Source organism: Lathyrus oleraceus, chromosome 6 (genome assembly GCF_024323335.1).
Source record: "Lathyrus oleraceus cultivar Zhongwan6 chromosome 6, CAAS_Psat_ZW6_1.0, whole genome shotgun sequence".
NCBI lineage: Eukaryota > Viridiplantae > Streptophyta > Magnoliopsida > Fabales > Fabaceae > Lathyrus > Lathyrus oleraceus.
In genome coordinates, this window is record NC_066584.1 from 260,849,814 (window position 1) to 260,921,902 (window position 72,089).

The following is a 72,089-nucleotide window of genomic DNA, read 5'->3' on the forward strand; positions in this document are numbered from 1 at the left end:
GCCATTTTCCAAAAGTGGATTTGATACCTAGAATGAACAGATCATCTGGTAGAGTATCAATCAGTTGAATTTCCACAAGAAGATCTGAGATCAACCTACCCAGAGGAATGTAACATTTGGCTCTTTTGCTACCATCTATAGTGTCCCTTATAGTATCTCTTAGATTCTGAAACAGAAGTGCATAAAGGTTCACCTTCTTTGCATATTCAATGTAGTATATGAGATCCTGTTCATCACCATTGATGTAGTCAGAGGAGTTTTTTGCATGTCTTGGGTGAATGAAACCAAGAAAAGTTTTGGACCAAACCTTCAGATGGGGAAAAAAATCCTTGATCTTGCTAGAGTGTTTTCGGGAGGAGAAAATTACTTTTGACATATCATCAATATTTGATTCCTTTTACACCATTGATTCACATCTTATTCCATACCCATCATGACTGATGAGCTTCGCAATAAGTTTCTCTAAAATCACTATCTTCTTTACAAATACAAAGGATGTGACTTGGAACGGAGATGATTTAGCATGAGTCCAAAATTATTTCACCAGATTGAAGAAGATATGGCCTTAAAGACTGTTGAAGTAAGTTTCCCAACCTTGAACTCTAACAGCAGAGAGAAGATCAATTCCATTAATCTTGATGTTGTCAAAATCAACCATTATATCACATAGAACTTCAAGTTTTTAAGTAGATATGTTCAAAGTATCATTAGGAGCGTCGTATGCATCTTTAGTACAAATAAGATTCCCATAAGAAGATCTTGCAGTAACAACTTGAAGCAAATGAGGAAGTTGTTATGGAAGATTTGATGAAGATGAGGAACCACAACCAGTGTTTTGAGTAGAAACAACCAATTTTTGTTGAGCTTCAGTTTGTTGAGAAGATCGTTGAGTAGAATCCACTGTTGAAGAGAAACAAGGTTTAGGGTTTACTGCAACTTTTGGCTCAAAGAGTGAAAGTGTGGGTTGTATGAGTAGAAAAGGTGTGTGAAATGAGTGGAGTGAGTTTAAATAGATATTTTTGTAATCATGACAAATAAAACTCAAACGACATAAATTCTAATAAGGGGGTAAAGCGTGAAAGATTTTACCTAATCCAAGATTTATTCACCCAACGTGTCACATCATCTAATCAGAAACGGTTCGGGTTTCTAAGACACTTGTCCTAAAAAATGTTCCACTAATCGAGACTGATTGACAACTATTTAATGAATAAACTGTTCAGTATCCATAAAGCATATTTGTCAAACAAACTCTGACTGAATACATTTAAACTTATGAATCCTTCTCACTTCAGAAGTTTCACACACTTAGAACAACCAACAAATCTCAGAGTCTTATTTTATAATCTAAGAGATAAACATTCTGAGAGAAACATCCTTGTTATTCTGTACATAAGTCCATTTTTAAAATTTTCAGAATGAAACAAATCTATCTTCAATAGTTTTTTTTTGAAGATATAAACCCATTAATGGTCTGTATCAATAAATTTTAGATTTAAAATATCCTTTTGAACATAGTCACGAATGAAGTAATGTTTTATCTCTATATATTTTGCTCTAGAATGTAAAATAGGATTCTTGGATAAACAAATAGAAGAAGTATTATCATTGAGTATATGAATGTTACTCTTATATATCTAGAAATCTTCTAGCTGAATTTTCATCCAGAACATCTGAGTGTTGTATCCAAAGGCTGCTATATACTCAGTTTCAATAGTTGAAAGTGTTATTGTTGATTGCCTTTTCCTGGACCATGAGATCAGATTATCTCCCAGAAATTGAAAGCTTTCAGAAGTGTTTTTCCTCTCAAGTTTGTCTCCATCATAGTCAGTATCACAATAACTAACTAACTTGAAGTCTTTGGATTTTCTATAGCACAATAACTAACTAACTTGAAGTCTTTGTCTCCATCATAGTTGTTAAGTAGGACTCTCTAGGATCTGATTAGAAACTAGCACACAAACAGACATTGAACAAAATATCGGGCCTAAAAGCAATCAAGTATAAGAGAGAGCCAATCATAACTCTGTATACCTTCTACTCTACCTTAGAATTTACCTCGTCCTTCTCAAGGGAGCATGCAGGATGCATACGGGTCTTTAACATCTTGTATTCAGACATGTCAAACTTCTTCAGAAGTTCCTTGGTGTACTTGCTCTGATGGATGTACATCCCTTCTGAACTTTGACCGATATGGTAACTGGTGTAAAGGTTTTTGTATAGTCAATCTCTTCTTGCTGACTATAACCTTATGAAACCAATCGATCATCGTTCCTAACTATCTCTCCTTGTTCGTTCAGCTTATTCCTAAAGACCCACTTGGTTCCAATAATGTGAGTTCCTTTGGGTCTTGACACCATATCCCAGACATCATTTGTGGAGAATTGATTGTGTTTATCTTGCATAGCCAGAATCCATTTTGTGTCCCTAGGTGCTTCATCAAATAATGTAGGCTCTATCAGAGACACCAAACCCATATGGATTTCTTAAGAGGACTTGAAAAAGGATATGGTTCTGACAGGTTCTGACTTGTCTCCCATAATCAATTCTTTAGAATGTGAAGATCTCTGTTTGTGCCTTCTCAGAGGTGTATAAGCTTCAACAACTTCTGGTTAAGGAGCTTCAAAGTCTTTGGACTCATCTTCTTTGGCTTATGAAATCTTTCCTTCAAAACCTGCATACGTGATCTCCATATCTGCAAATTTCTCAACTAGCATTGACTTTTCAGAGTCAACCTTATCATCGAATCTGACATGAATTGATTCTTCAACAATCTGTGTCTCAGTGTTATACAATTTATAGCCTTTTGAGTGTTTAGAGTATCCTAACATGATACACCTATGTGCTTTAGAATCAAATTTTCTCAGATTCTCTTTAGTGTTCAACATAAAACAAGAACATCCAAAAGAATAAAAATATGAAATGTTGGGTTTCAAATTCTTCCATAATCCATAAGGAGTCTTACCCGTAATAGGTCTTATAGAGATCATGTTCTTAATATAACACGAAGTGTTGACTGCCTATGCCCAAAAGTTCTTGGCCGCATTAGTCTCGTTGATCATGGTTTTGGCCATCTCTTGTAGAGTCATATTCTTCCTCTGTACAACTCCATTCTATTGTGGAGTTCTAAGGTAGGAGAAATCATGGGAAATGCCATTACCATCAAAGAGTTTTTCAAAATCCTTGTTTTCAAATTGACCACCATGATCACTTCTGACTTTTACAATTCTGAGATATTTCTCACTTTACACTTGGGAGCATAAGGTAGAAAACACAGAATATGACTCATCCTTGTGTTTTAGGAATTTCACCCATGTCCCTCTGTTGTAGTCATCAATAGTGACTAGTTCATACTTCTTACCCTTGATAAAGGCAGTGTTCACTAGACCAAATAAGTCAATGTGTATAAGTTCCAATGGTCTGGAAGTTGAAATAACATTTTTAGTCTTGAAAGACATTTTAGAAAATTTGCCTTTCTGACATGCATTACAAAGAACAACATGAAGCAAACTTCAGATTGGACAGGCCTCTGACAAGATTAAGTTGGTTAAGCTAAGAAGTTCTCCTTGTTCTAACATAACCTAATCTTTTATACCATGTCCATTGCTCTTTATTTACAGGCATAAGACATTTTACATTTTGTTTTTTCAAATCAGAAAGTCTTATCATGTAAATGTTGTTCTTCCTCTTTCCATTGAAAAGAACTGACCCATCCTTTTGATCGACAACTTTACAGTACTTTTGATTGAAACTAATGTCATAACCATTGTCACTTAATTGACTTATGGATAACAGATTATGCATTAATCTTTCAATTAAAATAACATTAGTAATGGAAGGGAGAGTATCGTTACCTATTGTTCCAGAGCTAATGATCTTCCCTTTTTTATCACCTCTGAAACCGACGACACTTCTAGGCTTAAGTTCCAGACTTTGGAACATATGCCTTCTTCCCATCATGTGTTGCAAGAATCCAGAGTCCAGGTACCATGACTGGTGTCTCAACTTTGCGGCTAAGGATATATACAACATAGACTATCTTGTCCTTAGGTACCCATGTCTTTCTTGGTCCTTTTGAGTTAGTCTTCCCAGAGTTCTTAATAACTTTGGGTTTTTGTGTAGGATATTTATACATGCATGCATGATTAGAATGAGCATTAGGTTTTATTTTAGCCTTAAGTTTAGAAACAGTTCTACCTTTAGGCATAACATCATTTTGTTTCCCATAAGGAATAAAATGAGCCTTAAGAGTATTTGGCTTATCATCTATTTCAAAATCAAATTTGTCATCAGAATCATAGCCCTTACCTATTGTCCCGTTCCTGCTAACGCTATAAATCATGGAAGCCATTAAGCTTCTATTCAGGCTTCAAGCAAGGAACTTCTGGAAAGATTTATCATATTTCTTTTATGATATATCCAGAACCTGTAGAGGCTTTTGAAATATTTTTCTTTTCAGGTTTGACACTCTTGCTTTCAGAGAAAAAGATGTTTTTCAAAATAAGTTTTTCTTTTTTCATCCTGGAAATCTCCTTCTAAAGTGTATAATAAGCTTCTAATTCAGATACATTAATCTTTTCAGATCCTTGTATTTGTCCATAATATTCTAATACTTTTCCAAAAATTATGATAAACTAAATTCAAGCTCAGAACAATATGGTTCAGAAAATACCTCTTCAGAATCTGACTCAGATTTTGATTTTGATTGAATCATTTCTGCAGGAGCTTTTGTGCAAGTCATTAACGCCATGTTAGCTTGCTCTTTCAGAATCATCTTCTGAAGACTCTGAATCATCCCATATGGTCATTAGACCATTCTTCTTTCCTCTGAAGTTCTTCCTTGATCTTTCTTTCTTTAGCTTGAGATATTCATTCTTGAAGTGGCCAAACTCCTTGCACTTAAAGCATGTGAGTTCTTTGCCAGCTCCATCGTTCTTGGATCCAGAAGTGGACTCATAATGACCACTTATCCTTCTTTGCCCTCTGAATTTGCCTTTCCTTTTCTTCCAAAGTTGATTAATGTGTTTTGATAAAAGAGACAATTCATCTTCTTCTTCTGATACCACTTTAGACTCTTAATCAATTTCAGTTTTAAGAGCTTTGGTCTTCTCAGATCTTCCTGAAGGCTTCAGAGCAATTGACTTCCTCTTCCTCTTGGGATATATATTCCTTGATCTTAATCTCATGGCTTATTAAATAACTAACTAGTTCTTTAAGATAAGTGTTATTAAGATCCTTTGATAACTTTAGAGCAGTTACCATAGGTCTCCAACACTTAGGTAGAATTCTGATGATCTTTTTAACTTGATCAACAGTAGAATACCATTTGTCTAAAACCTTAAGTACTTCAACAAGAGTTTGAAACCTTTAGAACATGTTCCCAACTGTTTCTTCATCCTCCATCTTGAATGCTTCATCTTTTTGAATCAAGGCAAGAGTCTTGGTTTCTTTAATGCCTTATCCTCAATGAGTCAAAAATAGATTTACCAGTATCTATGTAGGTGATTTTCTCATACTCAGTGTATGAAATAGAATTTAGCAAGATTATTCTTGCTTTGTGATGATTCCTATAGTCTTTCTTTTTTTGATCAGTCATCACTCTTCTTTCCGTTTTCTTACCACTTGAATCAACTGGGTGTATATATCCATCAACTACAATATCCCATAAATCAACATCGTGACCTAGAAAGAAGTTTTATATTCTGTCCTTCCAATATTCAAATTTATCTCCATCAAAAATAGGAGTTTAAGCATTGTAATGATCTCCATCATTTGTTTGGGCAACTGGTGGTGGAATGGTAACCATTGTGTTTCATGCTGGATCTTTATCTGACATTGTTAAGTGTTTGACAATCTTATCAAGACCAAAATCGGAGCTCTGATGCCAATTGAAGATGGAAAGAAACACAATAAAGGAGGCTTTGAATTGGGTTTCTAAAAACAAAAGCTTTTTCAAAACCAACTTAATAAAGCAATAACACGAACAAGAAAAATAACAAAGTTATTTCTATACTGGTTCGTTGTTAACGAAGCTACCTCCAATCCACCTACCAAGGTGATTTCGCCTTCTCAAGAAGGACATAATCCACTATAATCAAAACTTGATTAAAGACACCACAAAGACAAATCGTCCTTGTCTTCTTGATTCTATCTGACTAAAACCTAGTCACTCAAGGAAACCACTCAAACATATTTGAGATTTACAAGTTTCGTTTACAAAGAATACTTCTAAAAAGCATATTAACATAAGTTAATATAAAGAATATTTATCACACAGTAACGAGAAAAAACTCTTGTGTGTTTACAAAGAATATACACAAAAAATAATATTTAATAAGAGCTTGTGTATGTTCAATAGCATAAGCGTTTTTTAGTATAGCGTTCACTGAGTTAGCACAACATTACAAACTACTTCCAATCTTCAAGTCTCCTTTATATAGGCATAGAAAAGATTTGTTGAAGGGTAGAATTAGAATACTAAAAATGAAGTTTTCTCTTTCATAACGGTTTGCATATAAGTGGGAAAATGGTATAATAGTACAATCATTAGCCCACAAAATTTGGATTCAAGAAAGATGGAGCTGGCAAAGGACTCGCGTGCTTTGTGTGTAAGGATCCTGACCACTTCAAGAATGAATTTCCCAAGCTAAAGAAAGAAATGCCTAAAAGGAACTTCAGAGGAAACAAGAAAGGTATGATGGAAACTTGGGATGATTCAGAGTCCTCAGAAGATGACTCAGAGGAAGAGCATACTAGCATGGTGATGTTATATTACACAGAAGCTCCTACGTAAATGACTCAATCAGAATCAGAGTCTGAGTCAGATACAAAAGAGGTATTTTATGAAATTTCTCATTCTGAGCTTGAATCAAGTTTATCACAAGTCCTGTAAAAGTAACAGGATCTTCTAGACAAATACAAGGATCTGAAGAAGATTCATTTATCTGAATCAGAAGTTTGCTGTAAGCTTCAGAAAGATTTTTCAAGTTTGAGTGAAGAAAATTTTATTTTGAAAAATGACTTTGTGCCTCAAAGCAAGAGTGTCAAACATGATAAGAAAATCATTTCTAAAGCCTCTACAGGTTTTGGTGACATCATAAAGAAATATGACAAGTCTTTCTAGAAATTTATTGCTAGAAGCCTGAATATAAGCTTAATGGCTTCCATGATTTATGGTGTTAGCAAGAATGGGACAAGGGGTATTGGTTATTATTCTGAGGACGAATCTGACTTTGAAAAAGATGATAAGCCAAATGTTCTTCAATCTCATTTTGTTCCTTATGGGAAACAAAATGATGTTAGGCCTAAAGGTATAACTATTTCTAAACCTAAGGCTAAAGCAAAACCTCATGCCCGTTCTAATCATGTATTAATGTATAAATATCATGCACAAAAACCCAAGTTTGTTAAGAACTCTCGGAAGACTAACCCAAAAGGACCCAGAACGATATGGGTACTTAAGGATAAGATAATATATGTCAGATATCCTTAGTAGCAGAATTAAGACACCAATCAAGGTACCTAGACTCTGGATTCTCGCGGCACATGACAGGAAGAAGGCATATGTTCTAAAGCATGGAACTTAAGTTTGGAGGTGTCTTCGGTTCCAGAGGTTATCAGAAAGGGAAGATCATTGGCTCAGGAACAGTAGGTAACAATACTCTCCCTTCCATTACTAATGTTCTTTTAGTTGAAGGGATAATGCATAAAATTTTGTCCATAAGTCAATTAAGTGACAATGGTCATGACATTATTTTCAATCAAAAGTTATGTAAAGTTGTCAGTTAAAAGGATGGCTCAGTTCTTTTCAATGAAAAGAGGAAGAGCAACATTTATAAGATCAGACTTTCTGATTTGAAAAGTTAGAATGTAAAATGTCGTATGTCTGTTAATGAAGAGCAATGGACATGGCATAGACAATTGGGTCATGTTAGCATGATGAGGCTTTCTCAGCTTAACAAGCTCAATTTAGTCAGAGGCCTGCCAAATCTGAAGTTTGCTTCATATGCTCTTTGTGAAGCATGTTAGAAAGGCAAGTTTTCTAAAACTTCTTTCGAAGCTAAAAATGTTGTTTTAACCTTTGGAACTTATGCATATTGATTTGTTTGGACCAGTGAAAACTGCTTCCGCCAATGGTAAGAAGTATGGACTAGTCATTGTTGATGACTATAACAAATGGACATGGGTAAAATTTCTTAGACACTATGATGAGTCACATTATGTGTTTTCTACCTTCTGCTCCCAGGTGTAAAATGAGAAGGATCTCAGAATTGTAAAAGTCAGAAGTGATCATGGTGGAGAATTTGAAAACAAATACTTTGAAAAACTCTTTGATATTAATGGCATTTCCCATGATTTCTCCTGCCCTAGAACTCCACAACAAAATGGAGTTGTAGAGAGTAAGAATATGACACTGCAAGAGATAGCCAGAACCATAATCAAGAGACTAATGTGGCTAAGCACTTTTGGACAGAGGAAGTCAACACATCGTTTTATATTCAGAATATGATCTCTATAAGACCTATTTTGGGTAAGACTCCCTATGAGTTGTGGAAGAATTTGAAGCCCAACCTTTCATATTTTTAATCCTTTTGGATGTTCTTATTTTATGTTGAACATTAAAGAGAATCTGAGCAAGTTTGATTCTAAGGCACAAAAGTGTGTCATGATAGGATACTTTGAACGCTCAAAAGGCTATATAGTATATAACACTGAGACACAGATTGTTGAAGAATCAATGCATGTCATATTTGATGATAAGCTTGACTGTGAAAAGTCAAAGCTAGTTGAGAAATTTTTAGATCTGGAGATAACATACTCAAGTTTTGAAGGAAAGACTTCAGAAGCCAAAGAAGTTGAAGCCTAAGATTCTGAAGCTCATCAACCAAAAGTTGTTAAAGCTCAGACTCCTCTGAGAAGGAACAGACAAAGATCTTCACTTTTGGAAGAATGGATTCTGGGATACAAGTCTGAATATGTCAGAACTAGATCCTCATTCAAGTCTTCTGAAGAAACTCTTATGGGTTTGGTGTCTCTAATAAAGCCTACATCAGTTGATGAAGCACTTCTGGACAGTGAACAAGTTCTGGCTATGCAAGAGGAACTCAATAAATTCTTCAGAAATGACGTGTGGGATTTGGCGCCAAGACCCAAAGGAACTCATGTTATTAGAACAAATTAGGTCTTTAGAAATAAGTTGAACAAACAAGGAGAGGTAGTAAGAAATAAAGCTTGACTGGTAGCACAAGGTTATAGTCAACAATAGGGCATTGACTATACATAAACCTTTTCACTAGTTTCCAGCTTAGAGTATATTCCTCTCTTAATTTCTTTTGCTATTAATCATAACATCATCTTATATCAGATGGATGTTAAAAGTGCATTTCTGAATGGTTACACTACTGAAGAAGTGTATGTACACCAACCCCCTGGTTCTGAAAATATTAAAAACCCAAACTTTGTTTTCAAACTTAAGAAATCATTGTATGGTCTGAAGCAAGCTCCTAGAGTGTGGTATGAAAGACTAAGCAATTTCTTCTTGAAAAGGATTTCACCAGAGGAAAAGTTGATACAACTCTTTTCTGTAATTCATTCAAAAATGATATCCTTGTTGTTCGAATTTACCTTGATGATATCATATTTGGTTCTGCTAATGCTACTATGTGCAAGGAATTTGCTAAGTCTATGTAGGAAGAATCTGAAATGAGTCTGATGGGGGAACTCAAGTTCTTTCTGGGGATTCAGATTAATCAAAATTCATAAGGAACATACATTCATCAGAGCAAGTACACCAAGGAACTTCTGAAGAAGTTTAAATGTCAGAATGCAAGATTTATAAGACGCATATGCATCTTACATGTATGCTTGAGAATTGTGAGGTAAACGGTAAGATCAGAAGGTATACAGAGGTATGATTGGCTCTCTCCTATAATTGACTGCTTTTAAACTTGACATTTTGTTTAGTTTCTGTTTATGCGCTCGCTTCCAATCAAATCCTAGAGAGTCCCACTTAACATCTGTTAAGAGGATCTTCAGATATCTGAAAGGTAAGATAAACTTTGGCTTGTATTATAGAAAATCTAAAGATTACAAGCTAGTGGGTTATTGTGATGCTAATTACGCTGGAGATAGACTTGAGAGGAAAATCACTTATGGAAGCTGACAGTTTTTGGGAGATAACCTGATCTCGTGGTCCAACAAAAGGAAATCAATAATAGCACTATTAACTACTGAAGCTGAATACATTGCAGCTTCTGGATGAAGCACTCAGATGCTCTGGATGAAAAGTCAGCTAGAAGATTTCCAGATATATGAGAGTAAAATTCCTATACTTTGTGATAATACTTTTGTTATTTGTTTATCTAAGAATCCCATTTTGCATTCTAGAGCTAAACATATTGAGATAAAATATCACTTTATATGTGACTATGTTCATAAGGAAATTTTAAATCTAAAATTTATTGATATAGACCATCAATGGGTTGATATCTTTATAAAACCCCTTGTTGAAGATAGATTTGTTTTCATTCTGAAAAATTTGAAAATTGACTTATGTCCATAATGAAAAAGATGTTATTAGAATGTTAATCTCTCATAATGGTTAAATGAGAATCTGAGATTTGTTTTTGGTTCTGAACGTGTGAGTCTTCGGAAGAGAGAAGGTTTCATAAGTTCAGATCTATATAGTCAAAATTTGTTTGGTTAGAAAATTCTGCTTTATGGATACTGAACAGTTTTGCATTAAATAGATGTCAATCAGTCTCGATTAATGGAATAGTTTTTAAGATAACTATCTTAGAAAATTGAACTATTTATGACGCACTGATATAACACGTTGGGTAAATATACCTTGGGATTAGGTTAAATCTTCATGCTTTACCACTTTGTCATGATTGCAAAAGCTTCTATTTAAACTCACTTCACTCACCTTGGTTACTCTCACAACCTACACTTTCATTCTTTGAGCGAAAAATTTATGTGAACCCTAAAACCCTTTTGCTCTTTAACAATGGCTTCTCAATAATTTGCTCAACAATCTGCTCAAGAACAAGCTCAAGAATAACATCAACCTCAGCAAAAAGAGCAAGTAGTTGAAGTAGTTCATGAACTCACTTTGTCTATTCCAGTTGAGAAGCTAAAGGTTCTATGTAAATTATTGGTGGACTTTGATAACCTCAAAGTAAACGGGTATGATCTGATAGGAGTTGCAAGATTTTAGTTGGGAAGGTTACTTTGAACGTCTTAAAGGACCAATTTACGATAATCTATTTTAGCAATTCTGGATTTTTCCTGAAGCTTTATCTCTTCAAGTGACGTCATATGTGTTGGGTCACAAGATCTCCACCTCTGATAAGTCTATTACTACTCTTCTAGGTCATTATGGTTCTGGGAAGCGGGGTTTTGGTATGATTTCTAAGACAAAGAAGATGGAAGAGATTGCAAAAGTTATCTTTTCGAATGGAAAACTCTCATCTAATTCCAAGGATCTTCATGAAAGTCTTAGAATTTGGTTCAAGATTTTTCTTGGATGCATTTATCCCCGACCTCCTTCAAATTAACCAGATTACATTAACATTGATCATAGGTACATGTTGTACTACCTGGCCATTGGTGACAAGATGAATTTGGCCTCAATTCTCTTCAAATACCGGAGGGATATGGTTAAGGAAACAAGAAGTGGATATTCTAAGATGAGAACTTGGATACCTATGGGTAGGTTGATTTCTGACATCTTATTTGAGAGCAAGTTGGTGTAGAAGCTTATGGAAGCATGAATGACCAATGAAGTTGATTATATTATTCAGAAGATTTTCAATGGACATACTATGAAGAACATGTCCTTGATTACACATGTTTTTAACCCTTCAGAACTTCTAGACATGCCATTTGTTGGTTCTAGAAGTATGCCAGTGGATGATTATCCTCTATTCACTCAAGAAGAACCTAAGGAGGTTCTTAAATATTACAATGTTTCCAGCTTAACAAAGGGTTTTCCTAAGGATGTGTTAAACTATGATGAACTTCCTGAAACCTTTGTTGACGTGTACTCTTCGAAAAGAAAAAAGAAGCTTAAACATTCTGATGAAGAACCTTCTGGATCTGCCAGAACACCCACCAAAGTTGCTAGGACTTCTGGACTCAACATTATGAGTTACACAATGAGACCTATAGCAGAGTCTGTCCGTTCTGAGACTGCTAGGTCTTCCGAAATGACTCCTTCTAGGAATCATAGTAAGTCGCCTATGATAGAGACTCATTTTTACTCTGCTAATTATGTTGCGATTACTTCATCTATTCCTCCTCAAACTTCTTCACCATTATATATTCCTTTTGGAGCCATAACCACCCTCCTCATAAATTCTCTAGTACTTCTAAAACAACCACCACATCCATTCCATCCATTTCTATCACCCTCCCCATACTTAACCTAACTTGTGTTGAATCAACCATCATCACAACAATTACACCACCACCAATAAATATTTGTACCACTTCTGAAACTACTCCAACTTCCCCCAAACCCAATGATACAGAAAGCCATCCTTCTGAATCTGACGTTTCTACACCATCTCAAGTTAATTTTCCAACACCTGAAGCCTGTACCTTTCCAGAAGACGCACCTTCTCCACCTACTCCACCCTACCCACCTATCATTAATGTACTTATCTCTGATGAGTTCATACAATGAATCTTAAAAAATGGACCTTTTACCCCAGATTCTTATGACCTAACCATTAGCATTTCCTCTAATACCGAGACTCATTCATAGGTATTTGGACCTAATCCTAACCCCGAGGAATTTGTTGATTTAGTTAGATAGTCTAAATCAGATGTTGATGTATTTGCAATCCCAAACAGGAGCCCTCGTATCGATTCTGATCTAACTTCTATTCAAGCCAACATTCTCCCTACACCCGTGGATGAATTATTTGCTAAGTTTGAAGACGAGGTTGCTTGCAGAGTTAACGCTCTTAGTTGCACCTCTAACGCAAACCTCTCAGAAGTATGCGCTATGACCAACAACTTCAGAAGTTAAATAGAAGTTAGCTCTGAAGAGCTGGAGATTGCTTACCTGAAGGAAGATAAAAGAAATTTCCATGCCAGACTCTCTGGTATCGTTGAAACTCTACTTCAGAAGATTCCTCCTGCTCTTCTACTTCTTGCTCCAGAAATGACTCTTCCTCCGTCTCTAGTTCAAACTACTTTAGTTGCTTCTGAGACTACTTTTGAAGTTGGAAGTGTTTCTAAAGTCAAGAAGACTATGGTTTATGAGGAATACATTCTGAAGACTTTGGAGCATCTGGCGGCTGAGAATTCTGAAGTGAAGAAAATGACATCTAAGATAAAAAGGATGCTTGGAGAGATCTTATCAAGACTATCACCCCCTCATAAACCTTAGTTTTTAAAACTTTGTGTTGTCTTTGTTTTTCTTTCGTTTCATTTTTATATCAACATTATCTTTTTTATCGAATGAAGTTTATTTTGGTTTACATTGTCTTTATTTTCTTTTTTAATGATGACAAAGGGGGGAGAAATAATGACTGATTTTGATATATTTAATTTTATTTTGAAACCCAAACATGTCTCTAACTGTTGTCTGACTTGGTAAGAATTTGATAGGAATATAGTAACAACCAGGCTTCTACCTTATGGGAAGTTATTTCTTTCATGCTATTTGAAATTTTTATATGTGTTAAGATTATTTTAAGTCTTAAATTCAGGGGGGGGGGGGGGGAGTTGCAAACCTAATTCTGACATTCTAAGCTGAAAAATAATTTTTATAAGTATAAAATTCAGGGGGAGCTTACAAACTTCGCTCTTATATTTTTATGTGATTAAACCAAGTAAAAGTTGTTCATCAAAATACATGGTTTTGTCATCATCAAAAAGGGGGAGATTGTTAGAACAAGATTTGGTTCTGCATCTGGCCTTTAGTTTTGATGATAATAATGCATTATTTCTTAGAGAACAATTTTGTACACTAATGATTTTGGTCTAGTGTGTAACTTTTGCTAAACAGGTTCTGATTCTAAAGCCTTGACATGTGACATCATCAGACTCCAGAATCAACACACTCTGACTATGAAGAGATATAAGTGATTTACAGGATAGTGTCAAGTTCTAGGAGACCTAGACAACGGTTCTGAAGAACATTTGTGCTAAAGCTTCTGACTATGGTTCTGATTGAAGAGCCTCTAAAGGACTCTGTGCCTTTAAGATTTTGTGCTCATGTTCTCAAGATTATGAAGAACAAGATCTGAAGACTCTGAAGAATAGGTTCTAATGAACCGCCTCAAGACTATGAAGACCGAGGTTCTGAAGATTCTCTCAACTAGTCTCTTGATCCTTCTAAGGATGCTTTAACATCATTTCATCAGAAGCCTTTGAAGTTTAGAAGATAAGAACAAAAGGTTTTGCATCAGGAAAATAGTACACAATACAAGATCACCCTTTCCGCCACTCCTGATTTTATGGGCTAAGGACAATAATATTGTACAATTTTTCCTCCTATATGAAAACTGTTATGAAAGAAGACAACTGCTATTTGCTATTCCAATTCTACCATCCAACGGATCTTTTAATTGCCTATCTAAAGGAGACTTGGAAGATTGGAAGAAGTTGCTAATGCTTGCTACTGCTCACGCTACTGAACATACACACGTTTTTGTCAAACTAAATATTTTCTGTGTATATTCTTTGTAAACATACATAGAGTTTTTGTTCATTATTGTGTGAGATATTCTTTGTATTAATCTTGTATTAATCTTCTTTCTTAGAAGCATTCTTTGTAAACACAACTTGTAAATCTCAAAATTATTTGAGTGGTTTCCTCGAGTGACTAGGTTTTAGTCAGATAGACTCAAGAAGATAAATATGGTTTGTCTTTGTGGTGTTTGTACAATTTCGATTATAGTGGATTAAGCATTCTTGAGGAGGCAAAATCACCTTGGTATGATTGATTGGAGGTAGCTTCGTTAACCAGCGAACCAGTATAAAAATAACTTTGTTATTTTTCTTGTTCATGTTTTTGCTTGATTAAGTTTGTTTTGAAAAAACTTTTGTTTTTAGAAATCCAATTCAAACCCCGAATTTCTTGTGTTTATTGTTACCTTGAGAAACTTGGTATGGCTTTGACACTAATTTCTTTGTTGTATCTTACGGATCCATTGTACATAGGGATAGGAAAAAAATGTTGTGGTGACTCTCAGTCATGACTGTGGTGGTTGTGATGGAGTTTACTGTAGGTAAGCAGTTCTCATTTCTCAGTAACATCATTATTATTACGTGTCCTTCAAGTATTGATTATGATTACAGGGGGAGCCTTATGCATAGGACTAAATAGAGAACTAGGGACACTTTCCGCAGGATTGTTGGCATTTTTATTGAGAATCTTGCAGACGCACCTGGTCATATTTTTCGAGCGGTTTTCATTGGAGCTGCAGTTTTTGTTTTAGGTAAAAAATTTATTTCTTCATGAAAAAAACTTTGATTAAATAATAAATACAGTTGTAGAAAAAGTATCTGTGTGTTGAGATTTTAAATCTGATCAAGTATTTTGTCATGTGGCTGGAGATTTCCAAATATTTGGCTTAATCATTGTTTCACTTTTGGTTTTGCAGGAACTTCAGCTACTTATGTAAGATTCATTCCTTATATAAAAAATAATTATGACTATGGTGTTATGATATTTCTTTTGACATTCAGTTTGATAATTGTATCAAGTTAGACAGTTGATAATGTCTTGAGCATGGCAAAAGATCACATCTCTACCATATGCATTGCCATCGCCCTTTGTCTAGTGATGAACCTATTGAAGGTAAAACATATTACTGATGTAGAAAATTGCTACTTATTAAAGATGAAAAAAGGTACCACGATTCTACTGTCTCGGTCTATATAATTGATGGTTAAAATAATGATGCAGTTACCATATGCATTGCCATCGCCCTTTGTCTAGTGATGAACCTATTGAAGGTAAAACATATTACTGATGTAGAAAATTGCTACTTATTAAAGATGAAAAAAGGTACCACGATTCTACTGTCTCGGTCTATATAATTGATGGTTAAAATAATGATGCAGTTACTGTTGTGAAATGTTTTAATGATTCTGAAAAACAAGAAAATGAAGATATGATTCATCAGAGCAGAGGATCCTATTTACAAGTTCTACGAGGCCATTTTAGACTCTAAGGCCAAGGATGATACGTTTGTAAGTTAGTGTCCATTTTTTATTTAAGCAAAGAATATCACAAATTGGTGTTTTGTGATAGAAGATCTTATAGTGTAGAATTGAACAGGCAATGCAAGCAAATTGGGAGCCAAGATACTCAAGAAGCTGCCACAGGATCCCGTGGCAGCAATATGCAACAGTGGAAGCTTCTCTTCGTCATTTTAGTTACAATGTTGTAGCTCTACATGGATGTCTTCAATCTGAAATCCAGGTACTAAATCAATTATTTTGGACACACGTACTAAATCATTCTGAAATTCAACTCTACATGGATGCCTACATGAATTATTTTGAAATTCAGATACTAAATCAATAATTTTAAACTTTTAAAAAGATAGAGCAACTCATATTTTTCAAAAAAAAATTGTTTCAACTTGCTCCTATAAGGCTCACTATTGAACTCCAAGATTACCTGTCATGTTATTGACAGCACATGGATCATTATCACTTAAAAATAGAAATCATTGATTAAGATCTAGGTATGATTTGGATCATATTGATCAAGCTCATTTTGTCTAGAAATGAAACATGAAATGCATTAATCTACAACATTATATTAACTGTCATATTCACAATTATTAAATTATAAGCTCTAGTATAAAATATAAATTTTGTATACATGCATTTAACTTATCTTTTATTTAAAATCTAATTCACGAAGACACCGAGGTCAATCCATAATCTTTACAAAGATTCTTGAATCAAACTTGCACAAGAAGTATCAAAAGTACTTAGGGTAATGGCGAACAGCATAAGGAAAAATCGGTAATTTTCCCTCAAAACACTCTGATAATCTGAGTGTTTTGAGAAAAAATTGACAATGCGTTGAAATTGCATCCACAACTTTTACTAGGACCAAGGAATGGTCGAAGTCAAAATCCCCATAACCCTAAAACTCTCATAACCCCCAACTTCTACATGATTGATGATGACAATAGAATCACCTTATCAAGTATTAAAAGTGATTATTGTTCTCTGGTTGGAAATAAATCGAAAGAGCACTTCCTAGAACGAACAAAAGAAGGACAAGGACAAAAGAAGATTTTGATGCCGCAGTTGAGTAATACTATGACTATGAGTATGATCACTAGCCTTGAGTTCTCAAAAGCATACCTTTTGCTGCTTTCAGTTCATTGTTGATGGAGATGGTTGAAAAACTAGGCCATGTTATGGATAAAGTTGAAGAATTGGGCAAAATGTCCCAATTTAGAGAGATCAGAGATGATGATGATGAAATTGTTGTAACTTTTGAAAGACCACAGATTAATACAGCTAAGAATGACATGTCTTCTTATGGAGGAGCCGAGTAAAACTTTCTTCCTCCTGTTTGATGCCTTCTTATGGTAGTGTGCTCTCACTCAATCCATTTTTCCCATTATATATATATATATATATATATATATATATATATATATATATATATATATATATATATATATATATATATATATATATATATAATATTTTTTTTCAAATTCACTTTGATTCATACTAGTTCATGTTTGTGTTTATTAATGTCAATAAATTCTTTCAAGCCCCGATCCAAGTTTACTTCATTCCAAATATTACAACAATGTCACATTCATAGGTGTATGTCAAGGAACTTAACAAACCAAATATACTTCATTATACCTAAAGTGGAAAGTGAGGTTCTATAGTTTATTGAGTATATATATGATTTTCTTGCATTGTTTTGGTTTAATGGTGTGTACACCTTACCTACTTTGAGCCTTTTTGGTAGGGAAGAGTAACACATACACTACTTTACTTTATGAGATTAAATTTTCGCTTATTATCTTGAAGTTTGATTTTTTTCCCATCTGATGCGGATGGAAAAGTCACAGAGTCGCCACCATCTTTTATTCGTTTCTAAGAAAAATGAGAAATAAGGAGAAAACCCTAAAAGGAAAGAATAAGCCGTTAGGGTTTGGGAGTCGATTAAGTGAGAGGAAGGTGCTAGGCGCCCCTCACATTCGTTGTACTCAACGGGAACCTCCTATAGTTCTAAAGTTACCATGCTTATCTAATGGATGTTTGCCTAGTTGTTTATTTCTTACTTAATACTTTAGTTATTTATTTACAAAAAATATATTTTATTATTTTTTAAGAAAACGATTTAATCATAAAGGGTGTTAGCTCCAATTTCGACGTCTGATATGGATTAAGGAAATTAAATAAGTAAATAAGTTCATGTGAATGAATTGAATGTTTCGACAAAATCATACAGTTTGAAATTCCAATCGAAGATACCTTGATACAAGGGTTAAGGTGTTTTGTGGACTTAGAAATGCTTACAGCAGTGGGGAGACAGAAGCGTCACTAACAATAGTTCGACAAAGGATTTGAACTCAAATAAGGGAGGGAATTCTTTGTTCTTATCTAAATTGCCGAGCACGTGGGGCATGATGGGTATTCGTGCACATGCAGAGTGCCACTTGTTTCAATCAAGTGAATATGTCGTTAGAAGCGGTTATTTCGATTGATATAAATAGGAAGTCTTAGTGTTAGGATGAGACGTTCAAGTTGGTACAAATTCATCAACTTACCCAAAGTATCTGTGTGTAGAGAAAGTGTAAATTAAAAAAATGTATGTTTGTTGTCGCTGTAAGACCCCAATTTTGACCCTAAGATCCCTCATGTTATCTCATCATATGCATTAACATTGGGATCACACCTTGGCATCCTCCTTATCCCTCATTAATTGGATTTGCATTGGGAGAGATCACCAAACACCATTTGATTGTATCATATTTCATTTTTATTTTATTTACTAACCAAAATACCAAAAATATGTCATTATATAGATTAACTCTTTTGTAGGTAGTGCACATGCTCACCTTTGATCTATCAAGCTCATATCTAGGGTTTAAGACCCTCATTGCAAGGAGCTCAATCAAGAGTTGATCTACATTGGCTCTAAGTATCATATATGGATTCCCAAGATCTTCACATGTTATTTTGATCAAGAAAACATCAAGATTTTGGAGTTGATTTGCCTTGGAAACCCTAATTCATCAGGGTATCTTGTGTGACTTCTTCAACAATTGATCAAATATTTCAAGGGATACTTCACATATCATCATCTTATGCATATATGATCCTCCATGAGTCCCAAAAATCAAGAGAATGTCAAGTCAGCAAGTTGGTTCATGGTGGTTGACCAGAGAAAGTCAACTGATCAAAACTGGGGTCCCCTAGACCCTATCTCCTACAATTTTTATCATATGAAAATGATTCCAAGAGAAACGTTACTCTAAATGACATTCCAAACAACTTTCATGTTGAAGTATAAAGCTAGTTTTGCTTGGAAAGTCATTTTTTATGGTGAAAGATTATAGGTCATTTTGTCTAAACCCTAAGTTGGAGGTCAACTTCCCAAGACCATAAATTGCTCAGTTTTTATGATATGAAAGTCATTAAAGTTGCATGATCAAATTCAAGATGTCTACTTCAACTTTAATGTTCAGAGGAAGTGCAAATAATAATTTTTTAAAATACATTTTTATATTTAATATTTTAAATTAATATTTTTTTAAAGAAAATATTGTAACAAAATAAAAATTATAAGAAAAGAGAATAAATAGTGTAGAAAATTAGAAATAAATATTTGCTGAAATTTAAAACAAACTTAAAACAAACCAGATGAGCATTTTCTAAAACAAATTTGAAGAATTTGTTTGGGAAATATAATATTAGTAAATGCTACAAGTTTTTAAAAGACATTATTTTCTTAAAAGGTAGTTTAGTTTAAAACAAATCAAAAGATATGTGTTTACTTTCCTCTAAATTTAAAGATTTAATATTTTATTTGATATAGATTTTGTTATATTGAGTTAATTATTTCATATAAGTTAAATAATAATAATAAATCAAAGAGATTAAATTATATTTTTATTAAAATATTTTTATTATATATTAAAAATGATAAAAATAATATTAATTAAATAATAAAATTAAAAAAGTTATCTTAAAAATTGATAATCGATTTTCATACGCCCTTTTATTTTACATGAAGCAACTCCCTTTTATCCTTTTATTTCACATGAAGCAACTCCCTTTTATCCTTTCATTTCACATGAAGCAACTCCCTTTTATCCTTTTATTTCACATGAAGCAACTCCCTTTTATCCTTTTATTTCACATGAATCGTCATTTTGGAATTTGGAATTGTGGGAGTGAGGGAGTAGTATTTATAACCCTCGCAACATTCAATTCACTACCCATCACTTTCTAAAAAAAAACAGTTTCTAAATCCTAAAGTCTGCTGCTATAGAGAAGTTTTTATATGACAGGAGGAGGTTGTCAGAACGCCGCCTCCACACCTGCTTCTCAGTCAGCACTAGGGGTGGCAAAATGGATGGATTGGTTGGATATGGATTGGATAGTTAATGGATGGATCAAAACAATCCATTAGTCCATTAACAATCCACTAAAAGTTTTTTAAAAATATCTTATCCAATCCATCCATTAAGAATAAAATCCATCCAATCCATCCATTATCATATTTTTAGTGGATGGATATCCATCCATTTTTTAAAAAAAAAATCACTTATTTTTTTGAAAAATTTATTTTTTTCAAAAAGTTTTTTATTTTTTTTAATAAAACAATTTTTTTCGAGAAAAATCTTTTTTTTTTCAAAAAAAAATATATTTTTGTGTTTTCAAAAAAATAATTTAAAAATCGTTTTTTTTTATTTTCGAAAAAATAATTTTTTTATATTCGTAAAAAAATAAATTTTTTGAAAATAAAATTAAATTTTGGTATTTTTCAAAAAAAAATTATTTTTAAATTTTTGAAAAAAATCATTTTTTATATTTTCAAAAAAAAAATTATTTTTTATTTTTCGAAAAAAAAAATATTTTTTGTTTTTCAAAAGAAAAATTTTAACATTTGAAAAAAATTATTTTTTTAAAATTAGATAAAAAAATCCATTCGATTATTAAAATGTGTTGGATGGATTGGATCAATCCATGCTTATAAATGGATGGATTGGATCAATCCATTAACTTAATTTTTATGTAGTGGATGGATTGGATGAATTTTTTGATGGATGGATTGAATGGATTTTGTGTTAATGGATCCAATTGCCACCCCTAGTTAGCACCAATGAAGGAACCACATGTTTCTTTGGATCTTCTTGTAGAAATCTTGTCCAGGCTTCGCGTGAAGCAGCTCATTAATCTCCGTTGCGTCTGCAAGGCATGGAATGATCTCATCTCCGGAGATTCCAACTTGGCCAAGAATCATCTTCTTGTATCAACCTGCAACTAAGACTGCCACCACATCATCACAAGCTCTCAACACATGCCACCTGAGTTTCTTCTATCTGGTTCCCCATTCACCTCAATCTTCGGCCCCGTCGCACCCTACACAGTTCAGGTACCCTCTAACAGAGATTCTGGCCCAAAATAGTCTTTACGATGGACGTTTGGATACCTCCGTTTGTAACGGGATCTTGTGTTTTAGGTTACCTAATTGTGTTGGTATTTTATGCAATCCTTCCATTAGAACGTTAAAGATATTGCCACCTCTAAAGTTTTCGGTAATATCATATACATTAGGGTATGATTGCAATAACTATAAGGTTATTGCTCTTACTAAGGGCATTGGCAAAGTACACGTCCATGTTCATGCATTTGGCACAAATTCTTGGAGAATGATTGAGGACTTCCCAGATCCTAACTTCATCAATTATGCACCGGGAACCATGTTCATGCATTTGGCACAGATTCTTGGAGAATGATTGAGGACTTCCCAGATCCTAACTTCATCAATTATGCACCGGGAACCATTCTCAATAACTACGTTAATTGGTTGGCATCTGGATTTATAGTTTTTCTTGATTTAAAGTCAGAGTCATATCAAAATGTTTCATTGCCTGCTGATATCCGTATCCCTAATAGTACCATATGCACATTCAGTGGTTGTTTGTCCCTCGTTACTGACAGGTTTGGTCTTGGGTTTCTTACTGTTTGGACAATGAAGGAATTTGGAAATGGTGATTCTTGGAGTAACATACTCAAAGAATCACCATTTCCAAATTCCATCATTGTCCAAACAGTAAGAAACCCAAGACCAAACCTGTCAGTAACGAGGACAAACAACCACTGAATGTGCATATGGTACTATTAGGGATACGGATATCAGCAGGCAATGAAACATTTTGATATGACTCTGACTTTAAATCAAGAAAAACTATAAATCCAGATGCCAACCAATTAACGTAGTTATTGAGAATGGTTCTCGGTGCATAATTGATGAAGTTAGGATCTGGGAAGTCCTCAATCATTCTCCAAGAATATGTGCCAAATGCATGAACATGGACGTGTACTCTGCCAATGCCCTTAGTAAGAGAAATAACCTTATAGTTATTGCAATCATACCCTAATGCATATGATATTACATAAAACTTTAGAGGTGGCAATATCTTTAATTGTAGTTTTGAAAAATATTTCTCGCCGTGTAGTTTATCCAACAATTCATCCACAGTAGGCATAGGAAAACTATCTTTAATTGTAATAGCATTTAAGGCTTTATAATAAGTGCAACACCTCCACGTTCCATTTTTCTTCCTTACTAAAATAATTGGAGATGATAAAAGACTCACACTTGGTTGAATAATGCCCTCTTCTAACGTTTCTTGAACCATCTTCTCAATCTGCTCTTTTTGGCTATGAGGGTACCTATATGGCTTCACTTTCACTGGTTGAGAACCTGCTTTCAACACAATTCCATGATCCAATTCTTTGTTTGGTGGGAGCCCTTTTGGAATTTGAAAAATCACTCTATAAGTGTGCAATAATGTAGCCATTTCAGGATCTACATTCTCAGGCATGCCAATTCATTTATCAGTATTTTCCACAGGATCTACTTTATGTACTATGAACATTTTTGATATTGAATCTGTGTGATGCGATCTCTTAAAATGACGCAGCTGTGCTATCTGAGGTTTACAATCAGTCTCACCCTACAGAGTAATAAAATGTCCTTCCAAATAAAATTTAACTCTAGATGCTGCATAATCAGCCACATGAGGTCCTAGTGACGCTAACCAAGGTGCTCCCAATATCACATCAGCTCCAGATACCGACAACAAATATGTTGAATTTTCAGAGTTAAATGTTTCACAAAACCTTCTGCTTTCATATTCTGGCCATTTCCAACTAGCACATTGCATTTTTGAGTAGGTTCCACAGGTAATCCTAGACAATGAACAATTCTAGGTTACACAAAACTGTCAGAACTTCCTCCATCCAATAGTATGGATACACTAAGTGGACCAATCAGACCTTTGAATCTAATAACACCAAAACCAGTAGTTCCATTCAGGGCATTTAACAACAGGTGATGTTCCACAGTTTGGTCTATATCTTGTTCTTTCTGGGCTTCTGTTTGGGTTGGATGAAGGTCAATATCAGGGTCTATATCTAAGAGCATCAATTGCTTATTAGGACACTTATGAGAAAAAGAAAACTTCTCATCACAAAAATAGCATAGTCCTTTTTCCCTTAATTCCATTTCAGCTGGGGACATCCTTTTGATTGCTGGATTCTTTTGTAGTTGGCTCATGGGTCTAGTGGGTGGTGTGAGTAGTAAGGGTGCATAGTCCTTTTTTCTCTTCTATGCGTTCAAAGCGAGCAGTCTTAGCTACCTCTGATTTTTCTAGCATTTCAGCTTGTCGTCGTAATTCTGCAGCCATCTCCTTCGATCTAGTGTTGTCGGCCATGGAGTCAATGAAAGTACCAGTGTAATGGAATAAAAATTGAATAAACTGAGCTTGATTAAATATTGATGAAGTAATACTGATTGCAATAATTGCTCAGGAAAGGGAATAAAAGGGAGTGGTATAATAGTGAGAGTACAAAGAGAAAAAAATTAGAAGAGAGAAACTTGATACCACTAATTAGACACCTCCTGCCTAACTCCCTCTATTCCTCATATATTCACTTCCTAACAAATTGGTCCCACCTAGAGTGCCTATTCTTAATTTTGCTGCTCACCCTCTTTTCTCTACCTTCATTGCTTCCACTAGCCACGTCATCATTCATTACATTGTGATGGAGTTTACAGTAGGTAAGCAGTTCGCATTTCTCAGTAACATCATTATTATTACGCGTCCTTCAAGTATTGATTATGATTACAGGGGGAGCCTTATGCAAAGGACTAAATAGAGAACTAGGGACACTCTCTGCAGGATTGTTGGCATTTTTATTGAGTATCTTGCAGATGCACCTGGTCATATTTTTCGAGCGGTTTTCATTGGAGCTGCAGTTTTTGTTTTAGGTAAAACATTTATTTCTTCATGAAAAAAACTTGACTCTTGATTAAATAATAAATACAGTTGTAGAAAAAGTATCTGTGTGTTGAGATTTTAAATCTGATCAAGTATTTTGTCATGTGGCTGGAGATTCCCAAATATTTGGCTTAATCATTGTTTCACTTTTGGTTTTGCAGGAGCTGCAGCTACTTATGTAAGATTCATTCCTTATATAAAAAATAATTATGACTATGGTGTTATGATATTTCTTTTGACATTCAGTTTGATAATTGTATCAAGTTAGACAGTTGATAATGTCTTGAGCATGGCAAAAGATCACATCTCTACCATATGCATTGCCATCGCCCTTTGTCTAGTGATGAACCTATTGAAGGTAAAACATATTACTGATGTAGAAAATTGCTACTTATTAAAGATGAAAAAAGGTACCACGATTCTACTGTCTCGGTCTATATAATTGATGGTTAAAATAATGATGCAGTTACTATTGTGAAATGTTTTAATGATTCTGAAAAACAAGAAAATGAAGATATGATTCATCAGAGCAGAGGATCCTATTTACAAGTTCTACGAGGCCATTTTAGACTCTAAGGCCAAGGATGATACGTTTGTAAGTTAGTGTCCATTTTTTATTTAAGCAAAGAATATCAGAAATTGGTGTTTTGTGATAGAAGATCTTATAGTGTAGAATTGAACAGGCAATGCAAGCAAATTGGGAGCCAAGATACTCAAGAAGCTGCCACAGGATCCCGTGGCAGCAATATGCAACAGTGGAAGCTTCTCTTCGTCATTTTAGTTACAATGTTGTAGCTCTACATGGATGTCTTCAATCTGAAATTCAGGTACTAAATCAATTATTTTGGACACACGTACTAAATCATTCTGAAATTCAACTCTACATGGATGTCTACATGAATTATTCTGAAATTCAGGTACTAAATCAATAATTTTAAACTTTTAAAAAGATAGAGCAACTCATATTTTTCAAAAAAAATTGTTTCAACTTGCTCCTATAAGGCTCACTATTGAGCTCCAAGATTACCTGTCATGTTATTGACATCACATGGATCATTATCACTTAAAAATAGAAATCATTGATTAAGATCTAGGTATGATTTGGATCATATTGATCAAGCTCATTTTGTCTAGAAATGAAACATGAAATGCATTAATCTACAACATTATATTAACTGTCATATTCACAATTATTAAATTATAAGCTCTAGTATAAAATATAAATTTTGTATACATGCATTTAACTTATCTTTTATTTAAAATCTAACTCACGAAGACACCGAGGTCAATCTATAATCTTTACAAAGATTCTTGAATCAAACTTGCACAAGAAGTATCAAAAGTACTTAGGGTAATGGCGAACAACATAAGGAAAAATCGGTAATTTTCCCTCAAAACACTCTGATAATACGAGTGTTTTGAAAAAAAATTGACAATGCCTTGAAATTTCATCCACAACTTTGACTAGGACCAAGGAATGGTCGAAGTCAAAATCCCCATAACCCTAAAACTCTCATAACCCCCAACTTCTACATGATTGATGATGACAATAGAATCACCTTATCAAGTATTAAAAGTGATTATTGTTCTCTGGTTGGAAATAAATCGAAAGAGCACTTCCTAGAACAAACACAAGAAGGGCAAGGACAAAAGAAGATTTTGATGCCACAGTTGAGTAATACTATGACTATGAGTATGATCACTAGCCTTGAGTTCTCAAAAGCATACCTTTTGCTGCTTCCAGTTCATTGTTGATGGAGATGGTTGCAAAACTAGGCCATGTTATGGATAAAGTTGAAGAATTGGGCAAAATGTCTCAATTTAGAGAGATCAGAGATGATGATGATGATGATGAAATTGTTGTAACTTTTGAAAGACCAAAGATGAATACAGCTAAGAATGACATGCCTTCTTATGGAGGAGCCGAGTAAAACTTTCTTCCTTCCGTTTTGATGCCTTCTTATGGTAGTGTGGTCTCGTCCAATCCATTTTTCCCATTATATATATATATATATATATATATATATATATATATATATATATATATATATATATATATATATATATATATATATATATATATATATATATATATATATATATATATATAATACTTTTTTTCAAATTCACTTTGATTCATACTAGTTCATATTTGTGCTTATTAATGTCAATAAATTCTTTCAAGTCCCCGATCCAAGTTTACTTCATTCCAAATATTGCAACAATGTCACATTCATATGTGTATGTTAAGGAACTTAACAAACCAAATATACTTCATTATACCTAAAGTGGAAAGTGAGGTTCTTTAGTTTATTGAGTATATATATGATTTTCTTGCATTGTTTTAGTTTAATGGTGTGTACACCTTACCTACTTTGAGCCTTTTTGGTAGGGAAGAGTAACACATACACTACTTTATGAGATTAAATTTTCGCTTATTATCTTGAAGTTTGATTTTTTTCCCATCTGATGTGGATGGAAAAATCACAGTGTCGCCACCATCTTTTATTCGTTTCTAAGAAAAAAGAGAAATAAAAGAAAACCCTAGAAGGTAAGAATAAGACGTTAGGGTTTGGGAGTAGATTAAGTGAGGGGAAGGTGCTAGGCACCCCTCACCTTCGTTGTACTCAACGGGAACCTCCTATAGTTCTAAAGTTACCATGTTTATCTAATGGATGTTTGCCTAGTTGTTTATTTCTTACTTAATACTTTAGTTATTTATTTACAAAAAATATATTTTATTATTTTTTAAGAAAAAGATTTAATCATAAAGGGTGTAGCTCCAATTTCGACGTCTGATATGGATTAAGGAAATTAAATAAGGAAATAAGTTCATGTGAATGAATTGAATGTTTCGACAAAATCATACAGTTTGAAATTCCAATCGAAGATACCTTGATACAAGGGTTAAGGTGTTTTGTGGACTTAGAAATGCTTACAGCAGTGGGGAGACAGAAGCGTCACTAACAATAGTTCGACAAAGGATTTGAACTCAAATAAGGGAGGGAAGTCTTTGTTCTTATCTAAACTGCTGAGCACGTGGGGCATGGTGGGCATTCGCGCACATGCAGAGTGCCACTTGTCTCAATCAGGTGAATAGGTCGTTAGAAGCGGTTATTTCGATTGATATAAATAGGAAGTCTTAGTGTTAGGATGGAGTGTTCAAGTTTGTACAAATTCATCAACTTACTTAAAGTATCTGTGTGTAGAGAAAGTGTAAATTGAAAAAATGTATGTTTGTTGTCGCTGTAAGACCCCAATTTTGACCCTAAGATCCCTCATGTTATCTCATCATATGCATTAACATTGGGATCACACCTTGACATCCTCCTTATCCCTCATTCATTGGATTTGCATTGGAAGAGATCACCAAGCACCATTTGATTGTATCATATTTCATTTTTATTTTATTTACTAACCATAAAACCAAAAATATGTCATTATATAGATCAACTCTTTTGTAGGTAGTGCACATGCCCAACTTTGATCTATTAAGCTCATACTAGGGTTTAAGACCCTCATTGCAAGGAGCTCAATCAAGAGTTGGTCTAAATTGGCTATAAGTATCATATATGGATTCCCAAGAACTTCACATGTTATTTTGATCAAGAAAACATCAAGATTTTGGAGTTGGTTTGCCTTGGAAACCCTAATTCATCCTGGTATCTTGTGTGACTTCTTCAACAATTGATCAAATATTTCAAGGGATAATTCACATATCATCATCTTATGCATATATGATCCTCCATGAGTCCCAAAAATCAAGAGAATGTCAAGCCAACAAGTTGGTTCATGGTGGTTGACCAGAGAAAGTCAATTGATCAAAATTGGGGTTCCCTAGACCCTATCTCCTATAATTTTTATCATATGAAAATGATTTCAAGAGAAACGTTACTCTAAATGATATTCCAAACAACTTTCATGTTGAAGTATATAGCTAGTTTTGCTTGGAAAGTCATTTTTTATGGTGAAAGATTATAGGTCATTTTGTCTAAACCCTAATTTGGAGGTCAACTTCCCAAGACCATAACTTGCTCAATTTTTATGACATGAAAGTCATTAAAGTTGCATGATCAAATTCAAGATGTCTATTTCAACTTTGATGTTCAGAGGAAGTGCAAATAATAATTTTTTAAAATACATTTTTATATTTAATATTTTAAATTAATATTTTTTTAAAGAAAATATTGTAACAAAATAAAAATTATAAGAAAAGAGAATAAATAGTGTAGAAAATTAGAAATAAATATTTGCTAGATTTAAAACAAACTTAAAACAAACCAGATGAGCATTTTCTAAAACAAGTTCGAAGAATTTGTTTGGAAAATATAATATTAGTAAATGCTACAAGTTTTTAAAAGACATTATTTTCCTAAAAGGTAGTTTAGTTTTAAAACAAATCGAAAGATATGTGTTTACTTTCCTCTAAATTTAAAGATTTAATATTTTATTTGATATAGATTTTGTTATATTGAGTTAATTATTTCATATAAGTTAATAAATAATAATAAATTAAAGAGATTAAATTATATTTTTATTAAAATATTTTTATTTTATATTAAAAATGATAAAAATAATATTAATTAAATAATAAAATTAAAAAAGTTATCTTAAAAATTGATAATCGATTTTCATAGGCCCTTTTATTTCACATGAAGCGACTCCCTTTTATTTCACATGAATCGTCATTTTGGAATTTGGAATTGTGGGAGTGAGGGAGTAGTATTTATAACCCTCACAACATTCAATTCACTACCCATCACTTTCTAAAAAAAACAGTTTCTAAATCCTAAAGTCTGCTGCTATAGAGAAGTTTTGATATGACAAGAGAAGGTTGTCAGAACGCCGCCTCCACACCTGCTTCTCAGTCAACATCAATGAAGGAACCACATGTTTCTTTGGATCTTCTGGTAGAAATCTTGTCCAAGCTTCGCGTGAAGCAGCTCATTACTCTCCGTTGCGTCTGCAAAGCATGGAATGATCTCATCTCTGGAGATTCCAACTTGGCCAAGAAGCATCTTCTTGTATCAACCTGTAACCAAGACTGCCACCACATCATCACAAGCTCTCAGCACATGCCACCTGAGTTTCTTCTATCTGGTTCCCCATTCACCTCAATCTTCGGCCCCACGTCGCACCCTACACAGTTCAGGTACCCTCTAACAGAGATTCTTGAGATTCTGGCCTAAAATAGTCTTTACGGTGGACGTTTGGATACCTCCGTTTGTGACGGGATCTTGTGTTTTAGGTTACCTAATTGTGTTGGTATTTTGTGCAATCCTTCAATTAGAAAGTTAAAGATATTGCCACCTCTAAATTCTTCTGTAATATCATATACATTAGGGTATGATTGCAATAACTATAAAGTTATTGCTCTTACTAAGGGCATTGGCAGAGTACACGTCCATGTTCATGCATTTGGCACAGATTCTTGGAGAATGATTGAGGACTTCCCAGATCCTAACTTCATAAGTTATGCACCGGGAACCATTCTCAATAACTACGTTAATTGGTTGGCATCTGGATTTATAGTTTCTCTTGATTTAAAGTCGGAGTCATATCAAAAAATTTCATTGCCTGCTGATATCCGTATCCCTAATAGTACCATAGGCACATTCAGTGGTTGTTTGTCCCTCGTTACTGACAGGTTTGGTCTTGGGTTTCTTACTGTTTGGATAATGAAGGAATTTGGAAATGGTGATTCTTGGAGTATCCGTGTAGATGTTCCTCCCGGGGTGATTATGGCCATAGGATATTATGTGATTCAGAAGATGCCGTGTTGCTGCAGTGGCGCAAGAGGGAGAAACTTAAGTTGAATGTTTATGATCCTTAATATTCTACTTTTAAGTCTCTTAAGTTTGTAAACAACATCCAAGGCCTAATGGAACCTCAAGTTTATGTTGAGAGTTTGATATTCCCTTTTTAAAGGTTCTAATTGGTTACTATGTTTTCATTTACTTGTTCATTAGAGTTGTTGGTTTTGTGCACTACATTTACTATGTGATATGCAAATTTAGATTCTTTTCATGCAATGTACAAATTGAGATGCTATTTTAGTTTACAGTTGTTGGTTTTGTCATGGTGCAGTACATTTACTATGTGATACGCAGATTCAGATTCTTCTCATGTAATGTATAAATTGAGATGCTATTTTAGTTTACAGTTGTTGGTTTTGTCATGGTGCACTACATGTTTGACTCCCATTAACATTTGATATGCAATCCTTGGCCTTAAACCAAACTTAATTCAACATTCTGAGTTTTTTTTTGTCTACAAGTGGTCTGTACCTTGCAGGTAGTTTTTATCATTTGTTTAAGGCCAAAGATTTCATATCAAATGTTAATGGGAGTCAAACATGTAGTGCACCATGACAAAACCAACAACTGTAAACTAAAATAACATCTCAATTTGTACATTACATGAGAAGAATCTGAATCTGCATATCACATAGTAAATATACTGCACCATGACAAAACATACAACTGTAAACTAAAATAGCATCTCAATTTGTACATTACATGAAAAGAATCTAAATCTGCATATCACATAGTAAATGTAGTGCACCATGACAAAACCAACAACTCTAATGAACAAGTAAATGAAAACATAATAACCAATGAGAACCTCTAAAAAGGGAATATCAAACTCTCAACATAAACTTGAGGTTCCATTAGGCCTTGGATGTTGTTTGCAAACTTAAGAGACTTAAAAGTAGAATATTCAGGATCATAAACATTCAACTTAAGTTTCTCCCTCTTGCGCCACTGCAGCAACACAGCATCTTCTGAATCACATAATATCCTATGGCCATAACGTTGATATTTCTAAATACATAGTGTTAGAATATTTGTATATAGAATAGTCCCACATCGACTATATCATGTAATTAGTTGTAATCTCTCTACATATAATAAAGTCTCCGTAGTGCTTTTAAAACACACGGTTTAACCTAAATGTCTCTTAGTCTCTCTTAATTCAATATGGTATCTAGAGCCTCCCAGCCGCCCCACTCGGCTCCCTCCATCGCTCACAGATCTGGTCTCCACAACCCCGATTTTGTTTCTTTAAGCCATGGGAGATGAAGATCACCTAACCACAAAATTGGTTGATGTTGCCGCCGCAAAACTCGCTAAATGGAAGAAAACGCACCTAACCTCCAAGCGCAGTATCAAGCCTTCTCCACTTGCAATGAGGTTTGGGAAAAGGCTAAGAAAGTCTTCTCTAACGACGTTCATTGTCTATACAGCGTCATCCTCAAAGTCGTCACACTGAAGTTGCAAAGTATGGATATGCAAGCCTATCTGAGTAAGCTTGATGCCTTGAAAGCGAGTTACGTAACTCTCACGCCTTATGCAAAAGATGCAACAGCTCATTCCGAACAACAGAGTAAATTTTTCATGGTCATGGCACTTAAGGGACTACCACCAGAACTGAGTCCGTTCGTAATCAGATTTTATCAGGTACTATTGTTCCTAACTACATGCAGTTAGTGAACAACTGTTGCGCTTGGCTACACCTCATGCATTTGGTCCGGTTTCCCCTCCATCTATTGTTGCTCCGACACCAGGTGACACTGCTGCCCTTGCATCTCTTGGCAACAATCAGAATCACCTTCGAGGAGGGTCATCCAACTCCAAACCTCGTCCCAAGTGTGACCATTGTAACCGACTTGGACATACTATCGACCGTTGCTGGAAGTTACATGGCAGACCTCCACGTCAGGTAAATGCAGCTCAAATTGATAATCCAGATACTATGCAAACTTTACCTTCTCTTTAGAGCCCTATGTAACACCCCGATAAAATAAGATAATTATTTAATTTAAGTTAATAATATATTTATTAATTTAATTAAATAATTGGAATTAATATTATTGGATTATTTTATTATTATTATTATTGGAATAAAAGTTGGAATTAAAAAAGGTCCCATTTGGTAAAAGGGTTATTTTCACGTGAAAAGGAAAAAGGGACAGAAAAGTGGAAAAAGGGCTAAGAGCCAGAGAACAAGGGTTGAAGAGAGGAAGAGCTTGAAGCTGCAGGATTGCCGGATTAACTCAGGTAAGGGGGGTTTATCATCGTTTAATGGGTATTATGGGATAATATGTAATGGGTAGTGATAAACCATTGATTTATCTCTGAATTGAATGATGCATGATGAAATTGTGAACCTTTGGGATGAACGAATCTGGATTAAAATTGAAGGAAATTCGTAGGAATTAGATGCAATAGTGTTAGAAATTGTGAGATCGAATAGGTTATGATTCGTGTTAGATAATATGAACGATTTTTGTGAAAAATTGGACTGTGGAAGGTTGAATTGGATAGATCTCGTAGCAGAGAAGACCATAGAAGATCTGGAAATCTGGTTTCTGGTCATACGCGTATGGCACTAGGCAATACGCGTATGAGATGGTCTGGTACGCGTATGGCACTAGGCAATACACGTATGGATGAGGAAGATGATGTTTTGAACGTAGTTTGGTCTCTGTTGGTACGCGTATGGGGAAGGGATACGCGTAGCATACGCGTATGAGATGGTGTTACGCGTATGGGATTTGGTCAGGAGATGGGCCATACGCGTATGAGACTAGGCAATACGCGTATGGGCAGACTTGTGATTTTCTTGAGCTGTTGTTGTGCAGTTTTTAGCTGTTCAGCTGAGTAATGTGATTTAGCTGATGTATGATATATTAGGGAACATTCCCCGTTGTTTTGAGTAGTACAGGTATTAGTAGAGTGTGCTAATACTGTGGTTGTTATTTGGCATGATATGATATGCTTATGTGATAAAATACTGATGATGTGTGATGGTATGCATGATGCTGTGAATGTATCAGTTATGTGTGCATTTGTGAATAGACTGTTTTATGGCTTAGAGTGTGAGCATATGTCTATTCTTGAATTGTTGTTGATGATGTAGCATTGCTAGGTGATTAGCGTGCATAATGTGGCCTTTATGGTGGTAGCTAATTCCCATGGTGAGGGATTAGTGATGTTAGTCATTTGGACTGTTTTGATGTTGCATGCTAGGTGAATTAGCGTGCATAGCATGGCCCTTGGGGTGGTAGATAATTCCCATGGTGAGGAATTAGTGATGTGAGTCACTAGGTCTCAAATGAGTGGGACTAGTGAGCTTGGTAGCCGTACCTGGATTTGGTCGGTGAGGTTGAACTATATGTTCACGAATAGTCGGTACCGCATGCATGGAGTCTCATTGCATAATATGTGTATGACGTATAATATGAATGGATGTATTCCAATATTATACGTGTGTTTGTGTTGATATTGAGTATGAGCATGAATTGTATTGGTATTGAGTATGATATTTGAATTGATGTGCCGTTACCGAATGTGTGATGTGATTAGGGTGATTAATGTGTTAAATTACTTGGCATTACATATTAATTTATAATGCTTATTATATCGATTGAGAAACTCACCCTTACAACTATTTTTCAGGTAACGAGCAGTGATTGAGTAGAAGCTAGTGCTTGGAGTCTAGTGTAGTCTCCTTAGTGGGTCGTGCTCTGATAGATGTAACATCGGGACGGGATGTTTTACCTTATTGAATAATTTTACATGCAACATGTTACATGTTTTACATGATTGATGAGATTTCTATCCGCTGCGTTTTATGCAAAAATGCTTACGTTTTGAATTAATAAAAGAGCATGACAGTTATATTGTTGAATGGTGTGAAATATTGTGTGACACCCTTAATTGCATATTTACTCTGATTGAGATATTGTTATTTTAATTAAATATTTGGGGGTATTTTAGAAGGGTGTTACATTAGTGGTATCAGAGCATAGTCGGTCGAGTCGAGTCGTAATTATTCTGTTCCCCTGTACGGGATAGGTGTTGTGTAACCCTATCAGTACTTATTGTTTTAGCTTGTTGGGTTTTCAGAATAGAGATGGCTGGAAGAGGTAGAGATGATGCTGCGATTGCTGAGGCTCTGGGTATGCTAGCTGGAGTACTTGGAGGAAATCCGAATGTTGTGGGAATGGGAACTGCTCGTCAACTGAGTGAGTTCCAGAAGAACAATCCTCCAATGTTCAAGGGAGCATACGATCCAGATGGCGCTCAGAAGTGGTTGAAGGAGATCGAGAGGATCTTCCGAGTGACTGAGTGTGCCGATAACCAGAAGGTCAGGTTCGGTACGCATATGCTGTCAGAAGAAGCAGATGATTGGTGGGTCGCTACCCGCACTGAGTTGGAAACTGCTGGGAATGCTGAGATCACTTGGGCTGTGTTCAGAGAGAGATTCCTGAGGAAGTACTTTCCAGAGGATGTCAGAGGAAAGAAAGAGATAGAGTTCTTGGAATTGAAGCAGGGCAATCGGTCTGTTACTGAGTATGCTGCTAAGTTCACAGAGCTGTCGAAGTATTACACTCCCTATAATGAGGCTACTGGGGAATTTTCGAAGTGTGTGAAGTTTGAGAACGGGTTACGTCCCGAGATCAAGCAGGCTATTGGGTATCAGCGGATTAGAGTGTTTTCTGATTTGGTTGACTGTTGCAGGATTTTTGAACAGGATACCAAGGCCAGAGCGGAGAGCTATCAGCAAAGGGTTGATAGGAAAGGCAAGAATCAGAATGATCGTGGGAAACCGTATGCAGTTGGCAAAGGTTTCCAGAGACAGAGTGGGATGAAGAGGCCTAGTGGGGGAGACTCCAGTGCCCCTGCTAAGTGTTACAGATGTGGTCAGGCTGGACATCGTTTCCATGAGTGTACCAGTGCTGAGAAGAAGTGTTTCAAGTGTGGCAAAGGTGGTCACTTGGCTGCAGAGTGCCGGTTGAAGACTATGACTTGTTTCAACTGTGGAGAGGTGGGTCATATTAACCCACAGTGTCCTAAGCCGAAGAGAGAGAACCAGTCGGGAGGCAAGGTCTTTGCTTTATCGGGTTCTGAGACTTCTGCAGATGATCGTTTGATCCGAGGTACGTGTTATATTAATAGCTTTCCTCTTGTAGCTATTATTGACACAGGTGCGACTCATTCCTTTATATCTTTGGATTGTGCTGTGAAACTTAAGTTAGAGATATCTGAGATGCATGGAAGTATGGTGATTGATACTCCTGCGAAGGGTTCAGTGACTACTACTTCAGTTTGTTTAAATTGTCCTTTGAGTATTTTTGGTAGAGACTTTGGGATGGACCTAGTGTGTCTTCCACTAGTGCAGATTGATGTTATCCTGGGTATGAACCGGTTGGTGTGTAACCGAGTCTATATCAATTGTTTTGATAAGACTGTGATTTTTCCTGAGATTGAGGAAGAAAAGAGTTTGTTTCTATCTGCAAGGCAGGTGAATGAGGCAGTAGCAGATGGGGCAGAGTTGTTTATGCTGTTAGCGACTTTGGAGGCTAAAGATAAACTGGCGATTTGTGATCTAGCCGTGGTGTGTGATTTTCCTGATGTGTTTCCGGAAGAAGTGAATGAATTACCGCCAGAGCGTGAAGTTGAGTTCTCGATTGATTTGGTACCTGGTACTAGGCCGATATCGATGGCTCCGTACCGCATGTCTGCTGTTGAGTTAACTGAATTGAAGAGTCAGTTGGAAGATCTGTTGGATAAGAAATTTATTCGTCCGAGTGTGTCACCGTGGGGTGCACCAGTGTTATTGGTTAAGAAGAAAGAAGGTACTATGAGGTTGTGTGTGGACTACAGGCAACTGAATAAAGTAACGATCAAGAATCGGTATCCTTTGCCGAGGATTGATGATTTGATGGATCAGTTGGTTGGTGCGAGTGTGTTCAGCAAAATAGATTTGAGGTCGGGATATCATCAGATACGTGTGAAAACTGAGGATATTCAGAAGACTGCTTTCAGAACAAGGTATGGACATTATGAATATTCTGTAATGCCTTTTGGTGTGACTAATGCGCCTGGAGTGTTTATGGAGTATATGAATAGGAATTTCCATCCGTATCTAGACCAATTTGTTGTGGTGTTTATTGATGACATTTTGGTGTATTCGAAATCTGAAGAAGAGCATGCTGAACATTTGAGAGTGGTTCTAGGAGTTCTACGAGAAAAGAAGTTATTTGCTAAACTGTCTAAGTGTGAATTTTGGTTAGAGGAGGTTAGTTTTCTTGGTCATGTAATTTCAAGAGGTGGTGTTGCTGTTGATCCTTCTAAGATAGAAGCGGTATCTAAGTGGGAAGCTCCGAAGTCAGTTTCTGAGATAAGGAGTTTTCTTGGACTTGCAGGTTATTATAGGAAATTCATTGAGGGATTTTCTAAGTTGGCATTACCGTTGACGATGTTGACTAGAAAGGGGCAAGCGTTTGTTTGGGACTCAAAGTGTGAAGAAGGTTTCCAAGAGTTAAAGAGAAGGTTAACTACTGCTCCTATTCTGATATTACCGAGTTCGTCGGAATTATTTGAGGTTTTCTGTGATGCTTCATTGTTGGGTTTGGGTGGTGTGTTGATGCAGAATAAGCAGGTTATAGCTTATGCTTCGAGACAGCTGAGGGTTCATGAGAGGAACTATCCGACCCACGATTTAGAGTTGGCAGCTGTGGTATTTGTTCTGAAGTTATGGAGACATTACTTGTACGGGTCAAGATTTGAGGTTTTCAGTGACCATAAAAGTTTAAAGTATTTGTTTGATCAGAAAGAGCTGAATATGAGACAGAGGAGATGGTTAGAATTTCTGAAGGATTATGACTTTGGTTTGAATTACCATCCGGGTAAAGCAAACGTAGTGGCTGATGCATTGAGTCGGAAATCATTGCATATGTCTATGTTAATGGTTAAGGAATTGGATTTAATTGAGCAGTTTAGAGACTCGAGTTTGGTGTGTGAGAGTACTCACAATAGTGTTAAATTGGGAATGTTGAAGTTAACGAGTGGTATTCTGGATGAGATTAGAGAGGGTCAGAAATCCGATGTGCTTTTGGTTGATAAGTTGACTCTAGTGAATCAAGGTCAAGGTGGTGAATTCAGAGTTGATGAGAATGGCGTTTTGAAATTTGGTAATCGGGTGTGTATTCCGGATGTTACCGAACTTAAGAAGAGTATTCTTGAGGAAGGACATCGTAGTGGCCTGAGTATTCATCCTGGGGCTACGAAGATGTATCATGATTTGAAAAAGTTATTTTGGTGGCCGGGAATGAAAAGAGAAATTGCGAGTTTTGTTTATTCTTGTTTGACTTGTCAGAAGTCAAAGATTGAGCATCAGAAGCCGTCTGGGCTAATGCAACCGTTGGCTATTCCAGAGTGGAAGTGGGATAGTATCAGTATGGATTTTGTTTCTGGTTTACCGAGGACAAGTAAGAATTTTGAAGCTATTTGGGTGATTGTTGACAGATTGACAAAATCGGCTCATTTCATTCCGATCAGAATGGGTTATCCGTTAGAGAGATTAGCCGAGTTGTATATTGAGAAGATTGTAAGTTTGCATGGTATTCCGTCGAGTATTGTTTCGAACAGAGATCCTAGATTTACATCGAAGTTCTGGGAAGGTTTGCAGAGGGCTTTGGGAACTAAGTTGAGATTGAGTTCTGCATATCATCCGCAGACTGATGGTCAGACTGAGAGGACGATTCAGTCACTGGAGGATCTTTTGAGGGCGTGTGTTTTGGAAAAAGGAGGTGCTTGGGATTGTTACTTACCTTTGATTGAGTTACCTACAACAATAGTTTTCATTCGAGCATTGGTATGGCACCATTTGAAGCTTTGTATGGTAGGAGATGTCGGACGCCTTTATGTTGGTATGAGTCCGGTGAGAGTGCTGTGGTTGGACCGGAGATTGTTCAGCAAACTATGGAAAAGATTAAGATGATTCAGGAGAAGACGAGGATTGCTCAGAGTCGTCAGAAGAGTTATCACGACAAGAGGAGAAAGTCACTTGAGTTTCAAGAGGGAGATCATGTGTTTCTTCGTGTTACTCCGATAACTGGGGTTGGTCGAGCTTTGAAGTCGAAGAAGTTGACACCTCGATTTATTGGTCCTTATCAGATTTTGGAGAGGATAGGGGAAGTAGCCTATCGTATCGCTTTACCGCCGTCACTTGCGAATTTGCATGAGGTTTTTCATGTGTCTCAGTTGAGGAGGTACATTCATGATCCGTCGCATGTGGTCCAAGTAGATGATGTCCAGGTGAGAGATAACCTGACTGTTGAAACATCACCTACGAGGATTGAGGATCGAGAGTTGAAGCAGTTGCGGGGTAAAGAGATTGCTTTGGTAAAGGTAGCTTGGGGAGGACCAGCAGGTGGCAATGTGACTTGGGAACTTGAGAGTCAGATGAAAGAGTCCTATCCAGAGTTATTCGCTTGAGGTATGTTTTCGAGGACGAAAACTCTTTTAGTGGGGGAGAGTTGTAACACCCCGATAAAATAAGATAATTATTTAATTTAAGTTAATAATATATTTATTAATTTAATTAAATAATTGGAATTAATATTATTGGATTATTTTATTATTATTATTATTGGAATAAAAGTTGGAATTAGAAAAGGTCCCATTTGGTAAAAGGGTTATTTTCACGTGAAAAGGAAAAAGGGACAGAAAAGTGGAAAAAGGGCTAAGAGCCAGAGAACAAGGGTTGAAGAGAGGAAGAGCTTGAAGCTGCAGGATTGCCGGATTAACTCAGGTAAGGGGGGTTTATCATCGTTTAATGGGTATTATGGGATAATATGTAATGGGTAGTGATAAACCATTGATTTACCTCTGAATTGAATGATGCATGATGAAATTGTGAACCTTTGGGATGAACGAATCTGGATTAAAATTGAAGGAAATTCGTAGGAATTAGATGCAATAGTGTTAGAAATTGTGAGATCGAATAGGTTATGATTCGTGTTAGATAATATGAACGATTTTTGTGAAAAATTGGACTGTGGAAGGTTGAATTGGATAGATCTCGTAGCAGAGAAGACCATAGCAGATCTGGAAATCTGGTTTCTGGTCATACGCGTATGGCACTAGGCAATACGCGTATGAGATGGTCTGGTACGCGTATGGCACTAGGCAATACGCGTATGGATGAGGAAGATGATGTTTTGAACGTAGTTTGGTCTCTGTTGGTACGCGTATGGGGAAGGGATACGCGTAGCATACGCGTATGAGATGGTGTTACGCGTATGGGATTTGGTCAGGAGATGGGCCATACGCGTATGAGACTAGGCAATACGCGTATGGGCAGACTTGTGATTTTCTTGAGCTGTTGTTGTGCAGTTTTTAGCTGTTCAGCTGAGTAATGTGATTTAGCTGATGTATGATATATTAGGGAACATTCCCCGTTGTTTTGAGTAGTACAGGTATTAGTAGAGTGTGCTAATACTGTGGTTGTTATTTGGCATGATATGATATGCTTATGTGATAAAATACTGATGATGTGTGATGGTATGCATGATGTTGTGAATGTATCAGTTATGTGTGCATTTGTGAATAGACTGTTTTATGGCTTAGAGTGTGAGCATATGTCTATTCTTGAATTGTTGTTGATGATGTAGCATTGCTAGGTGATTAGCGTGCATAATGTGGCCTTTATGGTGGTAGCTAATTCCCATGGTGAGGGATTAGTGATGTTAGTCATTTGGACTGTTTTGATGTTGCATGCTAGGTGAATTAGCGTGCATAGCATGGCCCTTGGGGTGGTAGCTAATTCCCATGGTGAGGAATTAGTGATGTGAGTCACTAGGTCTCAAATGAGTGGGACTAGTGAGCTTGGTAGCCGTACCTGGATTTGGTCGGTGAGGTTGAACTATATGTTCACGAATAGTCGGTACCGCATGCATGGAGTCTCATTGCATAATATGTGTATGACGTATAATATGAATGGATGTATTCCAATATTATACGTGTGTTTGTGTTGATATTGAGTATGAGCATGAATTGTATTGGTATTGAGTATGATATTTGAATTGATGTGCCGTTACCGAATGTGTGATGTGATTAGGGTGATTAATGTGTTAAATTACTTGGCATTACATATTAATTTATAATGCTTATTATATCGATTGAGAAACTCACCCTTACAACTATTTTTCAGGTAACGAGCAGTGATTGAGTAGAAGCTAGTGCTTGGAGTCTAGTGTAGTCTCCTTAGTGGGTCGTGCTCTGATAGATGTAACATCGGGACGGGATGTTTTACCTTATTGAATAATTTTACATGCAACATGTTACATGTTTTACATGATTGATGAGATTTCTATCCGCTGCGTTTTATGCAAAAATGCTTACGTTTTGAATTAATAAAAGAGCATGACAGTTATATTGTTGAATGGTGTGAAATATTGTGTGACACCCTTAATTGCATATTTACTCTGATTGAGATATTGTTATTTTAATTAAATATTTGGGGGTATTTTAGAAGGGTGTTACACCCTACGCCAAGCTTAATTCAACATTCTGAGTTTTTTTTGTCTACAAGTGGTTTGTACCTTGCAGGCAGTTTTTATCATTTGTCTAATTTACATGCTTAATAGATTCAAGTTATAAAAAAATCACTTGGCATTGACATCATAATAATAGTAATGTATCTAGTTTTCTGTCAACCTGAATGTTGATGGTTTGGCATCATAATAATAGTAATGTATCTAGTTTTCTGTCAACCTGAATGTTGATGGTTTGGCACCATAATAATAGCAATGTATCTAGTTTTCTGTCAACCTGAATGTTGATGGTTTGACACCATAATAATAGCAATGTATCTAGTTTTCTGTCAACCTGAATGTTGATGGTTTGGCACCATAATAATAATAATAGCAATGTATCTAATTTTCTGTCAACCTGAATGTTGATCGTTTGACACCATAATAATAGCAATGTATCTAGTTTTCTGTCAACCTGAATGTTGAAAAAAAGAATAATTATTTGGATAGACATATGGAGATGTGAATTCTAAATAATTAATCAATTCAGCATTGCTTCTGTTGCTATGCTTACATAATTGTACAAATAGATTAGGTCATCATAGTTTCAAAACCTCTTGTGGAAATATTTTAAAATAACGAAAAGTCCAATTTAGTGTAGCTCATTAAATTAACAACAAACAGTATAATGAAGAAATAAATCGAGTGCAACATATATTATGTGATCACCTATAAGAAGGTGCACCATGTCACTAACTTTATATATTTTAATAAAATATTAAAAGGTTCAGGTCACCAATATGATGACAACCAGTTTATATAAGGTTGGTTTTCTCCGCTTATCATTGCCTCTAAGCATTTCTGAAGATACCACCATGTCTTTCTATTCTTAAATATACCATCAATATTCTCTTCTCTTGTCACCTTCTCCTAAGATTTTAATTCACCCTTTCTCATAACCAAAACTTTTATTACTCACTATCTCACTCGTAAAAGTTTCAATGGATCATGAAACCATCACTGCTAAGCTAAAGCTCAAGCCATTGGAAATCATTTTAAAGCTTTGCAGATAAAGTGAAAATATTTCCAGTTTAGTGAGGAGAACAATTTGGAAAGTTGGAAAAGATGATCCATGAAAAGTGGTTCAATCTTTAAAAGTTGGTCTGGTTTTGACACTAATTACTTTGTTGTATCTTACGGATCCATTGTACAAAGGGATAGCAAAAAATGTTGTGGTGACTGTCAGTCATGACTGTGGTGGTTGTGTGTAGTGGAATGGTGATTTCATCCTCTATTGTGATCTCTGCAATTGTGTCTTTAATTTTTGCACTAGTTAATCTCTCTTTAAATTGTTGCTGCAGCTCAATACTATCCTTGGGATCATGTTCATAACTTATCGACCTTGGAGGATCTCTCCCATAAAGAGCTTTGAATTGAGTCATATAGGTACTAGTATGAAATGAAGAGTTATATCAATACTCTGCCCATGCCAGTGCCTTAGCCCGACCTTTAGGATTGTTAAAACTAAAGCAACGCAACATCTCTAGACACTTATTCACAACTTCAGATTGACCATCAGTTTGTGGATGGTATGAAGAAGTCATGGATAGTGTAGTGCCCATGCAATACAAACAGTTGCTGCCAAAATTTGCTAGTAAATACTTTATCTTTATCTAGTACAATTGATTTTAGCAGTCCATATAATTTCACCACATTGTTCATGAAAGCCCCGGCCACAGTTTTACTAGTGTAGTCAGTTTTTATTGGCATAAAATGTGCATATTATGTCAATCTATCCACAACTACCAATATCACCGTAAACCCAAAAGATAATGGCAAACCAGTTATGAAATCCATTGTAACATCCTCCCATACCTGATTGGGAATCGACAAAGGTTGTAGCATCCAGCTGGTAATGTGTTGAGGTGTTTAGCTTGTTGGAAAATAACACATTCCGCAATGAACTTTTGCACATCTTTTCTCATGTTGGGCCAATAGAATTGAGCGGAGATACAAATCGTAGTTCTTGTGATGCCAACATGTCCTCCAATTGGAGAGGAATGATATTCAGTGAGTATCTATTGTATCAGTGGACTCTCTGCAGGAATCACCAGCCTATGTTTCCAATATAGCAAACCTTCTCTCACCATATACTGACCATCCGACACCGAATGATTATTGCATTGCTGAACAATATCTTGCAAATGAGCATTAGCAACTACTTTCACTTTCACTTGCTGCAACAGAGAATTTTCAACAGAAGACCCCGACAGGGACATAACCCAAGACAGGACATCAGCAACTTGATTATCTTTGCCTGGTTTGTATTCAATTTGGAAGTCATAACCAACAAATTTGTGCAACCATGCTTGATGTTCTGGAGAATGCAGAGACTGATCCAATAAACTTCTCAAACTCTTTTGATCCGTTCTCAGAATAAATTTATGACCAAGTAAATAATGCTTGAACTTAGCCAATGCAGCAGTAATAACATGAAACTCACGAGCATATGCAGACCGTAACTGCATTCTGGGTGCTAGCTTTTTTTTCTTATGTGGATATTACTTTTCCCAACACTTTCATTATTCTTATTCTTATGAGGATATTACTTTTCCCAACTCTTATGAGGATATTACTTTTCCCAGAACTCTAATCCCATAATCCAGATGGCAATAAAAATAAACATGTTTAGCCATTTTTGTCACAACCTTTAATGCAAAATGCAAAACTAGACGTTCGATGCAGGGTCTAAACCTTTCACAATGTTTAAAACAAACCCAACTTTCACAATGTTTAAAACAAACCCAACAAAGCCAATAAAACACAAGGTTTATAGATTAATGAGTTACACAATATGACATAATGCAATTAAGCCTTCGATTTCTTCCCTTTGGCTTCGTTATTTGGTTTGTTCTTGAAGGGCAGGAGTGTCTTTCCATCCATGAATGGCCTGAGGACTTCTGGTATCTCTAAGCCTTCGATTTCTTCCCTTTGGCTTGGCTTCGTTATTCAGTTTGTTCTTGAAGGGCAGGAGAGTCTTTCCATCCATGAATGGCCTGAGGACTTCTGGTATCTCTAAGCCTTCGATTTCTTCCCTTTGGCTTTGTTATTCGGTTTGTTCTTGAAGGGCAGGAGAGTCTTTCCATCCATGAATGGCCTGAGGACTTCTGGTATCTCTAAGCCTTCGATTTCTTCCCTTTGGCTTGGCTTCGTTATTCAGTTTGTTCTTGAAGGGCAGGAGAGTCTTTCCATCCATGAATGGCCTGAGGACTTCTGGTATCTCTAAGCCTTCGATTTCTTCCCTTTGGCTTGGCTTCGTTATTCAGTTTGTTCTTGAAGGGCAGGAGAGTCTTTCCATGCATGAATGGTCTGAGGACTTCTGGTATCTCTAAGCCTTCGATTTCTTCCCTTTGGCTTCGTTATTCGGTTTGTTCTTGAAGGGCAGGAGAGTCTTTCCATCCATGAATGGCCTGAGGACTTCTGATATGACATAATGCAATTAAGCCTTCGATTTTTTCCCTTTGGCTTCGTTATTCGGTTTGTTCTTGAAGGGCAGGAGAGCCTTTCCACTAATGAATGGCCTGAGGACTTCTGGTATCTCTACCCCATCCTCCTTCTGGTTGTTCTCTAGTATGCAGCACATGGTCCTCTCAGTAGCAGTGAGAGTAGAGTTCAACAAATGAACGTATTTCTTCGCTGGATCATTGCTCTGCAACAGGAAAAAATATGCAAAAAGCTAACAGTCAAAATTATGAAATTAAAGTCTTGTAAACCATATTGCCCATGGCAAACCATATGTATGCAGTCATTGACACACATAATTTCAGAAAGTATAACAATAAAAAATCAAGTCTTATTCCATTTAGTGTGGTCTACATGGATCAAATTATACCATAATGTCCCTAGGTCTTCCTCTATCTCTAGTTGTTTGACTCATCTTCATCAGATAAACTCTTCTTACAACAAAATATGAAAGTCTTCCCTCTACATATAAAACCATCTAAGACTATTTTTCACAATTTTTCTACTATAGATGTTACCCCAACACTCTCTAATATTGTCATTTCTAGTCATCCTCATCTCTCCTACACTTATTACGGGAAATAACTCTCAATCTCTCTCTGGAAATGAACTTCATCCTAAAGTAATTGAATAACACTATTTAATAAAGCTATCAATTAGATGTAATGACGCCATCAATATAATGAACTTGGGCATTACTGACCTTTTTCTGTCCAAATCGAATTTCTAATTTTCTGGCCTGGTAGTCAGTATAATTTGAACAGGATACCAACTCCCTGTAAGTTTGAGAAGCTGGAAACCATGCTTCAAGATCATACTTCTTCGCAGCAGCAGCATTTAAAGCACCAGATACAATGGAAACAATTTGATATGGAATGTTCAACTGCAGTAAATAAAATATAATTACATAAGAGAAGGAAACTAAAAAGGAGGGCGAAGAAACCAATCAATTTAGGTTGAAAACAACCAAGATAACAATGTCTATGCAATGGCAACAGCAAGATGAAATAGAATGAGGTGATGAAAGAGGACGGGACAAACATACAACAAAGTCCTACATGTCAAACCTTACAAGAAATATTGAGATGTATTAAATATTCCCCTCTTTAAATGTGTTTGACATGTCATTTAGTTTAGAATATAAATTCTTGGTGTAACAAACATTGTAACTAACTTACGAAGAAAGAGAAAACAGTTATGAGAAAACTCAATTCTCTCATAGATTTCTAATAAGCGCTCAAATAAAAAAATGGCTTTATTATGAAGGACATTGTCGTACCGCCTTGTAAAATTCCTCGGAATTCTTAAGCATTTCCTCGTGCATGACCCATGAATTATTGTCATGTGGGGAGGTAATGCAAAACTGCTCTACTTTCTCAAATTGGTGAACTCGAAATAGTCCTAGAGTATCTCGACCATGAGATCCAACTTCTCTACGAAAGCAAGTTGAATATCTAGCATACCTGCAGAAAGTATGTTTCCAAAATTAAAAATATAACATAGTTTTCCGATGTGACTAAATTCATGTTACCTAAGGGGTAGCTGGGTAGGCTGGATCGTTCCATCTATATGATATGCACAAAGCGGCTGCTCTGATGTTGCAATCAAATATTTGTCATCTCTTTCAGAAGTTACCTAATATAATATGACCAGATCAGAAGAAAAGATTGGGGTGGTCTTGTTAGTATGCATTGAAAAATTCTTATTTGGTGGCCTCAATCTCAAAAACATATAACTACTTATAATATATTTAATAATGCCATTCCTAAAATAATCATATTAATACAAGTTTTCTTTTTGAATAGCTTATCTCATTGAACAAGTTTTCATGAATATCACTTTTTAGAATGCACACATTTTTTACGTCAAGAAAAGAAAAAAGAATGCATTTTAGTGAGATAGAAAAATTAACCACACTTAACTAAATTTCTCGGTGTGAGGTTAGATGCTTTTGTTTAAAATTGAGACAAAGCCAGTATGCTTGTTTTGAAGTTTTAGCCCGGAAAAGGAAATCAATTCCTTTACAAAAAATTTAAATAAAAAATATAATGAGACAAAGGTGGAATTTTTGTCCTCGTGAATGATGATAAGTCAACCGGATTTTTTTCTTTTTGAATGGCAAATTGTTAGTGGTTGAGTATTAGTATATATTTACACCCTTTGCCATGACTAAAACCCTGGGCCTCCAACTCCTTTTAACCCTTAATTCAATCATGTCAAGTCAATTAAATCAACAAAAAAAAACACTACTATGATAATGTCAATGGCAATTTGGCACCTTAAAGAGACAAAGTATACGAATCTTAAAATTAAATTATAAGCTTGCAATACACTATCTTACGGTATTCCTTAGTTACTCTATCTCTCATCAATCTGTCCTTTTGTGTGTGACCCTGTAGGTTTTCGCGGCATTGACAATTATATTAAATCACACATTTAACATAATAAACACTGAGCGGTATCTAGCAACACATCACTGCTACCCAAGATACGAAAATGTCATGTGATCTGACAAATCCTTTTGTGATAATACTTATGTGTATAATTATCCTTTTGCCCTTATGTCTATATTGAGCACAAGGCATAGACCGTGTCATCCTTGTCCAGTTCAATATTGGGCCCATAGACATTTATTCTGTTACGCAGGATGGGCAAATTCCATCTAGGTCACTCATGTCCCTTAGCATGCTTCGCGGAGTACCCATCAACTGTCTTTATGGTCATCCAGTTATGGACAACGTTTGATCAGCAATAAGACACTCGACTCTACATCTAGGATCCATAGTGGTTTCAGGTCGAAGGGTGATATACACCATTATCACCATGAGAATAACTTATGACACTTTGCATAACATTCTATATAGTATTCTCATAGCGGGTCAATCCAATATAAATATTACTCTTAATATTCATACCTATGTTTAAGACTTGATAACTCCTTATCCATGATCCATGAGATGTGATCATCAGTCTATATACATAATAGTCTTAACTCTTTAATGTTATCCCACTTCACAATAAAGCTCGACTACGGATACTTTAAGAATAGTGTCCTTATATTTAATGTGATCTCATGATTAAGTCACACTTGATACATTAAACGGACTAACTATTCTAGGGACTTTATTAAACCAACATAATAAAGAAAAAGTCTTTTATTATTAATAAATAATTCGATACAAGTACCAAAAGTATTGACCTCTAGGGTTTACACCAACATCATCTCCGTAAATACCTGACATGCAAAAGTGACAAATATATCAAAATCCTGCCCCAAACCTCCGAAGATGCATCTCTAGAATATTCATCGGGTTGCTCAAACATCAATATATTTGTTAAAAATACTCGAAGATGCATCTCCATAATAAAATTTTTATTTACTCTAAGGTGACACTTATTTGATGCGTCATAAGATGGTGCAAGAGTGCATCCAGAAATGTATCTTCAAAATCTAATGAGCATTTTAAATTTTTTATAACGTGTTTTTCCATCCCATAAGGTGGGATAAAAAATTTCTTTTTTTACGGGACCCAGACACATTACTCCATAGTCCATATTAGGCTATCACTATATTATATATCCTGGTCCAGTAGTATTCATATGTGTAGTTGTCAACTTGCCATTTTTTTTTTCTATTATTATTATTTATTTTACTGTAAAAAACCAAAATAATATAAAAATATATTATAAATATTTTGATTAAATTTTAAAATTATAATTATACTGATAAAAGTGTGTTAATATTAATAAAGATTAATTGATATATTATGTTAGTGTGGAAAAATTTATGTGGTTGGGAAATCACAATCATACGTAAGCGATATTTTATATTTACTTAATAGAAAAGTAAAAAATACTTATAAAATTTAATAATAATTATGATTAATTGACAATGTAAAATATATTTACACTGTCATAGATATCAATTCAATTCTTTTATATAACTTGCATAATTTATATATAACTTTTGGAATATACAGGATAATTTATTAATTTTTTTAATTAATTTACATGTAAATATAAATATTATAAATTAATATTATATCTCATTCCATTCTATTATCCTTTTGTCATTGTGTCAAGATATTGGGTTTTAGCTTTTGAAAAAAAATGGATTATTTATTATATTTCTAAAAATAACTTTTATAAAATATTTTAAATATTAAAAAATTATTTTTTATAAATTAAAGACTATACTTTAAATATTAAAAAGTAATTTTTATATTTTTATATCTTATAACATAAATATACATTATTAAAGATTAAAACATAATCAGAATTATAAATTTTTCAAAAAATATGTTTCCAAAATGATTTGAGTTTAATGAATATCCTTTGATAGTGTAAAATAATTTTGCACTTTCCTCAAATAGAAATATATTACTCATTCATGTCATACCACTAACTTGAAAATGTCCATGTCCAATTCCAAAGAAAACCCTAAAAGGAGATCTTGAAAAGTGCAAATTGAGGGGTGAGTTTGATTGCAACTTGTTTCATCTGATTATGGTTAATCTATTTATTTTAATGTTCATTGTTAATATTTGTTGATAATGTTGATTTTGTCTCCAAATTTGTAGGAATTGACAAGTTGTAAGTTGTTCATATGAGATGATGAACTTGATGGTCATCCTCCATATGTTCTTACCATAACACACTAACCCATAAATTTCTTGAAGAATTCCAATGAAGCATCAACATACACGGTCAAAATACTTTGCGTTTGCAACTGCTCAGAGTTTGTGAAGGATATTACTATCATTATCAAAGACTTTGAGTGTAAGAGAAAAGAGAATATAGAGATGAATTTGGACAATGAAAGGAATAAAGGCAAGTTATTTAAGTTTTTGTTGAGTGTCTTTTGGATTATGTTATTTGTGAAGGTGACAAGATATACAAGAAATTGGGGTTTGAATTGGGTTTCCAAGATTAAAAAAATTTCTAGTTCAAACACCCAAAGTAAAACCAAGAGTAAAAATAAATGAACACAATTATTTTTATACTGGTTCACTACTAACGAAGTTAATCCAATTCATTCGTCAAGGTGATTTTGCCTTCTCAATAAGGACTTAATCTACTATAATCACCAGATTATAGACACACAAAGACTACTCATCTTTGTCTTCTCGAGTATTTAGACTAAACCCTAGTCACTCAAGGAAACAATCTCAAACAAAGAGATACAAGTATTTATGTTTACAAGGATGCTTCAAAAAGCATATTACACAAAGTTTAAGTACAAAAAAATATGAACATAATAACGAATAAAAACTATATATGTGTTTTCTATATATACTCATAAAAATAGTATGTTCAGCAAAAGCATTGTATCGTGAATAAAGTAATGTAGTATAGCAAAATTAGCAGCTTCATTCATTCTTCCAAGTCTCCTTTATATAGGCATGAAAAGATCTGTTGGAGGGTAGAATGAACATCTTCATAATGAGATGCCGCCTTATATAACAGTATGTCAGGGTGAGGGACAAAATGGTATAAATAATATAGTCCTTACTCCATGAAATCAGCATAGTGGAAGGAATATTTGATATTGTACTATATATTATTTTTCTCACATAAAACCTTTGATCTTATCTTCTAATCTTCATAGGCTTCTGAGTAAATGTTGTTGAAGCATGTTTAGAAGGATCAAGAGACTGGTTGAGAGAAGCTTTAAAATCTTATCTTCAGAGTCTTGACACAGTTCCTCAGAACCTGGTCTTTATAACTTGTTCTTCAAAATCTTGGGAGCTTGATAACCTTCAGAGGTTCTTCTATTAGAGTCATAATCAGAAGCTTTAACAAAAACATTCATTAGAATCATTGTCTAAGAGCATTTTCGAACTTAATGTAATCTTATGAAGCACGCTTATGTATCTCTTCAGAGTCAAAGTGTGTTGAGTCCAAAGTCTGATAACATTACACGCCAATTATTCAAAGTCGGAACATGTTAGCAAAAGCTACACACTAGACAAAACCATTAGGCTACAAAATTGTTCTCTAACAAATAACATATTGTTATCATCAAAACTAAATGTCAGATGCATGACCAAATCTTATTCTTACAATTTGCATACTTCATATATCAATCATGGTAATAATTCATGATACTATACTTTTTCCAAAAGGTATAATTCAAGTATAAATATTTGTGGATTCATATTTTTAAATTTCACCTCTACCTAACAATTCAAATGCATATATTTCTCAATTTTCATCTAAGTTCCTTGAGCCAAAAACTTAGTGAAACTTTCTGCATAAACTTTTACAGCATCATTAAAGTTTCATTCTCAAGTTCGGAGTACTTAAGTATTATACTTGTGAATTGTTTATTTGGAAGGGAAGATCAATTCTCATTATTGGTACAAGTATAAAATATTCTTCATCATTTATTCAAATTTTGTATTGTTCACTAAGTGTTAGTGATCATTGTATTCAACTGAAACTCGTGTGCTTTCTCATGTATGTTGTAACATCAAAAGGTGGCGTGCCTTTGTGATTGTGTTAGATAGTTAAGAGAGTCAAGTTGATCGACTGTAACGTATCTGACATAGTGAAATCTATTACGGGGTATGAGGGGACTAGAGTACCTTTATTTTGAAAGGGGAACCAGGATATATCTTGGTGTTCTTTATTAGAACAAGATTTGGTTCTGCATCTATACCTTTAGTTTTTATGATAACAATATTGTATTTGTGTGAGAACAATTTTGGTACCATAGAGGTTTGTTATTGTGTAGCTTTAACAACCAGTTCTGATTCTGAATATATGATGGGCAATTGTTAGGGACCAATTAGTACTACTTTTTATATCATTTTATTGGTCCCTTTTACCAAGTTTTTATGTAATTACACACTTTTATTCTCACTATTTTGTATAAATGCAATTAGGTTTAATTTATGTTGTTTTGAATAGTTATTTCACATATTTGTTAGTTTTGTAGAATTTTTGGATAAGAGAGCTTTGGAATGCATAATCATAATTTGGAAGAAGTGTTGAATGCAATTTGGAGGCATAATTTTTAAGAATACCACTTGGAAGACTAATTGGATGAAGCTTGCAAGGCAAGGAAGCTGAAGTAGCTTCAGTTCGCGCCGCGAACTCCCTTCGTGCCGCGAAGCTTGCGAATCCAGCAAGCTGTTTTGGCCAAGTGTGCTGTTTTCAAGGCCAACTGTGTTTTGCCATTTTTGTGTCTGTCTTAGGGGGGCTTTTTAGCTTTAGATGAAAATGATCATTTTAGGAAATGTCAACCCTTTTAGAAAATCAGATTGGAAATTGTTCATTAATTCACACATTCATTGATAGTTTGATATTTTTGTAAGAAAAAAACAGAGTTTTATTCTCCATTGCATTTTGGTTTCCAAAATGATGATGAGGAGCTAAACCCCATTTTGTCAAGATTGGAGGTAGTAGCTATTCCTATTTGTGTATGTATTTCATTTGACTCTTATATATGATAAAAGATTGTTGATGTATTGAATGATATTTTTGCCCTAAGTTGAATATCAGATTTGAGTAGTTGTTGAAAGAGATTATTTAAGTCTTGACAGAAAATATGTTTTCAAGTAGTGAATAAGTTGTAGAGATAGATTTATTCACTACTCTTCTTTTGTATCAACCATTAAAGATTGCTATATTGATAGTTAGGTGGAGAGATCGTCTAAGGATCAATATAGTGATTATCACAATATCATTTAGACATAAATGATATTGAGAGGATACTTGAACATCATCAATAATCTTAAATCTATATAGTTATCATAAGGAATCATAAGCACTTGGAATAGTGAACTCCAATCTTGCCAAGCTTTTGCATTTGATTAAAACCATTTTATTGTTTTAGTGACATTTTACTCAAAAGACAACTTTCCAAACAAAACAACTTGGTTACTTTCTAAACTTATAACAATTTGGATTATAGAACGACAGTAATAACAACCAATCTCTGTGGATACGATATAAAAATATTTGCCGAAAATATACTTTTCAACAAATTGGCGCCGTTGTCGGGGATTGGTGTTCGATATTACAAGTATTGCAATAATTCATTGTTTTAAGTTTTGTTACTTTTATTACTATCCCTCTTGTGTTTCACTTGGTTTGTTAGTTTTGTAGATTCTAGTGCATGCGAGGAAAAGCTACCGAGGAGCAATTTCAATTCGATCCCGAAATTGAAAGAACGCTTAGGAAGCTCAATAGCAAAACACGAAGAAGAAGGAAACTAGCTGAAGAGAGGAACCGGAGAGAAGAAGCATCTACTTCCGCACTTGTTCAAATCGAAGAAGTGGTTGTAGAGGCTTGTGACGAAAACACGACGGATGACAATCGTACCGAAATATCCGCTAATAGTCCAAGAAGGAATGCTCAATTTGCCCGTGGAGGAAGAAATACGGAGATGAAGACCGGAATCCTCCAACTTCTCTATGCAAATCCATTCACCGGAATGGACCATGGAGATCCATATACCCATCTCATCAAATTCTATGAGATTGCGGGTTCTACGGGAATTGATGAAACGGGTGAAGAGGCATTATTCAAGAGGATGTTCCCACACTCCTTAGTGAGAAAGGCAAAAGAGTGGTACCTTGATCAAGCACCAAGAGTGATGACGGATTGGAATTTACTAGAAGAAAAGTTCTTAGAAAGATATTTCCCTCAATCCCGATTCATGGAAGCCAAAATGGCTATTGCGGTATTCACTCAAGGAAGCAACGAGTCTCTAAGTGAGGCTTGGGAAAGATTCAAGTCAATGTTGAGGAAATGCAAGGGTCATGGTTTTGATGAGCTCACTCAAATCCATATTTTTCTAAATGGGCTCCAATCAACTCACAGAACACTTTTGGATGCTACTGCAGGTGGCTCTCTTATGTCAAAGAATGCTGAAGAAGCTAAAGTCATGATTGACCGGATGACACTCAATGATCGTCAAAGTCAACATGACCGTAGCCCTTCACAACGTAAACCGAGAGTTCTTGAGTTAAATACCAATGATGCCATTCTTGCTCAAAACAAGCTACTCTCTCAACAAGTGGAGTTGCTTACTCAACAAATGGCCAAGCTTCCACAGCAAATGAAGGAAATTCAAGGGTCTCAAGTTCGACATCAAGTAGCATGTTGCGAATTATGTCAAGGAGATCATCTTACTGGTTTTTGTCCTCCACTAGAAGAAGTGAGTTATGTGAACAATCAAAATCAAGGCTATCAAAGGAACAATCAAGGTTATCAACCATCAAGGTTCAACAACCAAAATTTTCAGCAGCAAAGTCCTTATCAACACCCAAATTCTCAAGGACAACAATCGCAAGGAGGAAATTCAAAGCTAGAAGACACTCTCCAACAATTCATGCAAGCCTCCATGGAAAATCAGAAGAGCAACGAGGCAGCAATCAAGAATTTGGAAAATCAAGTAGGCCAACTTGTGAAGCAATTGTCGGAACAAACTACGGGATCCTCTTTCTCCGCTAACACTCAAACTAATCCAAAGGAGCATTGTAAAGCAATATTTACTAGAAGTGGTAGAGAGTTGACAAGTGGAAAAAGTGAGGAAATTACAGTAGAGAATGATATGGATGCTATACTGGAAAATGAGGATGTGGATTGTGGAAAGGAGAAAGTGGCAGAAACTGCTCAGTTCGCGCCGCGAGCTTCCTTCGCGCCACGAAAACAGCAGAACCAACAATTGATGGAGGAACAGCCGTGTGAAGCGGAAATGAAGAAGGAAATTGAACCAAGAAAAAAGAAAAAAAGAGACAAAGGAGTGAAAGTCATTCCAGTTCAACATCTACCCTATCCGCACGCACCATCAAAGAAGGATAATGCTAGACACTATGCACGGTTTATGGACATATTCAAACAACATCAAATCAATATTCCATTTGTCGATGCATTAGAGAAAATGCCACGGTATGCAAAGTTCATGAAGGATATTCTCACAAAGAAAAGGAGACATGTGGAAGACGAGACAATCTTACTTGATGCACGTTGTAGTGCCATCATTCAAAAAAATCTCCCAAGAAAGGCATCCGATCCGGGCCGAGTCGTTTTACCGGTAACCATTGGAGGCACCTACATTGGTAATGGTTTGATTGACTTGGAATCTAGCATCAATTTAATCCCCCTATCCATTGTTAAAAGGTTGGGAAATATTGAGATCAAATCTACAAGGATGACTTTACAACTAGCGGATAAGTCTACCACTTCACCATATGGAGTTGCTCAAGACATGTTAGTAAAGGTGGACAAATTCTTGTTTCCGGTAGATTTTGTGATAGTAGACATGGATGAGGATCGTGATGTTCCTATAATTCTTGGAAGACCATTCATGAAAACGGCCTGAATGATGATTGATATTGATGATGGACTAATGAAGGTGAGAGTGCAAGATGAAGAGGTAGCCTTCAATCTTTTTGAAGCCAAAAAGCATCCTAATGTTAAGCATGATTCTTTCCGAATCGATGCCACCAAGGAGGAACCAGTGGAGATCGCAAACCAGGTTCATGTTTCTAATCCATCAGAGAGATCTCTTATCGGAGTCTATAAAGTTTCGACCGAAAATGAAGGAAAAGAGATGGAAGCAATGTTGCATGAATTAGAGTCTTGTGGGGAACTTGTTTATCATGAAGAGACAAACAAAGGCTTGGATATGACAAAGAAAGTGGTACAGCCAAAACTAGAGCCACACTTGAAGTATGTGTTCCTTGGTGACGATTGTGCTAAATCGGCGATCATTAACAATACCTTGTCTACAAAAGAGGAGAATCAATTGATACGAGTGCTGAAAAAGAAGGAAGTTGTCGAACTAGTAGAGGCCGGAATGATTTGTTCTATCTCCGATGGTGAATGGGTGAGTGTTGTTCAAGTAGTTCCGAAAAAGGGTGGTATTGGATTTTATCGAAGGTACATGAAGAACCTCTTGAAGACAACAAAGCCCTTGGGTAAGTTGCTCAGCAGAGCCGGATCGTGAAGCTAATCATTGAACCGTCGAGCTCATAACGACGTTAAACAAAGCACTTGTTGGGAGGCAACCCAACATTGTAAGTCTGCATTTTATATTTTCTCAATTCTGCTGTTATGATATTCTGTTGTGTTCATTTTTGTGAAACTTGAGTTCTGTCCACTGCCAATTAATTTTTTCAGAAATTCCTTCAGTTCGCCCCGTGACCAGCTTTCGCCCCGCGAACAAGGTTCGCCCAACGAACGGTGCGTGGCAGAACCACTTAAGTTCTGTTTTAGGTTATTTTTTTAGTCATTCCTATTTTCACAAACAGCAACCTCTCTTTTCCACTCCCACTACCAAACTTCCAAAACTGAAAAAATTTCCCTCTTTATCTCCCAATTCCTAATTGTTAACAAAGAAGCAAGTCTACTTCAAAAAGGTATGTTGTTCTCTTCATTTCCTCTCCATTCCTTTTCGGTTTCTCACTTAGGTAAGAGTAGGGTTTTGCTAAGATTGGAATGTGTTATGTGAAACAATCTTGCATGTCTAAAGTGGATTCAGATTAGGATTAGGATAGGGATTGTGATTATGACTGTTGGAAGTGAAAACCTTAAAACCTTTGGAACCCTAGAAGGCTCCTGGAGATTTCCTGGTTCGCAGGGTTCGCGCCGCGAAAGGGCCTTCGCGCTGTGAACTGGGAAATTCCAGTGTCATGTTTTTTGCTGTTGATTGCTAACTCCCTTCATGTTTTGTTGTGTGGTTGTTCTGATGTTTATTGCAGATGTCTAAGAGAACAAAAACCACGACTTCCGGTCATCCTCGTTCATTGAGACGGTTCACATGTGACGAACATGAAGAACGATTTGAAAACTTAATCAAGAGAACCATCCAACCGGAAAGGTTCATCCGTTTATCACCGGGTGGGACTTATCGGAATTTGGTATCAAATTTTGAGAGAAGAAGGTGGACCAAACTTTGTGAACCAGAGGCGGTAATCAATTATGATATTGTACGAGAGTTCTATGCAAACGCTATGCATCTTGAAGAGGGAGTAGCTTTCAACTACCAAACAAGAGTAAGAGGCAGGATTATTTCTTTCGGCAGAGATGCAATTAACTCATATCTTGGTAATCCTCTAACCTTGGGAGAGAATGAGCGGTGCGAGTATCGTACCCAGGAATTGGCCAACGTTTGGGATCTTCCAGCGGTGAGTGCTACCTTGTGCCTTAAAGGAAAGACATTTGACCTAAATGATCAAGGACTTCCAAAATCATGGAAAAGAGAAAATCTAAATCTGGAAGCAAGGGCATTTCTGGTGCTGCTGTTGAACAATATCCGGCCAAGGAGCCACAACACCACGATCCTTTTGGATGTAGGGTGTTTGCTGTAACACCCCGAATAAAATAAGAGAATTATTTAAATTAAGTTAATAATATATTTATTAATTTAATTAAATAAATTGAATTATTGGATTATTATTATTATTATTATTTGGAATAATAATTAGTGGAAAATATATAAGTTGGAATAAGAGAAAAGGGTTTTCATTGTTGGTAAAGAGTTTTCACGTGAAACAGAGAAGCGGCTGAAAAGTGGAGAGTGGAGAAAGGGCAAAGAGGAAGAGCTAGAGAGCAAAGGTTGAAGAACGGAAAAGCTTGAAGCTTAGAGATTGCCGGATTATCTCAGGTAAGGGGGGTTTATCGTCGTTTACTGGGTATTATAGATTAACATGTCATGGGTAGTGATAAACCGTTGAAGTGACCCTAATTGGGATGTTGAATGCTGAAATATTGTGATGAATAAGTTGTATTAAAGCTGTAATTGAGTCCGTAATTGTGTGAGTCGTGTTCCCCGAATGTATAGCTTTTTACGGAAATTGAATCGGAGGTCCGGAAGTCCTCCAACGGCGGAAAATGCGGAGAACTCTGCATTCTGCCTTGTGTTAGCGCAGGAACTGCTGTTTTGTCTGCGTTAACCGGTTAACCCAGGGCGTTAACCGGTTAACACTGTTATATTTTGTGAAAATGTGCTGTTTTGCCTGCGTTAACCGGTTAACCCAGGGCGTTAACCGGTTAACACTGTTGCGTTTTGCCAGAAAGTGTGTTTTGTCCTGCGTTAACCGGTTAACCCAGGGCGTTAACCGGTTAACACTGTTGGAAATTAGAAAAAATTGATATTTTTAATGTTGTGAACCTAATTGGCGATTGGCCTATTATCGTTAATTGTGATGAGTAATTTTGTTGGATTTATGTTATGAAGTGTTGATACAAGTATGTTGCTGAGTTGTTCCGTGTATGGAAAGTTGTTGAAAATACTGAGTTGTAGGCTTGGTGAGCCAAAGTTGATTATAAGTTGATGTTGTTGAAAACATTGTTGTATTGCTATTATTATTATGTTGTCGACAGTTAAAGTCGTGTATGCCATGTACATTCATATGCATTAAGTCGGAGCTTTGCTCACACCACGTTGGCCTGGATTGGCAAATTTTAAGTTGAAAGTTGAAGGCTTATGCCTTGATGCCCAATAAAATGGCAATGATTTTAAGTTGGGAGTTTTACTCCGAATGGTACCACATGCATGACGAGTCGAGTCTCATTAGAGTTGCATCTTGTTGGCTTGTTGTATGGATATTTAATTTAATTGAGGAGTGGAATTGTGTTGATATTAAGTATGATGTTTGAGTTGATGTGCCGTTACTGGATGTATGTTACGATTAGGGTGATGAAATGTGTGAATTTACTTAACATTACATGATGATTTATAATGCTTATTGTATCGATTGAGGAACTCACCCTTACAACTATTTTTCAGGTAACGAACAAATGAGTTGAGTGGAAGCTTATGCTTGGAGTCTAGTGTAGTCTCCTAAGTGGGTCATGCTCTGATAGATGTAACATCGGGAGGGAACATTTTTAATATTGTTGTTGATGATTGTTGAACCAGTTTACATGTAGTATGTTGCATGTTTTGAATGATCGATTTGATCTCTATCCGCTGCGTATTGTGCAAATGTTTTATGTTTTGAGTTAATGAAAGAGCATGACAGTTATTATGGTGTGAAATGTTGTGTGACACCCTTGATTGCATATTTACTCTGATTGATATGTGTTATTTTAATTATATACTTGGGGTATTTTAGAAGGGTGTTACATTAGTGGTATCAGAGCAGGTCGGTCTGTCCGGCCAGTTGTCGTGTCGTTACTGTCTAACAATTGTGTATTGTTACTAATCTAACTTTTAAGTTGTGTTGTATTGTTAAGTTGAAATGGCTGGAAGGAATGACGCTGCAATGGCTGCCGCAATGCAAGCGATGGCCCAAGCTGTGCAGAACTTGCCAAATGCTGGTGGTGATGCTGGATCACGTAGCTTGGCGACTTTTCAGAGAGAGAATCCGCCGGTGTTTAAAGGGAAGCATGATCCAGATGCAGCCTTGGGATGGTTGAAAGAGATTGAGAGAATCTTCCGTGTTATGGATTGCACTCCAGCTCAGAAGGTTCGGTATGGTACTCACATGCTAGCAGTCGAAGCTGATGACTGGTGGCTAGAGACTCACGAGAGGTTGACCGTGGCAGGTGAAGTCATTACTTGGGATGTATTCCGTAGGGAATTCATGAGAAAGTATTATCCGGAAGATGTCCGTGGTAAGAAGGAAATTGAGTTCCTTGAGCTGAAGCAAGGAAACATGTCTGTCACTGATTATGCTGCGAAATTTGTGGAGTTGTCCAAATTTTATCCTCATTACACTGGTGCTGGTGCTGAATTTTCAAAGTGCATCAAGTTTGAAAATGGACTGCGCTCTGAAATTAAGAAGGCTGTTGGGTATCAGAAGATACGCATTTTTACTGAATTGGTTGATAGCTGCAGGATATTTGAAGAAGACAATAATGCTCATTACAAGATTGTCAGTGACCGCAGGGGCAAGCAACATCAAAACTGTGGAAAGCCGTATGATGCCCCAGTGGGAAAAGGGAAACAAGGAGCTGCTCCGGCTCAGAGGACCAGTAGGGGAGGTGCTCCTGCTGGTATAGTTTGCTTCAAATGTGGTCAGGCTGGTCATAAGAGTAATGTATGCACTGCTGAAGTAAAGAGGTGTTTTCGCTGTGGTAAGACTGGCCATGCAATAGCTGATTGCAAGCACAAGGAAATGATTTGTTTTAATTGTGGCGAAGAAGGGCATATTGGAAGTCAGTGTCAGAAGCCAAAGAAATCTCAGACGGGGAAGGTGTTCGCATTGACTGGAACTCAAACCTCCAGTGAGGACAGACTTATCCGAGGTACGTGTTATATTAATGGCTTTCCTCTTGTAGCTATTATTGACACAGGTGCGACTCATTCCTTTATATCTTTGGATTGTGCTGTGAAACTTAAGTTAGAGATATCTGAGATGTTTGGTAGTATGGTAATTGATACTCCTGCGAAGGGTTCAGTGACTACTACTTCGGTTTGTTTAAATTGTCCTTTGAGTATTTTTGGTAGAGACTTTGGGATGGACCTAGTGTGTCTTCCACTAGTGCAGATTGATGTTATTCTGGGTATGAACTGGTTGGTGTTTAACCGAGTTTCTATCAACTGTTTTGATAAGACGGTGGTCTTTCCTGAGATTGAGGAGGGAAAGAGTTTGTTTCTATCAGCAAGGCAAGTGAATGAGGAAGTAGCTGATGGGGCAGAGTTGTTTATGCTGTTAGCGACTTTGGAGGCTAAAGATAAACTGGTGATTGGCGATCTAGCCGTGGTGTGTGATTTTCCTGATGTGTTTCCGGAAGAGGTGAATGAATTACCGCCAGAGCGCAAAGTGGAGTTCTCGATTGATTTGGTACCTGGTACTAGGCCGATATCGATGGCTCCGTACCGTATGTCTGCTGTTGAGTTAACTGAATTGAAGAGTCAGTTGGAAGATCTGTTGGATAAGAAATTTATTCGTCCGAGTGTGTCACCGTGGGGTGCACCAGTGCTATTGGTTAAGAAGAAAGAAGGTACTATGAGGTTGTGTGTGGACTACAGGCAACTGAATAAAGTGACGATCAAGAATCGGTATCCTTTGCCGAGGATTGATGATTTGATGGATCAGTTGGTTGGTGCAAGTGTGTTCAGCAAAATAGATTTGAGATCTGGGTATCATCAGATCCGTGTGAAAACCGAGGATATTCAGAAGACTGCTTTCAGAACAAGGTATGGACATTATGAGTATTCTGTAATGCCTTTTGGTGTGACTAATGCGCCTGGAGTATTTATGGAGTATATGAATAGGATTTTCCATCCGTACCTAGACAAGTTTGTTGTGGTGTTTATTGATGATATTTTGGTGTATTCGAAATCTGAAGAAGAGCATGCTGAACATTTGAGAGTGGTTTTGGGAGTTCTACGAGAAAAGAAGTTATTTGCTAAATTGTCCAAGTGTGAATTTTGGTTAGGAGAGGTAAGTTTTCTGGGTCATGTGATTTCAAGAGGTGGCGTTGCTGTTGATCCTTCTAAGATAGAAGCGGTATCTAAGTGGGAAGCTCCGAAGTCTGTTGCTGAGATTCGAAGTTTCCTTGGTTTGGCTGGGTATTATAGGAAGTTCATTGAGGGATTTTCTAAGTTGGCGTTACCATTGACGATGTTGACTAGGAAGGGGCAAGCGTTTGTTTGGGACTCAAAATGTGAAGAAGGTTTCCAAGAGTTAAAGAGAAGGTTAACTACTGCTCCTATTCTGATATTACCGAGTTCGTCGGAATCATTTGAAGTTTACTGTGATGCTTCATTGTTGGGTTTGGGTGGCGTGTTGATGCAGAATAAGCAGGTTATAGCTTATGCTTCAAGACAGCTGAGGGTTCATGAGAGGAACTACCCGACGCACGATTTAGAGTTGGCGGCTGTGGTGTTTGTTCTGAAGTTATGGAGACATTACTTGTACGGGTCAAGATTTGAGGTTTTCAGTGACCATAAAAGTTTAAAGTATTTGTTTGATCAGAAAGAGCTGAATATGAGACAGAGAAGATGGTTAGAGTTTCTGAAGGATTATGACTTTGGTTTGAATTACCATCCGGGTAAAGCAAACGTAGTGGCTGATGCATTGAGTCGGAAATCATTACATATGTCTATGCTAATGGTTAAGGAATTGGATTTAATTGAGCAGTTTAGAGACTTGAGTTTGGTGTGTGAGAGTACTCACAATAGTGTTAAATTGGGAATGTTGAAGTTAACAAGTGGTATTTTGGATGAGATCAGAGAGGGTCAGAAATCCGATGTGCTTTTGGTTGATAAGTTGACTCTAGTGAATCAAGGTCAAGGTGGCGAATTCAGAGTTGATGAGAACGGTGTTGTGAGATTTGGTAGTCGGGTGTGCATTCCGAATGTTATCGAACTTAAGAAGAGTATTCTTGAAGAAGGACATCGTAGTGGCCTGAGTATTCATCCTGGAGCTACGAAGATGTATCATGATTTGAAAAAGTTATTTTGGTGGCCGGGAATGAAAAGAGAAATTGCGAGTTTTGTTTATTCCTGTTTGACTTGTCAGAAGTCAAAGATTGAGCATCAGAAGCCGTCTGGGCTAATGCAACCGTTGGCTATTCCAGAGTGGAAGTGGGATAGTATCAGTATGGATTTTGTTTCTGGTTTACCGAGGACCATTAAGAATTTTGAAGCTATTTGGGTGATTGTTGACAGATTAACAAAATCGGCTCATTTCATTCCGATTAGAATGGATTATCCGTTAGAGAGATTAGCCGAGTTGTATATTGAGAAGATTGTAAGTTTGCATGGTATTCCGTCGAGTATTGTTTCGGACAGAGATCCTAGATTTACATCGAAATTCTGGGAAGGTTTGCAGAAGGCTTTGGGAACTAAACTGAGATTGAGCTCTGCATATCACCCGCAGACTGATGGTCAGACTGAGAGGACGATTCAGTCATTGGAGGATCTTTTGAGAGCTTGCGTTTTGGAAAAGGGAGGTGCTTGGGATTGTTATTTACCTTTGATTGAGTTTACCTACAACAATAGTTTTCATTCGAGCATTGGTATGGCGCCGTTTGAAGCTTTGTATGGTAGGAGATGTCGGACACCTTTATGTTGGTATGAGTCCGGTGAGAGTGCTGTGGTTGGACCGGAAATTGTTCAACAAACTACGGAAAAGATTAAGATGATTCAGGAGAAGATGAGAATTGCTCAGAGTCGTCAGAAGAGTTATCATGACAAGAGGAGGAAATCACTTGAGTTCCGAGAGGGAGATCACGTGTTTCTTCGTGTTACTCCGATAACTGGGGTTGGTCGAGCTTTGAAGTCAAAGAAGTTGACACCTCGATTTATTGGTCCTTATCAGATTTTGGAGAGGATAGGAGAGGTAGCCTATCGTATCGCTTTACCGCCGTCACTTGCGAATTTGCATGAGGTTTTTCATGTGTCTCAGTTGAGGAGGTACATTCATGATCCGTCGCATGTGATCCAAGTAGATGATGTACAGGTGAGAGATAACCTGACTGTTGAAATATCGCCTATGAGGATTGAGGATCGGGAGTTGAAGCAGTTGCGGGGTAAAGAGATTGCCTTAGTGAAAGTAGCTTGGGGAGGACCAGCAGGTGGCAATGTGACTTGGGAACTGGAGAGTCAGATGAAAGAGTCTTATCCAGAGTTATTTGCTTGAGGTATGTTTTCGAGGACGAAAACTCTTTTAGTGGGGGAGAGTTGTAACACCCCGAATAAAATAAGAGAATTATTTAAATTAAGTTAATAATATATTTATTAATTTAATTAAATAAATTGAATTATTGGATTATTATTATTATTATTATTTGGAATAATAATTAGTGGAAAATATATAAGTTGGAATAAGAGAAAAGGGTTTTCATTGTTGGTAAAGAGTTTTCACGTGAAACAGAGAAGCGGCTGAAAAGTGGAGAGTGGAGAAAGGGCAAAGAGGAAGAGCTAGAGAGCAAAGGTTGAAGAACGGAAAAGCTTGAAGCTTAGAGATTGCCGGATTATCTCAGGTAAGGGGGGTTTATCGTCGTTTACTGGGTATTATAGATTAACATGTCATGGGTAGTGATAAACCGTTGAAGTGACCCTAATTGGGATGTTGAATGCTGAAATATTGTGATGAATAAGTTGTATTAAAGCTGTAATTGAGTCCGTAATTGTGTGAGTCGTGTTCCCCGAATGTATAGCTTTTTACGGAAATTGAATCGGAGGTCCGGAAGTCCTCCAACGGCGGAAAATGCGGAGAACTCTGCATTCTGCCTTGTGTTAGCGCAGGAACTGCTGTTTTGTCTGCGTTAACCGGTTAACCCAGGGCGTTAACCGGTTAACACTGTTATATTTTGTGAAAATGTGCTGTTTTGCCTGCGTTAACCGGTTAACCCAGGGCGTTAACCGGTTAACACTGTTGCGTTTTGCCAGAAAGTGTGTTTTGTCCTGCGTTAACCGGTTAACCCAGGGCGTTAACCGGTTAACACTGTTGGAAATTAGAAAAAATTGATATTTTTAATGTTGTGAACCTAATTGGCGATTGGCCTATTATCGTTAATTGTGATGAGTAATTTTGTTGGATTTATGTTATGAAGTGTTGATACAAGTATGTTGCTGAGTTGTTCCGTGTATGGAAAGTTGTTGAAAATACTGAGTTGTAGGCTTGGTGAGCCAAAGTTGATTATAAGTTGATGTTGTTGAAAACATTGTTGTATTGCTATTATTATTATGTTGTCGACAGTTAAAGTCGTGTATGCCATGTACATTCATATGCATTAAGTCGGAGCTTTGCTCACACCACGTTGGCCTGGATTGGCAAATTTTAAGTTGAAAGTTGAAGGCTTATGCCTTGATGCCCAATAAAATGGCAATGATTTTAAGTTGGGAGTTTTACTCCGAATGGTACCACATGCATGACGAGTCGAGTCTCATTAGAGTTGCATCTTGTTGGCTTGTTGTATGGATATTTAATTTAATTGAGGAGTGGAATTGTGTTGATATTAAGTATGATGTTTGAGTTGATGTGCCGTTACTGGATGTATGTTACGATTAGGGTGATGAAATGTGTGAATTTACTTAACATTACATGATGATTTATAATGCTTATTGTATCGATTGAGGAACTCACCCTTACAACTATTTTTCAGGTAACGAACAAATGAGTTGAGTGGAAGCTTATGCTTGGAGTCTAGTGTAGTCTCCTAAGTGGGTCATGCTCTGATAGATGTAACATCGGGAGGGAACATTTTTAATATTGTTGTTGATGATTGTTGAACCAGTTTACATGTAGTATGTTGCATGTTTTGAATGATCGATTTGATCTCTATCCGCTGCGTATTGTGCAAATGTTTTATGTTTTGAGTTAATGAAAGAGCATGACAGTTATTATGGTGTGAAATGTTGTGTGACACCCTTGATTGCATATTTACTCTGATTGATATGTGTTATTTTAATTATATACTTGGGGTATTTTAGAAGGGTGTTACATTTGCTGTATTACATCATGATCGGCAAATCAGTGGATGTAGCATCAATCATAGCGGGGGAAATGCGTAAGATGGCTATAAGCGGAACAAAATTTGGTGGTAAAACAGGTGTGCTTGCATACCCGGGGCTGATCATGGGACTTTGCCGACGGGCGAATGTTTCCATTCCGGATGAAGTACATTTCTCTATCACTAGTGTGATTAACGATGCTTATCTGAATAGGTTCTGCCAAAGCCAGATGGACAGAGCCGAAGGAGCTGGGACTTCATCCTCTAGACCCCGAGCCCGCACTACTCCAGTCTTCGACCAGATGGCGTTTGCCAATTATTGTTGTGAGAGCTTTGAGGCCTCTAGGAGGTCTCAATCATTTATCTTTGATGCTATGCAGCAACAATTTCAGAACACGTTCCTTGCACCCGAAGCCCACACATTTCCTTCTTAGGCGGAGTATGTTGCTTATGCTAATTGGCCTGAGGGCAGACCAGCTTTTATGGGGGGTGTAGGAGGTGGTGCAAACCATAATGAGGAGATGGAGGACGTCCTTGGATCTGTTGGTGGTGGCCAAGAGGAGGAAGATTGAGGAGTTGGTGAATTTGAGGAGTTTGTTTTATTTTGAGTTTTCTTTGTATTATTTTGCTTTTGTAAAATTTTGATTGTGCTTTTGGGTGGCTCTAGTTCACCAAAACTTTGGTTTGTTAGTTGTTTTGATAATTGCATGAATACTCTTTGAGATTTAAGTGTGTTACAATCAATTTGGTTTACCAACATTTTTTTTAATTGTTCTTACTCTTAAGTCAAGCTTAAAGCAACCAAGAAATGTTCGCAAAGAAAGAAGCATAGGACACTTCGAGTGGTGATGATAAGAATTAGTGTCGGCATTTCAAGGTACACTTTATCGCTTTCTAGACTTAACATGAGTAGTTTGATGGTGTGTGCAAATTCCATATCATAAATTCATTGAAATATATGTCATTTTTGAATCAAAATAGGACTTAACCAATTGTGAGGAAGCTTTCCATTGTACACTAAAATGCGGGAAACCGAGCATTATTTCAACTCATTCTTATCATGCTAAATCATGCATCAATCTATTTTTGTGTGAAAATTTTGAAAATGATAGAGGCATTGTTTGTTATGAGAAAAACCACTTGACCAAAAAGTTTGAATCAACTAACCTTGTGAGGAGTGATCCTTAGTTAACCCCCTTTGAGCTTATTTTAGGATTCATTTGATTGATAAGTGTAAAATCAATTGAAAATTTTGTGAATAAATGAATCCTAATTTCTTTCGTGTTAATTGAACCCTCAAACCGAGTTGTTTGAAATTTTTTTCCTTTTGCTTATGTCTAAGTAGAGAGCATTATTGAATAGATTTGGTTTTGGAATCTAAAGTTGGGGAGAGTAAAGAAAAAAAAATAGTTGATTAGAAACTTGGAGAAGTGAGTTTTTATGAAAGGGTGAAAGTATGAAAAGAAACAAGAAAAAGAAATCACCCTTGAAACCATAGAGCAAAGAAAAAAAAACAAAGAAAAGGCTCATGGTTGTGTGGATGTGAAAAGAAAAAGAAAAGAAAAAAGACGGGTATCAAAGAAATGGTAATTGTGTAGAGTTGAATGTTTGGGAATGCTCCCTTAAGATAGGCATTTTTGTTAAAATCTCTTAATCATATCCTTTCTTGTAACCTAAGCCACATTACAACCCTTGAAAGACCTTTTAATTCTCATTTTTCACATGATTTAGTATTTGCTTTGATGACCGCATGATTTGAGTTGTTGTTGATTTAATTGCTTGGATGAGTGAAAGTAACCCTTCATGTTATTCATCATTATTATGATGTGTGTGTAAGTTTGATTCAATTTTGACATACATGGCTTTGAATTCCTTGGAATGATTTTTGCACTCAACCATTTCTCTTATTCATGTTTTGTCTAGAATTGAGATAGGTGGATTGAGAAAGTGCCACACACTTTTGAACCATTTGAATGTCCTTGGTAAATCCTTGTTTCAATCTTTTGTGTCATTGCTTTGGTTGTGATGGTGGAAAGTTTTGTTTAGGGACAAACAAAATGCTAAGTTGGGGAGAGTTGTTAGGGACCAATTAGTACTACTTTTTATATCATTTTATTGGTCCCTTTTACCAAGTTTTGATGTAATTACACACTTTTATTCTCACTATTTTGTATAAATGCAATTAGGTTTAATTTATGTTGTTTTGAATAGTTATTTCACATATTTGTTAGTTTTGTAGAATTTTTGGATAAGAGAGCTTTGGAATGCTTAATCATAATTTGGAAGAAGTGTTGAATGCAATTTGGAGGCCTAATTTTGAAGAATACCACTTGGAAGACTAATTGGATGAAGCTTGCAAGGCAAAGAAGATGAAGTAGCTTCAGTTCGCGCCGCGAACTCCCTTCGTGCCGCGAAGCTTGCGAATCCAGCAAGCTGTTTTGGCCAAGTGTGCTGTTTTCAAGGCCAACTGTGTTTTGCCATTTTTGTGTCTGTCTTAGGGGGGCTTTTTAGCTTTAGATGAAAATGATCATTTTAGGAAATGTCAACCCTTTTAGAAAATCAGATTGGAAATTGTTCATTAATTCACACATTCATTGATAGTTTGATATTTTTGTAAGAAACAAACAGAGTTTTATTCTCCATTGCCTTTTGGTTTCCAAAATGATGATGAGGAGCTAAATCCCATTTTGTCAAGATTGGAGGTAGTAGCTATTCCTATTTGTGTATGTATTTCATTTGACTCTTATATATGATAAAAGATTGTTGATGTATTGAATGATATTTTTGCCCTAAGTTGAATATCAGATTTGAGTAGTTGTTGAAAGAGATTATTTAAGTCTTGACAGAAAATATGTTTTCAAGTAGTGAATAAGTTGTAGAGATAGATTTATTCACTACTCTTCTTTTGTATCAACCATTAAAGATTGCTATATTGATAGTTAGGTTGAGAGATCATCTAAGGATCAATATAGTGATTATCACAATATCATTTAGACATAAATGATATTGAGAGGATACTTGAACATCATCAATAATCTTAAATCTATATAGTTATCATAAGGAATCATAAGCACTTGGAATAGTGAACTCCAATCTTGCCAAGCTTTTGCATTTGATTAAAACCATTTTATTATTTTAGTGACATTTTACTCAAAAGATAACTTTCCAAACAAAACAACTTGGTTACTTTCTAAACTTATAACAATTTGGATTATAGAACGGCGGTAATAACAACCAATCTCTGTGGATACGATATAAAAATATTTGCCGAAAATATACTTTTCAACAGCAATATCATCAGTTTTTGAACTATGTGTTCTAAATCCGCTTTTGCGCCAGCTATTAGAAGTTCTGAAAGATTTTCAATATTGTTGCTGCAGCGACCTTTCTGCTTTTGTGTTGATTCATTCGTGAGAAGCTTTTGAGGACACATTGTGTTGTTGCTGCAATACTCTCTAAGTTCATGCTTCTAGACATGAATCTGATCACCAAACTTATGAAGAATGGCATGCTTATAAAGTTGTGTTATGTAGATGAAGATTTTGAAGATCTCAAGCCAGACGATTGGAGTTATCAAGGTTTTGATTAAAGATTCTAAATACTCTGAAGATTCTAAACATTATGAAGATCTTAAGCCAGACTACTGACGTTGTCAAGGTTCTGGCCAAAAATTCTGAAGTTTCTGAATCCAACTTTATGTTTCTTCATTTCATGCTTCATCAACTTTCATCAGAAGCCAATGAAATCGAAGATAAGATCAAAATAGGAATGTGATCAAATAATACATAGTACAAATCGAACATCCTTTCCACTACCTGATTTCATGGGCAAGGACAGTACTATACATCACGCATGTCACTAATTTTGTGGGCAAAAGACAGTACACAATATCATTCCTTTCCCATCCAACAATGGACAACCGCTTAAATGAGTTTTACCCATTTTCCCCTCCAATGATCTTATGCTTATGCTATATAAGGAAGACTTGGAGACTTGAAGAAAAACGTCGGTGACACAATATTTTTACAAGTCTATTTCTTTGTGAAAAGTTATCATTCTTTTGTACACAATTTTTCTTTAAGTGTTTGTATTCATTTGTGTAAAATTTTCTTGTGTGGAAGCATCTTGTAACACACAAAATATTATTCAAACTATTTATTTGATTCCTTAAGGAGGTTATCCTTAAGAAGACAAAGAAGATTGTTCTTTGTGAGTCCTTAAGGAGACTAGGGTATAGTTAGATCCTTGAGAAGACAAAGAAGGTTATTCTTTCTGTTTGTTGTAGTCTTTTGATTATATTGGATTAAGTCCTTGTGTATAAGGCAAAATCACCGCAGCGGGTGGACTGAACTAGCTTTGAGTTTCAAGCGAACTAGGATAAAAATCCTTGTGTTTTTATCTCTTTGTTATTAACTGGTTAGTGGTGTTCTTATTTTGGAAAAAACTTTTGCTTGTAAAACCCAATTCAAAACCCCATTTCTTGTGTTTTTAACACCTTCAACTGGCATCAGAGCTCCGGTTTTGATTGTGATAAAAGATTTATTAACACCTCATAGTGTTTAATACCGATCCAGTTTGTGTGAGAAACAGTGGTTGTTGCTAATGCTGCTAACGTTGTTAATAATAATGAATGAGATAATTATAGTGAAAAAACACATATTTATGATGGTGAGAAATTTGACTATTGGAAAGATAGAATATAAAGTTTCTTTCTTGGTTACGATGTTGATCTTTGGGATCTTGTATCGATGTCTACGTTCACCTAGTAAATGCTGAAGGAAATACTATAGCAAGAAGTGTTATGTCTGGTCAACAGAAGAGAGACTTCAAAAATCATCATAAGGTCAAAACCATATTGCTTAATGATCTATTATATGGAGTATGAGAAGATAACAAACAAAGATTCTTCCAAATCCATTTTTGACTCTCTGAGGATGACTCATGAGGGAAATGCTCAAGTAAAGGAGACAAAGGCCTTGACCTTAATCCAGAAATATGGGGCATTCAAAATGGAAGATGATGAAATAATTTAGAATGTGTTCTCAAGGTTTCAGATGCTTGTTGTAGGACTTAAAGTTCTGGACAAAGGATTTTCTACAACTGATCATGTCAAGAAAATTATCAAAAGTCTTCCCAAAAAATGAAGACATATGGTAACTACCTTGAAGCTGGCAAAGGATGTCAACAACATCAGTATTGTAGAACTTGTTAGTTCTTTAAGAAGCTATGAGATTGAGATAGAAGAAGATGAACCTCAGAAGTGAGGTAAGTCTGTTGCTCTAAAATCCAAGCCTAAGAAGACAATAGCATATCAAGTTGAGGAAGAATTAGAAGGATCTGATGAAGACTCTGAAGATGATGATGAGATGTATCTAATCTTAAAGAGAGTCAACGGACTATGGAAACACGAGCTAAATGGTCAAGGGATGTCCAGAGGAGTCAGAAGGATTATTGGTCACTTCGAATCTTCGTCTGGACAGAAGAAGCAAGGTTCTAGAAAAGAAGTTATTTGCTTCGAGTGCAAGGAGCCAGGCCATTACAAAAACGATTATCCTAAGTTGAAGAAGGACAAAAGGACAAAGAAGAATTTCTCTAAAGTCAAGAAGGGGCTGATGGCTATTTGGGATGACTCCGAATCTAAAGAAGAAGATTCTGACGAAGAAAAAGACAATGTTGTGTCATACCCCAATTTTGTCCAGCCATTTGTGGTTTACCCATGAGATCTCTTTGTTTCAAAGACCCATTTGCATAAGTGTGTTCATAATATAAAATGTGGTTTGAATCCTTTTACATTACTAATCCAGAATCTTTTTTCTTATTAGTAAGTATTAAGAGCCGTGTAATTATTTCTATGATCACTATTTACTAGTCCATTTACACATTCCACCTTATATAATTCCATCACATTTGTTGACAAAATCAACATGCTTTATGTATCATAGTTATTCATTTCATTAAAAAAAACCAATTCTAAGCCAAACTACACTTCATAATATGCTAAACCATTCACTTTCTTTTCATAAACCAATGCACATCCCATTTTCTTATACAAGTAGTGATTCAATTCTTTTTAAGCTTTCCATAGAAATTTTCAATCATAAGTCAACCACATTCATAATCATCATCTTTTCACTTCATACATACCATACATTTTTGGATTAGATTTATTTCATGCTACTTGTTCATGCTCGGTTAAGAATGCACTTTGAACTTTATAACTCCATACATTTTAAATTACATTCATACACCTACTTCGTTAGGACATGATTAAAGAGGTGCATTCAAATATTTGAATTCACTAATCCATTTCCAAGGTCTGTTTTATTTTCATACATAAAAGTTCTACATTCATACATAGATAACATGAAATTAATATGGAGAAATTGTTTGAAATAATTTTAAAAATCATGTTGAATACATAGTTATTAATAGCTATTAGACTTCAAATCCAATAGGTTACAAATAAGTCCAAACACACATTTGTCTTAAAAGAACTTAAGTAATTACATTTTTAATTAAATAAAGAAAGTGCTGCTGTTGAAAAACAGATTCCTAAAGACCAAGATCAGGTAGCCAGGTTGAGAACCCTTTGGACTTGGGCGCGCCTCCAAGTTTGCTTTCTTACAACCCATTTTTTCCATTCAAGTCAATTCACCTGTAACCTGCAAAGAGAAGAAAACATCTTAATTAAAAAGCACTTTTCAGAAGCGCTTAAGGAACTGAAAAACAACTAAAAAATTACTCAGGTTAAAACTTTATCCATAAGGTTAACCTAAACATCCAAAAAGCACGTCAAAGTTGGTCTAAAACAAGAACAAATCAAATCCCACATAATCTGGGATGAGACAAATCGAAAAAGGAAGGAGTTTTTAGGACTTAAAAATTCTTCATAAACGGATTCATGAGAAGTTAACAGAAGGACACAATAGCAAGAACACAAAGATTTTTTCTAAAAACCCTAAAAAGTTAACAGCAAGAACAGAGCATTTTTCTCTAAAAACCCTAAAAAAGCACGAGATAACAGAGTAATAATCTTTCCAAACCCAGAACACAACAGTAAGAACAACACAGTATTATTTCTCAAAAAAATCTAAAAACGAAAACAGAGGAAGGAAGTTGCGAAGGAGAGTTCGTATACCTGATTTCGTGGGAAGCGCCGCCGTCGAACCAAGCCCCAGGTCGGTTACCTTTCCTCTCATCTTCTTCTTCTCGCGTTGCTTCCATAACTAGATCTTCATGCATGCGAAGCCCTCACTCTTTTTTGCTTCGAACTGCTGTCGTTGTTGTTTTTATTAGAATTTAGGGTTATGTTTGGGGTTCATGATCTGGACGAACGGGTTGTTTTT

At 35.9% G+C, this 72,089-nt stretch overlaps 2 protein-coding genes and 2 pseudogenes across 2 annotated transcripts; 3 read left to right on the top strand and 1 right to left on the bottom strand.

Annotated features, from left to right (window-relative positions):
* The first annotated feature begins 11,774 nt into the window (after nucleotides 1–11,774).
* LOC127095045 (aluminum-activated malate transporter 14-like) lies at nucleotides 11,775–17,543 on the top strand (annotated as a pseudogene).
* A 6,613-nt stretch (nucleotides 17,544–24,156) lies between these two features.
* LOC127095046 (aluminum-activated malate transporter 12-like) lies at nucleotides 24,157–26,511 on the top strand (annotated as a pseudogene).
* A 2,836-nt stretch (nucleotides 26,512–29,347) lies between these two features.
* On the top strand, nucleotides 29,348–30,343 carry LOC127095047 (F-box/kelch-repeat protein At3g23880). Its single transcript, XM_051033792.1, has 2 exons — nucleotides 29,348–29,679; nucleotides 29,776–30,343. Exons 1-2 carry the CDS (start codon nucleotides 29,348–29,350, stop codon nucleotides 30,341–30,343), a joined length of 900 nt encoding a protein of 299 aa, XP_050889749.1.
* Nucleotides 30,344–43,594: 13,251 nt separating this feature from the next.
* On the bottom strand, nucleotides 43,595–46,052 carry LOC127092747 (serine--tRNA ligase, cytoplasmic). Its single transcript, XM_051031637.1, has 4 exons — nucleotides 45,908–46,052; nucleotides 45,656–45,839; nucleotides 45,080–45,259; nucleotides 43,595–44,563 (listed from the first exon to the last, which is right to left on the bottom strand). Exons 2-4 carry the CDS (start codon nucleotides 45,698–45,700, stop codon nucleotides 44,354–44,356), a joined length of 435 nt encoding a protein of 144 aa, XP_050887594.1. The 5' UTR covers nucleotides 45,701–45,839; nucleotides 45,908–46,052; the 3' UTR covers nucleotides 43,595–44,353.
* Between the last annotated feature and the right edge of the window lie 26,037 nt (nucleotides 46,053–72,089).

Bases quoted from the DNA above. Each gene is read 5' to 3' on its own strand.
- LOC127095047 (XM_051033792.1), top strand. From the start codon at position 29,348: ATGACAAGAGAAGGTTGTCAGAACGCCGCCTCCACACCTGCTTCTCAG. The intron at 29,680-29,775 runs GTACCCTCTAAC...CTTGTGTTTTAG, and splicing joins TCGCACCCTACACAGTTCAG to GTTACCTAATTGTGTTGGTA.
- LOC127092747 (XM_051031637.1), bottom strand. From the start codon at position 45,700: ATGCACGAGGAAATGCTTAAGAATTCCGAGGAATTTTACAAGGCG. The intron at 45,260-45,655 runs GTACGACAATGT...TATTTACTGCAG, and splicing joins CCGAGGAATTTTACAAGGCG to TTGAACATTCCATATCAAAT. The intron at 44,564-45,079 runs GTCAGTAATGCC...TTCCTGTTGCAG, and splicing joins TTCGATTTGGACAGAAAAAG to AGCAATGATCCAGCGAAGAA.